General features: G+C 40.5%; 1 pseudogene; it reads left to right on the top strand.

Moving 5' to 3' along the window:
- The first annotated feature begins 42,445 nt into the window (after positions 1–42,445).
- Positions 42,446–50,972, top strand: LOC112585507 (annotated as a pseudogene).
- The last annotated feature ends 21,117 nt before the right edge of the window (positions 50,973–72,089 follow it).

The following is a 72,089-nucleotide window of genomic DNA, read 5'->3' as shown; positions in this document are numbered from 1 at the left end:
CTTTCCATCAGTCATCTATTCTACACATGGCAATGCCGGTATTTCAATGCTACTCTCTCAATTTGTTCCACCCTCTCCTTCCCTCAGTGTGCTCACAAGTTTGTTTTCTACATCTGCATGTCTATTCCTGCCCTTGAAAGAGGTTCATCGGGGCTACTTTTCTAAATTTCAAACATATGTGTTAATATACAATATTTGTTTTTCTCTTTCTGACTTACCTCACTCTGTGTAAAAGGCTCTAAATTTGTCCCCCTCAGTTCAACTGACTCAGATTTGTTCCTTTTTATTGGATGAGTAATATTTCATTGTATACATGTGCCACATCTTTATCCACTCATCTGTCGATGGACATCTAGGTTGCTTCCATGTCCTGGCTATAGTGCTGCAATGAACACTAGGTACACATGACTTTTTTGAATCATGATTTTCTCAGGGCATATGCTGGGACATTTGGTAGTTTTACTCCTAGTTTTTTAATGAATTTCCATATTGTTCTCCATAGTAGCTGTATTAATTTACTTTTTAAAAAAAGTTTTATTGTGTTAGGAACACCTAACATGAGGTGTATTCTCTTAACTGCATTTTAAGTGTATAATACAGTGTTGTTATACAGGCTTGATGTTACAAGCAGATCCCTAGAACTGATATACCTTTCAGGGCTGAAATTTTATGCTTCGACTAAAAACTATAGTCACAACCTGAAAGGAGACTTTTATTTTATCTGGTGGGAAAGTTGAGGACTCCAAGCCCAGGAGACAGCATCTCAGTAGCTCTGAGAAAAGTATTCCCCTTGGAACATGGCAGTGGGAGTCAGGCTGCATACAGATTTACAGCAAAGGGAACAGGCAGTCTGAACAGCAAAGATCAGATATCAAATTAAGGAATTTAGCATTGTCTGTATGGGAAGATTCAAGCCTCTGGGCTCACTGAATTCATTGCTTTCATATGTACCTCAGCTATCTGGGCCAAATCCTGTTTCCTTGTTCACCTTAAGCAGTGGCAGCTGTGGCAGATGGCTGCCCCTTGAGTTCCCCCAGCTCCTCAGCAATCACCATGGCGGGTGGATCACCATGGCGGGTGGCGGCATCTGCTGGATTGAGCTTTGGGAGCCCGCACTCACATTTGGAGGCCAGAAATCGCTGATGGCTGTGGCATTTCTTGTTTATTGATTTGGCAGTAGAGCTTTTCATTTGAAAATGCCTGTTGATTAGCAGTACTCTTGTACTCCACGCCACCCTCCCCCAGTTCCTGGCAACTACTATTCTATTCTTTATTCCATGAGCTTGACTCTTTTTGATACCTCATAGAAGGGGATTCATGTGGTACTTGTCCGTCTGTTTCTGGCTTATTTCTCTTGGCATAATGTCTTCCAGGTGAGTTCGTGTTGTGTCATAGGACAGGATTTCCTTCTTTTTAAGAAGGGATAATAATCTTTTGTGTGTATATACCACAGTTTACTTATCCACTCATCTGTTGACGGACATTTAGGTTGTTACCACACTTTGGCTACTGTGAGTACTGCGGCAGTGAACTTGGGAGTGCTAATATGTCTTTGAGACTTGGATTTAAATTATTTTGGGTCAGTGATTTAGATGTAGAATGGGTGAAACCTATGATAGTTCTCTTTTTTCTGTTTTTAACTTTTTGAGTGACCTTCATATTCTTCATAATGGTCACACCATTGTGCCCTAAACTACCAGGTACAAGGGTTCTTTTTTCCTCCATAATTTTACCAACACTTGCTATTTTGCTATTTTGGTTATAGTCATTTTTCAGGTGTGAAGTGATACATCATTGTGGTTTTGATTTGCATTTCCCTGATGATTCGTAGTGATATTAAACTCCTTTTCATGTCCCTGTGGTTTTGTATATATGTCTTCTTTAAAGAAAGCTCTATCAAAGTCCCTTACCTATTTAAAATTAAGGTTCTTAAATTTTTTTCTATTATGTTGTAGGAGCTTCTTACATACTTTGGAAATTAACCCTTTATCATATATATGGGGCTCATATTTCCTTAAGCATTGTAACCAGGAAGAGTTAATTTTGAATTTATGCTGGATCAGCTTCTGTGATTTTAACCCTCATCTTGCCACTTATGTTATTGTAGCATACATATGGACTTATTTTGGGAGATAACCTGAGCTGTCCACCTGTGAGGGACTGGAAGGAAGCAAATCTAACAGATTCCCCTGCCTGAGGCTTGCCATCAGTTCAGTTCAGTTCAGTCGCTCAGTCGTGTCCGACTCTTTGCAACCCCATGAATCACAGCACACCAGACCTCCCCGTCCGTCACCATATCCTGGAGTTCACTCAGACTCACATCCATCGAGTCAGTGATGCGATCCAGCCATCTCATCCTCCGTCGTCCCCTTTTCCTCCTGCCCTCAATCCCTCCCAGCATCAGTGTCTTTTCCAATGAGTAAACTCTTCGCATGACGTGGCCAAAGTACTGGAGTTTCAGCTTTAGCATCATTCCTTCCAAAGAACACCCAGGGCTGATCTCCTTTAGAATGGATTGGTTGAATCTTGTAGTCCAAGGACTCTCAAGAGTCTTCTCCAACACCACAGTTCAAAAGCATCAATTCTTCGGTGCTCAGCCTTCTTCACAGTCCAACTCTCACATCCATACATGACCACTGGAAAAACCATAGCCTTGACTAGACAGACCTTTGTTGGCAAAGTAATGCCTCTGTTTTTCAATATGCTATCTAGGTTGGTCATAACTTTCCTTCCAAGGAGTAAGCATCTTTTAATTTCATGGCTTTCCATACTAGGGGAAATGTGCAAGGATTGAGTAGTCTTTTACTTTGTTTCCTTACCTCCACCCCATTCCCGACCCATAAAAGAACCTGGCAACCAGGCCCCAGCAAGATGATTATTTGGTGGCACTAGCTTGTCATTATCTCAGCCAGTGGGTTCCTGAACAAAGTCCCTTTCTAGTCTAGACGGGCTTCCCTCATAGCTCAGTCAGTAAAGAATCTGCCTTCAAGAAATGAATCGCCAGTCCAGGTTCACTGCAGGATACAGGAAGCTTGGGGCTGGTGCACTGGGATGACCCAGAGGGATGGTATGGGGAGAGACGTGGGAGGGGGGTTCAGAATTGGGAACACATGTACACCCGTGGCAGATTCATGTTGATGTATGGCAAAACCAATACAATATTGTAAACTGATTAGACTCTAATTAAAGTAAATAACTTTAAATTAAAAAAAAAGAATTTAGCCACAAAAATAAATAAATAAATACGCTCTCTTAAAAAAAAAAAAAACTCAAAATGGATTAAAGATCTCAACGTAAGACCAGAAACTATAAAACTCCTAGAGGAGAACATAGTCAAAACACTCTCTGACATACATCACAGCAGGATCCTCTATGACCCACCTCCCAGAATATTGGAAATAAAAGCAAAAATAAACAAATGGGACCTAATTAACCTTAAAAGCTTCTGCACATTAAAGGAAACTATTAGCAAGGTGAAAAGACAGCCTTCAGAATGGGAGAAGATAATAGCAAATGAATCAACTGACAAACAACTAATCTCGAGAATATACAAGCAACTCCTACAGCTCAACTCCAGAAAAATAAATGACCCAATCAAAAAATGGGCCAAAGAACTAAATAGACATTTCTCCAAAGAAGACATCCAGATGGCTAACAAACACATGAAAAGATGCTCAACATCACTCATTATCAGAGAAATGCAAATCAAAACCACACTGAGGTACCATTTCACACCAGTCAGAATGGCTGTGATCCAAAAGTCTACAAGTAATAAATGCTGGAGAGGGTGTGGAGAAAAGGGAACCCTCTTACACTGTTGGTGGGAATGCAAACTAGTACAGCCACTATGGAGAACAGTGTGGAGATTCCTTAAAAAACTGGAAATAGACCTGCCTTATGATCCAGCAATCCCACTGCTGGGCATACACACTGAGGAAACCAGAAGGGAAAGAGACACAAGTACCCCAATGTTCATCGCAGCACTGTTTATAATAGCCAGGACATGGAAGCAACCTAGATGTCCATCAGCAGATGAATGGATAAGAAAGCTGTGGTACATATACACAATGGAGTATTATTCAGCCATTAAAAAGAATACATTTGAATCAGTTCTAATAAGGTGGATGAAACTGGAGCCTATTATACAGAGTGAAGTAAGCCAGAAAGAAAAACACCAATACAGTATACTAACGCATATATATGGAATTTAGAAAGATGGTAACAATAACCCTGTGTACGAGACAGCAAAAGAGACACTGATGTATAGAACAGTCTTATGGACTCTGTGGGAGAGGGAGAGGGTGGGAAGATTTGGGAGAATGGCATTGAAACATGTAAAATATCATGTATGAAATGAGTTGCCAGTCCACGTTCGATGCACGATACTGGATGCTTGGGGCTGGTGCACTGGGACGACCCAGAGGGATGGAATGGGGAGGGAGGAGGGAGGAGGGTTCAGGATGGGGAACACATGTATACCTGTGGCGGATTCATTTTGATAGTTGGCAAAACTAATACAGTTATGTAAAGTTTAAAAATAAAATGAAATTTAAAAAAAAAAAAAAAGAAATAGATAAAACCACAAAAAAAAAAAAAAAGAATCTGCCTTCAATGCAGGAGACTCGGGTTTGATTCCTGGGTGAAAAATGAAATTTTTCGTTTCATTTTTTCCTTTTCCTAGTCTAGATACCTCATCTCAGATTCACCGCAGCAAGCAGAACAAGCTTGGACTTGGTAACAGGCTATGTCACATGCCTTATATTAGACATTTTACTGTCTCCATAGCAAAATTTTGAGGCAAATATAGCTCTTGTCTCTAATTTATAGCAGTGTTAGGAAGCTGATCTTCAGAGCAGTTGGGAAACATTTAAAGTCACAGAGTACTGGTGCCTATAGATGTCTGCATACCCAGGGCACTCAAGGTCCCCCATGGAATGCTTAGTGCATAGTATTAGCTGAAGCGTTGCTGCATTTCAACAAATTATACTAATAAATTCCTGACGGGTTCTGTGTCACCCTTGGTTTATTTGTTTAGAGAAAAATATCCGTGGATTGAATGGCGGGGTCAAGGACTCCTGGAGCTTCATTCCTTGAATATACTAAGAATGTCTGAAAACACACTAAATGTCATTCCAAAAAAAAAAAAAAAAAAGGCAGGATAGAGTCAAATGAATTAACTGTTGTAGGGTAAAGTGGCAAAGGATATTTGGGGAGTATTAGTGGAAAAGCTTCTTAATGGATACAGCCTAGACATTGAGTCAATTTTGAAAATAATGAGAAGAGAGGAATTTGGGTTTCTAGTAGACTACAAGTTGCTCATGGTCATGTGGCTGCAGAGACCAGATCAGTGTATACATCTGCAAAAGTAGAGCTTCAGCAAAGCATCTCAACTTGTGACCTTATGGCCTGGAAAACTGAAAGATCAAGTTTTCCTGTCGAAGATCATGAATGGAGCGTGTGAAAACACACCTGGCATGAGACCGCCAACACCAGAAACTAGAAAGTTAGAAAAACAAGATTCAACTTTGTAGTCCCAAGTCATTTAATTGTCAAGAAAAGGCTAGAGACCAGTGGGGCATGGTGAAAGGAAGGTGAGTTTAAAAAAAACTGTGGGTCGTGGTTAAGATATGTGAGGTTAGTAAACCCTAGTCTCGACCATCAAGGGAAACAAAGCTGGGTGCTGGCAGGTGAAATGGAATAGGGAGGAAGTTTTACATAGCAGATTCATGGGGGCTGGGGAGTGAAAGAATCACCAACTGTGACAATAGAGGAGCAACACTATTGTCAAAGAATTCCTCATATTTCCTAACCGGTGCATAACAATGGCACAGGGAGTATGTGACCAGGTCTCCAGTGAATCACTCTGCACTTCTGAGTGAAGGATAAAGGAGTCCATGGACAAGGGAGATTTGTGATATCAGCATGAGTGTGGCAATTGATTTTTGAGATTGCAAGCGTGTGGAATTTGGGGTGGGAAACCAGTGCACCGTGCCAGTCCTGGGATGCTCCCCCTGGTGGGGCTGCCGGGTCCTTATAAAAGGAGCCTCCTTCACAGTGCTGTCATTGTCGTGACCGTCGTAGGGATCTTTGGAGCCTCTGGTGAGCACAACTCTTAGAGATCTTTACGGAACTTGGGTGTTGGGTTTAATTTGGGGGTAGAAGTGGCTTTAATTGAAACAATTACTCCTCCGTATGGGAAAAAGAAGATAATGAGGATTAAGGGGGAAATTTTTGGTATTTGGTCATGTACGCGATCTTAAATGTGAGGAGAAAATGGAGTCAGAGGCACAGTCTTAACCTGAGAGAGAGTAGGGGGGATGAGATACTGTGCTACAGCACAGCACACATTAGTTCCAGATGCACCCTTCTCAGCATCCAATCCCATTGAGTGCCTACTTTGGGCCTTTGCATTTCTCCTCAGAAGCCCACAGTCAGGTTAGCTTGGCCAGCAATCAAGACATCATGGGACAAATAACTAGAAATTTGTTTGGGGATTGGCTAAGAGTTTATTATCCAGATTCTTCTTCAGGGTATGTTTGTATTTGTACAACACCTGTGTAGGTAATTTTGTTTTAGAAAATGGTTGAAGGAGACACTAATCAGAAAAGACTGAAGATGAGGGCAAGAGATACTAAAAAAAGAATGGTGACGAAGATATAAAAAACCATCAAGACTGTATTAGGAATCAAGAAGTGTCCTTAGTGACGGGAGGGCTGTTGGCACAGCTAAATGTTCTACCAATCGGACTCTCTGCTATGAAGAAAGTTGTCTGTTTGTATTTCAGATTCCTTGAGACCCAGGAAGGATGTCTCACCAGCATCCGCATCCGCATCCACATCAGCATCAGCATCACCATCAGTGCAAGGAGCCCTGCCATCCACCTCCAATAGTGTGCCCACCCAAGTGCCATGAGCCTTGTCCACCTCATCCATGCCCACATCCACTGAGCCAGAAGAAATGCCCTCCTGGGCCACCATGCCCACCAGGCGAGCAGAAGTGTCCACCCAAGTGGAAGTAACAGCACCAGATTTCATCTGGACCAAGAAACAAGATCCAGGCTCTTCCATTGTCCTCCCTTTGGCCATGGTGATGGATTGCATCTTCCTTAATCTCCATCCTGGACTGACAGCTGGCAGAGAAAAGGCTTGCTTCCTGAAGCTGACACCACATTGTTGGAAGAGCAGCAGGATCATCCCTTGACCTCTCTTTGCCATCTGTGTGTCTGTATCTGAATTGTGATCTCTACCCCATGAGCAATTAGCGTGTCTATTCTTTGCTTCTCCAATAAAGCATATTCATAGCCCATTATGTATTCCTATCTTACGGGGTTTTTTTTTTGTTTTTTGTTTTTGCATATAGTGTTTTTCATCTCTTCTGTCAACTACAAGTTTCTTCTGAGTTTTCCATTTCATTCCCATTGGATTATCAGAATTAGACTTTTCCATCATTGAGTTCAGCTTTGCCTGAAGTACGTATGTTTGGACTGGATCCATCAAAGAATTCCTTCTTTGGGTTCAGACTTCTTTCTATCTTTGTCTACCTTGAAGACCCTGAAAAGAATTGAATTCTCTCAGTCTCAGTTCCCTTATTTGTAAAACCAGTAGGCAGACTCTATTCAACTCAGTGTACTCATAGAAATTAATTTATTCATAAATGTTTCCCAATTATTAACACATGCCAGGCAGTCTCTTATGTGCTAGGGACATGAGGATGGTGACTAAAGACTTTTTTCCATCTAAACTCTTGAAAGGAGTTTGCACAAACACACGCACACACACACACGTGCAGATACAAGGCAAATAATAGTGATGCCTGAGGGAATTTTAGAGACAACTGTGTAGAACAGGTTTTCCAAAGTGACTTTTAGGGCAAAGACTTGAGTGAAGAGAAGAGTGAGCCTTGAGTATCCGGGGTACACTGTACCAGTGAGAGGCGATGGCGAGTGCTGAGGCAGGGCAGAGTAACTGCAGGGAGAACAGTCATCAAAGAGACGATGTCTCCAAATGGGGTTGAAGACATTGGATCTGAAAGATGTGTCAAAGATTTTGAGAATTTATTCAGTTTTCCAGTCATACTAGGCTGAAGTTCAAAGTCGCAACTTTATGTAATTCTCTACTATCACATCTATTTTCTTTTAACTGAAAGTACATATGATCTTTTAAAGACAGTTTTTAAAAATGGTGAAAAGGACTAAGGAATATATGTATACCTATGGCTGATGGCTGAAGAATTGATGCTTTTGAACTCTGGTGTTGAAGAAGAGTCTTGAGAGTCCCTTGGACTGCAAGGAAATCCAACCAGTCCATCCTAAAGGAGATCAGTCCTGGGTATTCATTGAAAGGACTGATACTGAGGCTGAAACTTCAATACGTTGGCCACCTCATGCGAAGTGTTGACTCATTGGAAAAGACCGTGATGCTGGGAGAGATTGAAGGCAGGAGGAGAAGGGGTCGACAGAGGATGATATGGCTGAATGGCATCACCGACTCGATGCACATGAGTTTGGTTGAACTCTGGGAATTGACGATGGACAGGGAGGCCTGGCGTGCTGCAATTCATGGGGTGGCAAAGAGTCGGGCACGACTGAGGGACTGAACTGAACTGAACTGATGGCTGATTCACGTTGAGGTTTGTCAGAAAACAGCAAAATCCTGTAAAGCAAGTCTTCTTCAATAAAAATTAAATTAATTTAAGAAATTAATTCTTTTGCAAAGCAAAAATTTATTTGATGAGAGTGATGATAGGAAAGGAAGCTCTGTTATTAAGAGTGTTTCCATCTTATAGGGAAGTGGACTCCATTAAGTTCCATCACCTTATAGGTAACAAAATGCATAGAGAATTTTACTGTTGTTGTGCTTCCAACACTAAAAAGACCTGATTTTATTTTTAGTGGTGTTGACTTTCTACTCTTGGATAGGGCTCTGGCCTGATATTATTGACATGATTCCCTCCCCAATTTTGTCTTGAAGAAAAACAAGAAAAAGGAAAAGAAAAAATAAAATTTTTTGATTTTAGAACATGATCTACACATCCAAAAAGTTCATAAAGCTTTGCTGTATGAAGTGGGTAATCATAGACATATTTATTAATCATGATCTTTTTATTGTCAAGAAACATGAAGTTATGAAAAAGAACACTACCAACCCTTCAACAGACCCAAGTTTTCTTATTAAATTGCATCCCATACCTTCTCCACTAGAAGTGACCACAATCATGACTCCTAATAATCACTTTCTTGCTTTTACTTTATGGTTTTTCACCACCGGTATAGGAATATCCTAAAAATTATACTTAAGTTACTAGCTTTTTCACTATATAAATGGAATTATACTGTATATCATATTTTTGTCTCTCACTTTTCTGTTGACACTATGTAGCTTTGGTTTATCCACTAGTGAATTTTAGTATATCATTGTATGACTACACAGCACTTCATTTCTCTCCTTGTTGTACTGTTGGTTGACCTCAAAGTTGTTTCCTTTTTGGAGCTGTGAGGAACACTAGGACATTTTCCTCATGTCGGTGAGTGCACATGTTCACACACTTCTGTAGCGGATGTTCCCAGAAGTATCCCACTTCTGCTTTTACAGATAATGCCAAACTGTGCTCCAAAGCACTGGCAACAATTCCAGACTCCTCCCAGAGGTGTTGTGTATTTGCTGCTTGTCTTGTGTCTTAATTAAATTAGTTTGTCATTTCCACACTTTTGAAGGCTGTACCCATCAGGTTTGCATTTTGAATACTTTTTCTTAAATGTTAGTGACTTTCAGAAGCTCTAAAAACACTTTTGTTGACCATATGAAGGCATTTTCTTTGTAAAGTGACTGTTGTCCAGTTTTCTATTCAGTGTCTGTTTATGACTGACTTTATGAGTTATTTATGTATTTTGGATACTGATTTTTAATAACAGTTAGGCTAACACATGGCAACTAAGATTTTCTCCTGTGTTTTCCTCTAGAAAGTGTAGAATCTTAGATCTTATGCTGTAGTCTGTGATACCATTTGAGTTAATATTTATATGGTGTTAGGTAAAGGCCAAGCTACAATTATTCCTGTATCAGTATCCAACAGTTTGAGTACCATTTATTGACAAGGTTAATTTTCATCTGTTGAATTACCCAGACACCCTTGTTGAAAATCAGTTGACCATGTATGGTGTGGATCTATGTCTGGATGTTCTATTATTGCATTGATCTCTGTGTCTTTTCTTATGGCATAGCATCCTGTCTTAATTAGTGCAGCTCTATCATGCAATTCTACAATTCATTCAGCAATTTTGATTTATCTTTAATTTATAGTTGAGAATTGCATAGATATGAAATTTGAGACCGTTAGGCCATCAGCATAGTATGGCTGTCAAACTGTGAATAAATAATGAAAATCATTACTAAATCTTTGGATCCCAACCTCTTTGATCCCATTTGGAGGCAGTGTCTCCTTGATCACTGTCCTTTCTGTGGTTAATTTTCTCTGCCTTAGCACTTGCCCTCACCTCTCATGGTACAATGTATCCCAGATACACTCAAAGCTCACTCATTTCGTCACTCAGGTCATTGCCCAAAAAGCCACTTTGGAAGAGCTCTTCTCCAAATTTTCTATAACATATACACACACAGGACTATTATTTGTCTTCTTCATATGTGCGTGTGTGTGTAAAATGCCCTCAAGAATGTAGATGGACAGGGACGTAGGTCACCATTATCATGTCCCTAACATATAAGAGATGGCCTGGCATGTATCAATAATTAAGAAACATTTGTGCATATATTAATTTCTATGAGTACACTGAGTTGAATACGTTCTCTCCTAATTTTCTCAGGTAAGGAAACAGGCTGAGAGAATTCAGTTCTTTTCAGGGTCCTACAAGGAAGAGAGATAGACACGTTTGAAACCAGTGAAAGAATTCCTTGATGGATCCAATCCAAAAGACATATTTCAGGCAAAGCTGAACTCAGTGAAGGAAAAGTCTAACTCTGCAAATCCAACTAAACAGAAAACTAACAAGGAAACACAAACTTTAAATGATACAATAGACCAGTTAGACCTAATTGATATCTATAGGATATTTCATCCCAAAACAATGAATTTCACCTTTTTCTCAAGCGCACATGGAAACTTCTCAGGATAGATCACATCCTGAGCCATAAAGCTAGCCTTGGTAAATTCAAAAAAATAGAAATCATTCCAAGCATCTTTTCTGACCACAATGCAGTAAGATTAGAACTCAATTACAGGAGAAAAACTATTAAAAATTCCAACATATGGAAGCTGAACAACACGCTGCTGAATAACCAACAAATCACAGAAGAAATCAAAAAAGAAATCAAAATTTGCATAGAAATGAATGAAAATGAAAACACAACAACCCAAAACCTGTGGGACACTGTAAACGCAGTCCTAAGGGGAAAGTTCATAGCAATACAGGCACACCTCAAGAAACAAGAAAAAAGTCAAATAAATAATCTAACTCTACACCTAAAGCAACTAGAAAAGGAAGAAATGAAGAACCCCAGGGTTAGTAGAAAGAAAGACATCTTAAAAATTAGAGCAGAAATAAATGCAAAAGAAACAAAAGAGACCATAGCAAAAATCAATAAAGCCAAAAGCTGGCTCTTTGAAAGGATAAATAAAATTGACAAACCATTAGCCAGACTCATCAAGAAACAAAGGGAGAAAAATCAAATCAATAAAATTATAAATGGAAATGGAGAGATCACAACAGACAACACAGAAATGCAAAGGATCATAAGAGAATACTATCAGCAATTATATGCCAATAAAATGGACAATGCGGAAGAAATGGACAAATTCTTAGAAAAGTACAACTTTCCAAAACTCGACCAGGAAGAAATAGAAAATCTTAACAGACCCATCACAAGCACGGAAATTGAAACTGAAATCAAAAATCTTCCAGCAAACAAAAGCCCAGGTCCAGACGGCTTCACAGCTGAATTCTACCAAAAATTTAGAGAAGAGCTAACACCTATCCTGCTCAAACTCTTCCAGAAAATTGCAGAGGAAGGTAAACTTCCAAACTCATTCTATGAGGCCACCATCACCCTAATACCAAAACCTGACAAAGATCCCACAAAAAAAGAAAACTACAGGCCAATATCACTGATGAACATAGATGCAAAAATCCTTAACAAAATTCTAGCAATCAGAATCCAACAACACATTAAAAAGATCATACACCATGACCAAGTGGGCTTTATCCCAGGGATGCAAGGATTCTTCAATATCCGCAAATCAATCAATGTAATACACCACATTAACAAATTGAAAAATAAAAACCATATGATTATCTCAATAGATGCAGAGAAAGCCTTTGACAAAATTCAACATCCATTTATGATCAAAACTCTCCAGAAAGCAGGAATAGAAGGAACATACCTCAACATAAGAAAAGCTATATATGACAAACCCACAGCAAACATTATCCTCAATGGTGAAAAATTGAAAGCATTTCCTCAAAAGTCAGGAACAAGACAAGGGTGCCCACTTTCACCTTTACTATTCAACATAGTTTTGGAAGTTTTGGCCACAGCAATCAGAGCAGAAAAAGAAATAAAAGGAATCCAAATTGGAAAAGAAGAAGTAAAGCTCTCACTATTTGCAGATGACATGATCCTCTACATAGAAAACCCTAAAGACTCCACCAGAAAATTACTAGAACTAATCAATGACTATAGTAAAGTTGCAGGATATAAAATCAATACACAGAAATCCCTTGCATTCCTATACACTAATAATGAGAAAACAGAAAGAGAAATTAAGGAAACAATTCCATTCACCATTGCAACGGAAAGAATAAAATACTTAGGAATATATCTACCTAAAGAAACTAAAGACCTATATATAGAAAACTATAAAACACTGGTGAAAGAAATCAAAGAGGACACTAACAGATGGAGAAATACACCATGTTCATGGATTGGAAGAATCAAGATAGTGAAAATGAGTATACTACCCAAAGCAATTTATAGATTCAATGCAATCCCTATCAAGCTACCAACGGTATTCTTCACAGCGCTAGAACAAATAATTTCACAATTTGTATGGAAATACAAAAAACCTCGAATAGCCAAAGCAATCTTGAGAAAGAAGAATGGAACTGGAGGAATCAACCTACCTGACTTCAGGCTCTACTACAAAGCCACAGTTATCAAGACAGTATGGTACTGGCACAAAGACAGAAATATAGATCAATGCAACAAAATAGAAAGCCCAGAGATAAATCCACAAACGTATGGACACCTTATCTTTGACAAAGAAGGCAAGAATATACAATGAATTAAAGACAATCTGTTTAACAAGTGGTGCTGGGAAATCTGGTCAACCACTTGTAAAAGAATGAAACTAGAACACTTTCTAACACCATACACAAAAATAAACTCAAAATGGATTCAAGATCTAAACGTAAGACCAGAAACTATAAAACTCCTAGAGGAGAACATAGGCAAAACACTCTCCGACATACATCACAGCAGGATCCTCTATGACCCACCTCCCAGAATATTGGAAATAAAAGCAAAAACAAACAAATGGGACCTAATTAAACTTAAAAGCTTCTGCACATCAAAGGAAACTACAAGCAAGGTGAAAAGGCAGCCTTCAGAATGGGAGAAAATAGTAGCAAATGAAGCAACTGACAAACAACTAATCTCAAAAATATACAAGCAACTCCTACAGCTCAACTCCAGAAAAATAAATGACCCAATCAAAAAATGGGCCAAAGAACTAAATAGACATTTCTCCAAAGAAGACATCCAGATGGCTAACAAACACATGAAAAGATGCTCAACATCACTCATTATCAGAGAAATGCAAATCAAAACCACACTGAGGTACCATTTCACACCAGTCAGAATGGCTGCAATCCAAACGTCTACAAGCAATAAATGCTGGAGAGGGGTGGAGAAAAGGGAACCCTCTTACACTGTTGGTGGGAATGCAAACTAGTACAGCCACTATGGAGAACAGTGTGGAGATTCCTTAAAAAACTGGAAATAGAACTGCCTTACCAGCAGTGGGATCCAGCAATCCCACTGCTGGGCATACACACTGAGGAAACCAGAAGGAAAAGAGATACGTGTACCCCAATGTTCATCGCAGCACTGTTTATAATAGCCAGGACATGGAAGCAACCTAGATGTCCATCAGCAGATGAATGGATAAGAAAGCTGTGGTACATATACACAATGGAGTATTACTCAGCCATTAAAAAGAATACATTTGAATCAGTTCTAATGAGGTGGATGAAACTAGAGCCTATTATACAGAGTGAAGTAAGCCAGAAAGAAAAACACCAATATAGTATACTAACGCATATATATGGAATTTAGAAAGATGGTAACAATAACCCTGTGTACGAGACAGCAAAAGAGACACTGATGTATAGAACAGTCTTATGGACTCTGTTGCAGAGGGAGAGGGTGGGAAGATTTGGGAGAATGGCATGAAACATGTATAATATCATGTATGAAACGAGTTGCCAGTCCAGGTTCGATGCACGATACTGGTGCTTGGGGCTAGTGCACTGGGACGACCCAGAGGGATGATATGGGGATGGAGGAGGGAGGAGGGTTCAGGATGGGGAACACATGTATACCTGTGGCGGATTCATTTTGATATTTGGCAAAACTAATACAATTTGTAAAGTTTAAAAATAAAATAAAATTAAAAAAAAAAGACATATTTCAGGCAAAGCTGAACTCAATGAAGGAAAAATCTAACTCCGAAAATCCAATGGGAGTAAAAGGAACACACAGAAGAATACTTGTAGTTGACAGGAGACATTAAAAACACAAAGTGCAAAAGAAAAACATAAGAAGAAATGTGCACTCAACTATGACACAGGCTTTATTGGAGAAGCAACGAATAGCCACACTAAATGCTCACAGGGTGGAGATCACACGCGGATTAAAGACAGGCGCATGGCGAAGAGCGACCAGGCGATGATCCTGCTGCTCTTTATCCAACAAGGTGGTGTCAGCCTCAGGAAGCAAGCCTTTTCTCTGTCAGCTGTTGGTTGAGGAGGGAGGTTAAGGAAGATGAAATCCGTCACCATGGCCGAAGGGTGGACAACGGGAGAGCCTGGATCTTGTTGTTTCTTGGTCCAGATGAAATCTGGTGCTGTTACTTCCACTTGGGTGGACACTTCTGCTCGCACGGTGGGCATGGTGGCTTAGGAGGGCATTTCTGCTGGCTCACGGGAGGTGGGCATGGATGAGGTGGGCAAGGCTCATGGCACTTGGGTGGGCACACTTTTGGAGGTGGATGGCAGGGCTCCTTGCACTGATGGTGATGCTGATGCTGATGCTGATGCTGATGCGGATGTGGATGTGGATGCGGATGCGGATGGGAAGACATCCTTCCCTGGGTCTCAAGGAATCTGAAATACAAACAGACAGCATTGTTCTTTTCTGAAAGTCCTATTCTTCCATTAATAGGGAGCCCTCTTCTACCACTTTCCAAAGAAAATATTACTTACACAAGTGCTGTGTGAATACAAGCACACTCTGAAGAATAATAATCAGGATGTGAAACTTGTAGCCTATCTCAAAACACATCTCTGCTAATTTCTCCCTTGAGGTTCTGGTTGCTGGTCTAACTGACTTGACTGTTGGCTTCAAGGAGAAACTCAAAGGCCCACACTCAGCACTCAGTGGGACTGCAGGCTGAGAAGGCTTCATTTGCAATGAATGCAGGGTGCACTGAAACACGGCATCTCATCTCCCTTACTCTGCCTAGGTTAAGATTGTGCCGCTGACTCCATTCCTCTCCTCTCATTTAAGAGCATAAAGACGTCAAGAAGAAGTACTGAAAACTACCCCTAAATTCTCATTATCTTCTTCTTCCCATAGAGAGCACTAATTTGTTAAAATACAGCCACTTCCACCCTAAGATTATACCCTACCACACGAGTGCTAAAATCCTCTAAAATTGTACTCACCAGAGGCTCCAAAGAAGACCTATGACTGAGTAGCACGAAGATAGCAGCACGGTGGTAGAGACTCCTTTTATAAGGACCAGGCAGCTCCACCCAGAGGGAACATCCCACATCTGGCATGATGCACTTGTTTCCCACCCCAAATACCATGTGCTTGCAATCTCAAAAATAAATTGTCACACTCATGCTGATATCACAAAGCTCCATTGCCCATGGACTTCCTTACCCTTCACTGAGGCAGTGCAGAGTGAGTCACTCAATACATTGTCTCAAAGCCCCAGTGCCAATATCATGCCCCAGTTAGGAAATATGAGGAACTCTTTGACAATGGCACTGCTCCTCCATGGTTAAGATTGTGCTTCCCACATACCCCACCTCCCTACGCATCTGGTATGGAAAACTTACTACCCCTTTCCATTTCAGCTCCAGCACCCAGCTTTGTCTCCCTCAATGGTAATGACTAGGGTTTACTAAACACACATTTCTTAACCCCCACCCATAGTTTTTCTAAATTCCTCTTATACCACATACTACTGATCTCTGGGCTTGTCTTGACAATTAAATGACTTAACCATGGCCACAAAGTCTATCATGATTTTCCAGTACAAACAGCCTCATTTCAGTTGTATTTTCACATGGCTCCATAATGGACTTGAACAGGACAACATGATCCCTCAAGTTTCTCAGCCATAAGCTCATAGACTGGGGCCACTTCATGAAACTCTACTTTTGCTGCCCCTTGACCATGAGTCATTGGTAGTCTCGTTTGTTTGATGCTGTGCAGTTGCTCATTCATGTCCGTCTCTTTGTGACCCCATGGACTGCAGCACACCAGACTTCCTTGTCCTTCACTATCTCCCAGAGTTTGCTCAAACTCATGTCCATTGACTCAGTGATGGTTGGATGTTTTCATCCAACCACTTCATCCTCTGTCGTCCCCTTCTCCTCCTGCCTTCAATATTTCCCAACATCAATGTCTTTTCCAATGAGTTGGTTTTTCACATCAGGAGGCCAATATATTGGAGCTGAGGCTCCAATATCAGTCCTTCCAATGAATATTCAGAGTTGATTTCCTTTAGGATTGACTGGTTTGCTCTCCTTGGCGTCCAAGGGGCTCTCATGTGTCTTCTCCAGCACCACAGTTCAAAAGCATCAGTTCTTCAGTGCTCAGCCTTCTTTATGGTCCAACTCTCACATCCATACATAACTACTGGAAAAACCATACTTTGAGTATAGGGACCTTTGTCAGCAAAGTGATGTCTCTGCTTTTTGATACACTGTCTAGGTTTGGTATAGTTTTCTTCCCATGAGCAAACATCTTTTAATTTCGTGACTGCAGTCTCAGTCCTCAGTGATTTTGGAGCTCAAGAAAATAAAGTCTGTCACTGTGTTCATTTTTCCCCCATCTATTTCCCATGAAGTGATGGGATCGAATGCTATGATCTTAGGTTTTTGAATGTGGAGTTTGAAGCCAACTTTTTCACTCTCCTCTTCCACTTTCATCAAGAGGATCTTTAGTTCATCTTTGCTTTCTGCCCTAAGGGTGGCGTCATCTTCATACTTGAGGCTATTGATATTTCTCTGGCAGTCTTGACTCCAACTTGTGCTTCATCCAGTCCAGAATTTTGCATGATGTACTCTGCATATAAGTTAAATAAGCGGGGTGATAATATACTGCCTTTACTTACTCCTTTCCCTATTTTGAACCAGTGCATTTTTCCATGTCCGGTTCTTACTGTTGCTTGTTGGTCTGCTGCTTCTCGGTCTGCTTGAAACCCAAACTTCTCTCATCTCATTGTCTTCAAAATTGTCTCAATACCTGGACTGTTCCATTTAGAAGTTTTTCCACTCAGTTCAGTTCAGTTCAGTTCAGTCACTCAGTCGTGTCCGACTCTTTGCGACCCTGTGAATTGCAGCACGCCAGGCCTCCCTGTCCATCACCAACACCCGGAGTTCACCCAAACTCATGTGCATCGAGTCGGTGATGCCATCCAGACATCTCATCCTCTGTTGTCCCCTTTTCCTCCTGCCCCCAATCCCTCCCAGCATCAGAGTCTTCTCCAATGAGTCAACTCTTCGCATGAGGTGGCCAAAGTACTGGAGTTTCAGCTTCAGCATCAGTCCTTCTAATGAACACCCAGGACTGATCTCCTTTCGGATGGACTGGTTGGATCTCCTTGCAGTCCAAGGGACTCTCAAGAGTCTGCTCCAACACCACAGTTCAAAAGCATCAATTCTTCAACGCTCAGTTTTCTTCACAGTCCAACTCTCACATCCATGCATGACTAAAACCATAGCCTTGACTAGATGGACCTTTGTTGGCAAAGCAATGTCTCTGCTTTTGAATATGCTGTCTAGGTTAGTCATAACTTTCCTTCCAAGGACTAAGCTTCTTTTAATTTCATGGCTGCAGTCACCATCTGCAGTGATTTTGGAGCCCAAAAAAGTGAAGTCTGACACTGTTTCCACTGTTTCCCCATCTATTTCCCATGAAGTGATGGGACCAGATGCCATGATCTTCGTTTTCTGAATGTTGAGTTTTAAGCCAACTTTTTCACTCTCCTCTTTCACGTTCATCAAGGGGCTTTTTAGTTCCTCTTTACTTTCTGTCATAAGGGTAATGTCATCTGCATAAATGAGGTTATTGATATTTCTCCCGACAATCTTGATTCCAGCTTGTGCTTCTTCCAGCCCAGCGTTTCTCATGATGTACTCTGCATAAAAGTTAAATAAGCAGGGTGACAATATACAGCCTTGACGTACTCCTTTTCCGATTTGGAACCAGTCTGTTGTTCCATGTGCAGTTCTAACTTGCCTCCTGACCTTCATATAGGTTTCTCACAAGGCAGGACTGATGCTGAGGCTGAAGTGCCAATAATTTGGCCCCTTAATGTGAAGAAGTGACTTATTGAAAAAGATCTGATGCCGGGAAAGATTGAAGCAGGAGGAAAGGGAATGATAGAAGATGAGATATTTGAATGGCATCACCAACCCGATGGACATGCGTCTGAGCAAGTTCTGGGAGGTGGTGATGGACAGGGAAGTCTGGGGTACTGCAGTTTCATGAGGTCGCAAAGAGTCAGACATAACTGAGTGACTGGACTGAACTGAACTGAACTGAACTGATAGTCAAGGTACTCAAGTTTTCCCCTGAAAGGCATAGTAAATATTATTAGCTGAAGTGTTACTGTCGGTCACAAAATTACACTAATAAATTATCAATGGGTTCTATGTCACCCCTATTTTATTCATTTAAGGAAAAATACCCATGGATTGAATGGCTGAATCAATGATTCATGGAGGTTCATCCCCTGAGTGTACTAAGAATGTCTGAAAACACACTAAGTGTCATTTAAAATAAAAGACCTGATCGAGTCAATTGAATTAACTGTTGTAGGGGAAAGAAGTGCAAGATATTTAGGGAGTATTAGTGGGAAAGCTTCTAAATGAATATAGCCCAGACACTGAGTTCATTTTGAAGATAATGAGAGGAGAGGAATTTGGGTTTCTAGTAGACCACAAATGAATCAGATCATGGGTCTGCAGAGTTCAGATCAGTGTATAAACCTGCAAAAGTAGAACTTCAGGAAGGGATCAGAGCTTGTGATTTATGGCCTAAGAAACTGAGGAATCACGTTGTCCTGTTCAACTCCATGTATGGAGCCATGTGAAAGCACATCTGACATGAGACTGCTTGCACTTAAAAATCAAGGTAGATTTTGTGGCCAGGTTTAAGTCACTTAAATGTCAAGAAGCAGTATATGATACAAGGCGAGTTTACAAAAGCTGGAGGTAGGAGTTAAAATATGAGCACAAACTCTGGACTGTCATCAATGGAAAAAAAGATGGGTGCTGACACAAGAAATGGAATGGGGTAGTAAGTTTTATGTGCCAATGCTTGGGAGCTGGCAAGAGGGGGAAGCAACATCTCTAAGTATGGAAGAATAGCACCATTCTCAAGCATCCCTCATATTTCCTATGGTGCATGCACTGGTAGAGGAAGTATGAGACAAAGTCTCAAATGAATCACTCTGTAATTCCTCACTGAAGGGTGAGCAAGTCCATGGACAAGGGAACTGTGTGATATCAGTATGACGGGGGCATTGACTTTTGAGATTGCAAGCACGTGGTATTTGGGGTGGGAAACCAGTGCATCGTGCCAGTCCTGGGATGCTGCCCCTGGTGGGGCTGCCGGGTCCTTATAAAAGGAGCCTCCTTCACAGTGCTGTCATTGTCGTGACTGTCGTAGGGATCTTTGGAGCCTCTGGTGAGCACAACTCTTAGAGATCTTTACGGAACTTGGGTGTTGGGATTAATCTGGGGGTAGAAGTAGCTTTAATTGAAGCAATTAGAGCTCTGTATGGGAAAAAGAAGATAATGAGGATTTAGGGGTAAATTTTTGGTATTTAGTCATGAATGCAATCTTAAATGTGAGGAGATAATGGAGTCAGAGACACGGTCTTAACCTGAGAGAGAGTAAGGGGGATGAGATATTGTGCTACAGCACAGCACACATTAGTTCCAAATGCCCCCTTCTCAGCATCCAATCCCTTTGAGTGTCTAGTTTGGGCCTTTGCATTTCATCTCAGAAGCCCACAGTCAGGTCAGCTTGGCCAGCAACCAAGACCTCATGGGAGAAATAAGTAGAGATTTGTTTGGGGATTGGCTATAAGTTTATTATCCAGCTTATTCTACAGAGTATGTTTGTATTCGTACAACACCTTGTACGTAATTTTGTTTTAGAAAGTGGTAGAAGCAAAGACTAATCAGAAAAGACTGAAGATCTGAGGGCAAGAGATACTAAAAAAGAAGGGTGAAGTAGCTCTGAAAAAACATCAAGTCTGTATTAGGACTCCAGAAGAGTCCTTAGTGATGGGAGGGTTGTTGGCGCAGCTAAATGTTCTACCAATCAGACTCATAGGTGTTAAGAAAGTTGTCTGTTTGTATTTCAGATTCCTTGAGACTCAGGAAGGATGTCTCAGCACTGGCATCTGCATCCACATCCACATCCCCATCCACATCCGCATCAACATCAGCATCAGCATCACCATCAGTGCAAGGAGCCCTGCCATCCACCTCCAATAGTGTGCCCACCCAAGTGCCATGAGCCTTGCCCACCTCATCCATGCCCACCTCCACTGAGCCAGAAGAAATGCCCTCCTGGACCACCATGCCCACCATGTGAGCAGAAGTGTCCACCCAAGTGGAAGTAACAGCACCAGATTTCATCTGGACCAAGAAACAAGATCCTTGCTCTTCCATTTCCACACTTCGGTCATGGTGACAGATTGCATCTTCCTTAATCTCCCTCCTCAACCGACAGCAGACAGAGGAAAGGCTTGCTTCCTGAAGCTGACACCACGTTGTTGGAAGAAGAGCAGCAGGATCATCGATTGTACTCTCTGTGCCATGTGCCCATCTGTAATCCGCGTTGTGATCTCTACCCCGTGAGCAATTAGTGGGTCTATTCCTTTGCTTCTCCAATAAAGCATATTCATAGCCCATTAATATTGCTATCTTTTGGGGGTTTTTTTGCATATAGTGTATTTCATCTCTTCTGTCAGCTACATGTATTCTTCTGAGCATTCCTTTTCATTCCCTTTGGATTATCAGAATTAGACTTTTCCATCTGTGAGTTCAGCTTTGTCTGAAATATGTCTTTTGCACTGGATCCATCAAAGAATTCCTTCATTGGTTTCTGACTTGTTTCTATCTTTGTCTACCTTGAAGACCCTGAAAAGAATTGAATCCTATCAGTCTCAGGTTCCTTATTTGTAAAACCAGTAGGCAAGAATCTATTCAACTCAGTGTACTCATAGAAATTAATTTATTTACAAATGTTTCCCCATTATTAACACATGCCAGGCAGTCTTTTATGTGCTAGGGACATGAGGATGCTGCCAAAAGTCTTTTTTCCATCAAAACTTTTGAAGGGATTTTGCACAAACACACACACACACACACACACACGTGCACATACAAGGCAAATAATAGTGATGCAGGGGGAATGTTAGAGACAACTGTGTAGAAAAGCTCTTCCAAAGTGGCTTTTAGGGCAAAGACTTGAGTGAAGAGATGAGTGAGCCTTGAGTATCTGGGGTGCACGTACCTGTGAGAGGAGATGGCGAGTGCTGAGGCAGGGCAGAGTAACTGCAGGGAGAACAGTCATCAAAGAGACGATGACTCCAAATGGGGTTGAAGACATTGGATCTGAAAGATGTATCACAGATTTTGTTAATTCAGTCACAGTTTTCTAGCCATATTATGCTGAAGTTCAGAGTCTCAACATTCTATGTAATTCTCTACTATCACATCTGTTTTCTTTTAACTGAAAGTACATATGATCTTTTGAAGACATTTTTTTTTAATGGTTAAAAGGGCTGAGGAATATAGTAATTCTTTGGCAAAAAAAAATGTATTTCATGAGAGTGACTATATGAAAAGCAGGTCTATTATTAAACATGTTCTCATATTAGAGGGAAGTTGACTCCATTAATTTCCATCACCTTATAGGTAAAAAATATGTAAAGAATTTTACTGTGGTGCTTCAAACACTAAGAAGAAGTGATTTTACTTTTAGGAGGGTTGACTTTGTACTCTTGGACAGGGCTCTGGCCTAACATTATGGACATGATTCCCTCCCCAATTTTGTCTTGAAGAAAAACAAGAAAAAATAAATAAATAAAATTTTGTTTGATTTTAGGAGAACATGATCAACACAATCAGAAAGTTCATAAACCTTTGCTATATGAAGTGGCTAATTATAGATTGATCCCTTATTGTCAAGAAACACGAAGAAAAAAACATTACCAACCCTTCAAAAGACCCAAGTTTCCTAAATAAATTGCATCTCATAATTCTCCACTAGAAATGACCACAATCATATTTCTGAGATCACAGATCCTATAGCCAGCCTTCCTGAGTTCACGCCATGGTTCTGCTAAGTAACAACTGTACGATCTTGGGTAATTTGCTTAAGGTCTCTGGGTCTCATTTTAAGGTCTCATTTTCTTCACTTTAAAAGTGGGAATAATAATAGTACTCATTTTAAAGGTTAGCTGTGAGCCTTACATTTATACGTATATATAAAGCACTTAGAACTGTGTCAGCTCACAGAAAGCACAACGAGGATCAGATGTTACTGCCAGTGCATCAGAACTGCTCAGCCCATAAGCATACCTTGTCAGTGTGGTTACTTTTTAATCTATTAATTTAATGCCTTGGCCCCTATGCCACTTAAAGAAGCAGTACTTTTTGCATGAAGGTTGTGATAATCTTATAGTTTGCAGAATATTTAGCCTATATCTTTCCTGTATTAGATTTTTGCTTTGGCATCTTAAGTTGTCTCCTCTTCGCACTCCTCATCCTCCCTTTCTTCTGTTCCTCACCTTCTTTTTCTCTTCTTCCTGTTCCTCTTTTCCTCATTCTTTTGGGAATTTACAGTCTACTGGCACTACACGTTGTGTGTTCTTTCAAGCTTATGAGGGACAATCGTTGGACAATGCTACAAATCAGGACTTGATTAATTGTTGGTGGATTGTCTGGACTTGAGAAAGTGATTTAAAATGTTAATAACGAAGATTAATTTTAAAATGTGTAGTATCGCAAAGCTACAGTCATCAAGCCAGTATGGTACTGGTACAAAACTGGAAATATAGACCAATGGAACAAGATAGAAGCCCAGATAAACCCATACACCTATGGACACCTTATGTTTGACAAAGGAGGCAAGAATATACATAGGAGAAAAGATAGACACTTCAATAGATGGTGCTGGGGAAACTGGCCAGCTATATGTAAAAGAATGAAATTAGAAAACTCCCTAATACCATACAAAGTGAAGTCGCGTAGTGTCTGATTTGTGCAACCCCATAGACGGCAGCCCACCAGGCTCCCCCATCCCTCGGATTCTCCAGGCAAGAAAACTGGAGTGGGTTGCCATTTGTTTTCCAGTGCATGAAAGTGAAAAGTGAAAGTGAAGTCCCTCAGTCATGTCTGACTCTTTGCTACCCCATGGACTGTAGCCTACCAGGCTCCTCCATCCAGGGAATTTTCCAGGCAAGAGTACTGGAGTGGGTTGCCATTTCCTTCTCCAGGGGATCTTCCCAACCCAAGGATTGAACCTGGGTCTCCCACACTGCAGGCAGACACTTTACCATCTGAGCTACCAGGGAAGCCTATACACAAAGATAACACCATACACAAAGATAACACCATACACAAAGATTAACTCAAAATGGATTAAAGATCTAAATGTAAGACCATAAACCCTAAAACTCTTAGAGGAAAACATAGAAAGAACACTCTTTGACATTGTTGTTGTGGTTCAGTCATTAAGCGATGTCCCACACTTTGCAACTCAGTGGACTGCAGCAGGCCAGGCTTCTCACTCCTTCAATATCGTCTGAAGTTTGCAGAAACTCATGTCCATTGAATAGGGGATGCTATCCAACCATCTCATCTTCTGTTGCTCCCTTCTCCTCCTGCCTTCAATCTTTCCTAGCATCAAGGTCTTTCTCATTGAGTTGGCTCTTTGCCTCAGGTGGCCAAAGTATTGGAGTTTCAGCTTCAGCATCAGTCCTTCCAGTGAATATTCAGGGTTGATTTCCTTAGGGATTGAGTGGTTGGATCTCCTTGCAGTCCACGGGACTCTCAAGAGTCTTCTCCAACACCACAGTTCAAAAGCATCAATTCTTCAGAGCTCAGCCTTCAAAGAGAAAAGGGAAAAGGGACACTTCTTGCACTATTGGTGGGAATGTAACCTGATACAGTCATTATGGAGAAGAGTATCGAGATTCCTTAAGAAACTAGGGAATAAAACTACCAAATGACCCAGCAATCCCACTACTGGGCACATACTCTGAGGAAACCATAACTGAAAAGGACACATGTATCCCAATATGCATCACAGCAATATTGACAATAGTCAGGACATGGAAGCAACATAGATGAATGGATAAAGAAGTTGAGGTACATGTATACAATGAAATATTACTCAACATTAAAAGGAACAAATTTAAGTCAATGCTGTGAGGTGGATGAACCTAGAACGTGTTATACAGAGTGAAGTAGCTCTGAAACAGAAAAACAAATATCATATATTGAGGCATATATATGGAATCTAGAAAAGTGACATTGATGAACCTAGTTGCAAGGTAGCAAGAGAGATACAGACATAGAGAACAGACTTGTCACAGTGGGGAAAGGAGAGGATGGGATGAATTGAGAGAGGAACATGGAAACATATACATTGCCATACCAAAAATAGAAAGTGGGAATTTGCTGTATGACACAAGGAACGCAACCTGGTGCTCTGTGACAACCTAGAGAGATGGGATGGCGTGGGAGGTGGCAGGGAGGTTAAAGAGGGAGGGGACATATGTATACCTGGGGCTGATTGATGTTACTGTATGAAGTCAGCACAACACTGTAAAGCAATGACCCTCCAACTAAAAATAAATTTTTAAATGTTCAATGTAATGAATATGTAGTTTGTGTAGTTTTATGCTGTGAATTCAATGTCTACACTTACAATTTTTTCCTTTCCAGAAAGTAGAGTGATAATCAATTACCACCACAGTATTGACTACTGTATATCTTTAAATTAACTGGCCTGTCATTCTTTCTGTCCTTATATTAAATAGAGTTTCCAACTGAAAATATAATTTCTGGTACCCTGGAAAAAGTGTCTCAGTAGAATCATGATGATCTGTAGGTTTCCCCAACACTTGTCACCCTAGGACTTTCATTCTCTTATTACTCTCAATTATGTCCATAGCTTTTTTTTTTTTTTTTTTTGCATTTTGAGTCTTTCTCAATTTGAGTTTTTACCCTTTGTTTTGTTGGAGCAAAACCTCAAGAAGCTATCAGAAAATATATTTGTGGAAATATTATTATTTTATTCATAACTGACTAGTAGTTTGGCTACATGTAACATTGTAGGTTCAAAAAATATTTTCCTTTGGAATTTTAGAGGCAGTACTCCATAACTCTTCGAGCATGCATATTTGCTGATGATTTCTTTTCTGCCTCATGGCTTACTTAGCCTCTCTTCTACTCATTCCCCAGACAGTCAGCTTCTCTCCTAGATAACCACTGTTACTAGTTTCTAAGTAAAATCTAGCAAACTCTCATGTAGATATTACACGATTTTCAGAGAGATTCAGAGATTCGGTTTGGTACAAATGCCCATTTGTAAAATGGAAAATATCCATTATATGAAAAAAATATCCATTATTTGGAAAGAATGAGGACCATTTGTCCTTGAGTCACTTTCTCTGTTATCAAGAACTAATTATCCCTCTTGTTAAGTCCGCAACCTCATTAAGCACCTTTTTCTTAAGAAAGTCTAATCCTCCTTCAACTTACCAAGCATAAGTGACAACCCACAGAATTTATTGGTAAAAGTATATTGGAATCCATTAGTAATTCATGGAGAAAGATAAACAAGCATAAAATTATGTTGGTAAAACTAAGTCACATATTCCTTAGATAATTCTCTTACTCCAGCAGGTACCACCTAGTTCCTAAGAGTTCATCATGAAAAGAATGTTGTGAAAGCACCTAATCCATCCCAAGATATTGCTGTTCCTCCCAGGATTCCTGAAGGGCGTCTGTTTCCTACTGGTGATCCTGGTTACTCCATTGTGGAATCCCAGAGGACTAGGCAGGAACGGCGGTCCTCATCTTGGTTCTCTGAGAGACTGAAAAAGAGATCAGGAGCAGGACTCAGTCTAAAGAAGTTCCTACCTCTTCAAACACCCAGGTTAGGCCACTGATCTTTTTCTGAACTATATCAGCCCAGTCAAGATAGAAACACAGCAGATGCCACACAGTCTTTTTTCAGGAAAGAGCACACGCTTGAAATCTTCCCTCAGGCGGTGGAGAAGGAAGACCTCTGTTACTAGTAAAAAGATGTGGATTCTTCAAGTGCCTTCCAACTGACTCCTTCTAATTAGCAGTGATAACAGCTAGAGAAAGAGAGGAGCAGGACAGGGGTCTTAGCGAGGGAGACCTTAGTCTACACAATGGGATTCTTTATAAGATCTGGAGCATCTTTGACATTATTGATCAGTTATTTTGAGTAGTTATTCATAATTATCAGTTTTTCTAGCCTTTAGAGCTGACATATGTAATTTTTAAATTTATTTTTAATTGGAAGATAATTGCTTTACTATGTTCTGTGGGTTTCTACCATGCAACAATGTGGATCAGCTCTAAGTACACATATATCTCCTCCACTGTGAGCCTCACTTCCACCCCACTGCCCCCTATCCCTCCCCTCTAGGTTGTCACAGAGCACCAGGCTGAACTCCCTGAGCTATAAAACAACTTTCCATCGTCATCTATTCTACGCACGGCAATGCCTGTATTTCAGTGCTACTCTTTCAATTTGTTCCACCCTCTCCTTCCCTCAGTGTGCACACAAGTTTGTTTTCTACATCGGCATTTCTATTCCTGCCCTTGAAAGAGGTCCATCAGGGCTATTTTTCTAGATTCCATACATATGTGTTAATATACAATATTTGTTTTTCTCTTCCTGAATTACCTCACTGTGTATAAAAGGCTCTAGATTTGTCCACCTCAGTTCAATTCACTCAGATTTGTTCCTTTTTATTGGTTGAGTTATTTTTCATTATATGCATGTGCCACAACACCTTCATCCACTCCTCTGTCGATTGACATCTAGGTTGCTTCCATGTCCTGGCTATTGTAAACAGTGCTGCAATGAACACTAGGTACACACGACCTTTTGAATCATGGTTTTCTCAGGGCAAATACTGGGCCATTTGGTAGTTTTACTCCTAGTTTTTAAATGAATCTCCGTACTGTTCTCCATAGTGGCTGTATCAATTTACTTTTTTTTTTTTTTAAGTTTTATTGTGTTAGGAACACCTAATATGAGGTGTATTCTCTTAACAGTATTTTAAGTGTATAATGCAGTGTTGTTATACACAGGCTTGATGTTGTGAGTGGATCTCTAGACTGATACCTTTCAGGACTGAAATTTTATACTGTCAACTAAAAACTATAGTCACAACCTGAAAGGAGACTTTTATTTTATCTGGTGGGAAAGTTTAGGACTCCAAGCCCAGGAGACAGCATCTCAGTAGCTCTGAGAAAAGTGTTCCCCTTGGAACATGGCAGTGGGAATCAGGCTGCATACAAATTTACTGCAAAGGGAACAGGCAGTCTGAACATCAAAGATCAGATATCAAATTAAGGAATTTAGCATTGGATATATGGGAAGATTCAAGCCTCTGGGCTCACTGAATTCATTGCTTTCATATGTACCTCAGCTATCTGGGCCAAATCCTGTCTCCTTGTTCACCTTAAGCAGTGGCAGCTGTGGCAGATGGCTGCCCCTTGAGTTCCCCCAGCTCCTCAGCAATCACCATGGCGGGTGGATCACCATGGCGGGTGGATCACCATGGCCAGTGGATCACCATGGCGGGTGGCGGCATCTGCTGGATTGAGCTTTGGGAGCCCGCATTCACATTTGGAGGCCAGAAATCGCTGATGGCTGTGACATTTCTTGGTTATTGATTTGGCAGTAGAGATTTTCATTTGAAAATGCCTGTTGATTAGCAGTACTCTTGTACTCCACGCCACCCTCCCCCAGTTCCTGGCAACTACTATTCTATTCTTTATTCCATGAGCTTGACTCTTTTCGATACCTCATAGAAGGGGATTCATGTGGTACTTGTCCGTCTGTTTCTGGCTTATTTCTCTTGGCATAATGTCTTCCAGGTGAGTTCATGTTGTCTCATAGGACAGGATTTCCTTCTTTTCAAGAAGGAATAATAATCTTTTGTGTGTATATACTACAGTTTACTTATCCACTCATCTGTTGACGGACATTTAGGTTGTTACCACACTTTGGCTACTGTGAGTACTGCGGCAGTGAACTTGGGAGTGCTAATATGTCTTTGAGACTTGGATTTAAATTATTTTGGGTCAATGATTTAGATGTAGAATGGGTGAAACCTATGATAGTTCTGTTTTTTCTGTTTTTAACTTTTTGAGTGACCTTCATATTCTTCATAATGGTCACACCATTGTGCCCTAAACTACCAGGTACAAGAGTTCTTTTTTCCTCCATAATTTTACCAACACTTGCTATTTTGCTTTTTTGATGATAGTCATTTTTCAGGTGTGAAGTGATACATCATTGTGGTTTTGATTTGCATTTCCCTGATGATTCGTAGTGATATTAAACTCCTTTTCATGTCTCCTTTTCATATATATATGTCTTCTTTAAAGAAAGCTCTATCGAAGTCCCTTACCTATTTAAAATTAAGGTTCTTAAATTTTTTTTCTATTATGTTGTAGGAGCTTCTTACATACTTTGGAAATTAACCCTTTATCATATATATGGGGCTCATATTTCCTTAAGCATTGTAACCAGAAAGAGTTAATTTTGAATTTATGTTGGATCAGCTTCTTTGATTTTAACCCTCATCTTGCCATTTTTGTTATTGTAGCATACATAAAGGACTGATTTTGGGAGATGACCTGAGCTGTCCACCTGTGAGGGACTGGAAGGAAGCAAATCTAACAGATTCCCCTGCCTGAGGCTTGCCATCAGTTCAGTTCAGTTCAGTCGCTCAGTCGTGTCCGACTCTTTGCAACCCCATGAATCACAGCATGCCAGACCTCCCTGTCCATCACCATATCCTGGAGTTCACTCAGACTCACGTCCATCGAGTCAGTGATGCCATCCAGCCTTCTCATCCTCCGTCGTCCCCTTTTCCTCCTGCCTTCAATCCCTCCCAGCATCAGTGTCTTTTCCAATGAGTCAACTCTTCGCATGACGTGGCCAAAGTACTGGAGTTTCAGCTTTAGCATCATTCCTTCCAAAGAACACCCAGGGCTGATCTCCTTTAGAATGGATTGGTTGGATCTTGTAGTCCAAGGACTCTCAAGAGTCTTCTCCAACACCACAGTTCAAAAGCATCAATTCTTCGGTGCTCAGCTTTCTTCACAGTCCAACTCTCACATCCATACATGACCACTGGAAAAACCATAGCCTTGACTAGACAGACCTTTGTTGGTGAAGTAATGTCTCTGTTTTTCAATATGCTATCTAGGTTGGTCATAACTTTCCTTCCAAGGAGTAAGCATCTTTTAATTTCATGGCTTTCCATACTAGGGGTAATCTGCAAGGATTGAGTAGTCTTTTACTTTGTTTCCTTACCTCCACCCCATTCCCGACCCATAAAAGAACCTGGCAACCAGGCCCCAGCAAGATGATTATTTGGTGGCACTAGCTTGTCATTATCTCAGCCAGTGGGTTCCTGAACAAAGTCCCTTTCTAGTCTAGACGGGCTTCCCTCATAGCTCAGTCAGTAAAGAATCTGCCTTCAAGAAATGAATCGCCAGTCCAGGTTCACTGCAGCATACAGGAAGCTTGGGGCTGGTGCACAGGGATGAGCCAGAGGGATGGAATGGGGAGGGAGGTGGGAGGGGGGTTCAGGATTGGGAACACATGTACACCCGTGGCAGATTCATGTTGATGTATGGCAAAACCAATACTATATTGTAAAGTAATTAGCCTCTAATTAAAGTAAATAACTTTAAATTAAAAAAAAAGAATTTAGCCACAAAAATAAATAAATAAATATGCTATCTTAAAAAAAAAAAAAAAAGAATCTGCCTTCAATGCAGGAGACTCGGGTTTGATTCCTGGGTGAAAAATGAAATTTTTCGTTTCATTTTTTCCTTTTCCTAGTCTAAACACCTCATCTCAGATTCACTGCATCAAGCGGAACAAGCTTGGACTTGGTAACAGACTATGTCACATGCCTTATATTAGACATTTTATTGTTTCCATAGCAAAATTTTGAGGCAAATATAGCTCTTGTCTCTAATTTATAGCAGTGTTAGGAAGCTGATCTTCAGAGCAGTTGGGAAACATTTAAAGTCACAAAGTACTGGTGCCTATAGATGTCTGCATACCCAGGGCACTCAAGGTCCCCCATGGAAGGCTTAGTGCATAGTATTAGCTGAAGCGTTGCTGCGTTTCAACAAATTATACTAATAAATTCCTGATGGGTTCTGTGTCACCCTTAGTTTATTTGTTTAGAGAAAAATATCCATGGATTGAATGGCGGGGTCAATGACTCCTGGAGCTTCATTCCTTGAATATACTAAGAATGTCTGAAAACACACTAAATGTCATTCCAAAAAAAAAAAAATGGCAGGATAGAGTCAATTGAAATAACTGTTGTAGGGTGAAGTGGCAAAGGATATTTGGGGAGTATTAGTGGAAAAGCTTCTTAATGGATACAGCCTAAACATTGAGTCAATTTTGAAAATAATGAGAAGAGAGGAATTTGGGTTTCTAGTAGACTACAAGTTGCTCATGGTCATGTGGCTGCAGAGACCAGATCAGTGTATACATCTGCAAAAGTAGAGTTTCAGGAAAGCATCACAACTTGTGACCTTATGGCCTGGAAAACTGAAGGATCAAGTTTACCTGTCGGGTCCATGAATGGAGCTGTGTGAAAACACACCTGGCATGAGACCGCCAACACCAGAACCTAGAAAGTTAGAAAAACAAGATTCAACTTTGTGGCCCCAAGTCATTTAATTGTCAAGAAAAGGCTAGAGACCAGTGGGGCATGGTGTAAGGAAGGTGAGTTTAAAAAAACTGTGGGTAGTGGTTAAGATATGTGAGGTTAGTAAATCCTAGTCTGGACCATCAAGGGAAACAAAGCTGGGTGCTGGCAGGTGAAATGGAATAGGGAGGAAGTTTTACATAGCAGATTCATGGGGGCTGGGGAGAGGAAGAATCACCAACTGTGACAATAGAGGAGCAACACTATTGTCAAAGAATTCCTCATATTTCCTAACCGGTGCATAACAATGGCACAGGGAGTACATGACCAGGTCTCCAGTGAATCACTCTGCACTTCCTTAGTGAAGGATAAAGAAGTCCATGGACAAGGGAGACTTGTGATATCAGCATGAGTGTGGCAATTTATTTTTGAGATTGCAAGCGTGTGGTATTTGGGGTGGGAAACAAGTGCACCGTGCCAGTCCTGGGATGCTGCCCCTGGGTGGGGCTGCCGGGTCCTTATAAAAGGAGCCTCCTTCACAGTGCTGTCATTGTCGTGACCGTCGTAGGGATCTTTGGAGCCTCTGGTGAGCACAACTCTTAGAGATCTTTACGGAACTTGGGTGTTGGGTTTAATCCGGGGGTAGAAGTGGCTTTAACTGAAGCAATTAGTGCTCTTAATGGGAAAAAGAAGATAATGAGGATTAAGGGGGAAATTTTTGGTATTTAGTCATGAATGCAATCTTAAATGTGAGGAGAAAATGGAGTCAGAGGCACAGTCTTAACCTGAGAGAGAATAGGGGGGATGAGCTACTGTGCTACAGCACAGCACACATTAGTTCCAGATGCTCCCTTCTCAGCATTCAGTCCCATTGAGTGCCTACTTTGGGCCTTTGCATTTCTCCTCAGAAGCCCACAGTCAGGTCAGCTTGGCCAGCAATCAAGACATCATGGGACAAATAACTAGAAATTTGTTTGGGGATTGGCTAAGAGTTTATTATCCAGATTCTTCTTCAGGGTATGTTTGTATTCGTACAACACCTGTGTAGGTAATTTTGTTTTAGAAAATGGTAGAAGGAGACACTAATCAGAAAAGACTGAAGATGAGGGCAAGAGATACTAAAAAAAGAATGGTGACGAAGATATAAAAAACCATCAAGACTGTATTAGGAATCAAGAAGTGTCCTTAGTGACGGGAGGGCTGTTGGCACAGCTAAATGTTCTACCAATCGGACTCTCTGCTATGAAGAAAGTTGTCTGTTTGTATTTCAAATTCCTTGAGACCCAGGAAGGATGTCTCACCAGCATCCGCATCCGCATCCACATCAGCACCAGCATCACCATCAGTGCAAGGAGCCCTGCCATCCACCTCCAATAGTGTGCCCACCCAAGTGCCATGAGCCTTGCCCACCTCATCCATGCCCACATCCACTGAGCCAGAAGAAATGCCCTCCTGGGCCACCATGCCCACCATGCGAGCAGAAGTGTCCACCCAAGTGGAAGTAACAGCACCAGATTTCATCTGGACCAAGAAACAAGATCCAGGCTCTTCCATTGTCCTCCCTTTGGCCATGGTGATGGATTGCATCTTCCTTAATCTCCCTCCTGGACTGACAGCTGGCAGAGAAAAGGCTTGCTTCCTGAAGCTGACACCACATTGTTGGAAGAGCAGCAGGATCATCCCTTGACCTCTCTTTGCCATCTGTGTGTCTGTATCTGAATTGTGATCTCTACCCCATGAGCAATTAGTGTGTCTATTCTTTGCTTCTCCAATAAAGCATATTCATAGCCCATTATGTATTCCTATCTTTCGTTTTTTTTTTTGTTTTTTGTTTTTGCATATAGTGTTTTTCATCTCTTCTGTCAACTACAAGTTTCTTATGAGTTTTCCATTTCATTTCCTTGGATTATCAGAATTAGACTTTTCCATCATTGAGTTCAGCTTTGCCTGAAGTATGTATGTTTGGACTGGATCCATCAAAGAATTCCTTCTTTGGGTTCAGACTTCTTTTATCTTTGTCTACCTTGAAGACCCTGAAAAGAATTGAATTCTCTCAGTCTCAGGTTCCTTATTGGTAAAACCAGTAGGCAGACTCTATTCAACTCAGTGTACTCATAGAAATTAATTTATTCATAAATGTTTCCCAATTATTAACACATGCCAGGCAGTCTCTTATGTGCTAGGGACATGAGGATGGTGACTAAAGACCTTTTTCCATCTAAGCTCTTGAAAGGAGTTTGCACAAACACACGTGCACACACACACGTGCAGATACAAGGCAAATAATAGTGATGCCTGGGGGTATTTTAGAGACAACTGTGTAGAACAGGTTTTCCAAAGTGACTTTTAGGGCAAAGACTTGAGTGAAGAGAAGAGTGAGCCTTGAGTATCCGGGGTACACTGTACCAGTGAGAGGCAATGGTGAGTGCTGAGGCAGGGCAGAGTAACTGCAGGGAGAACAGTCATCAAAGAGACGATGTCTCCAAATGGGGTTGAAGACATTGCATCTGAAAGATGTGTCAAAGATTTTGATAATTTATTCAGTTTTCCAGTCATACTAGGCTGAAGTTCAAAGTCGCAACTTTATGTAATTCTCTACTATCACATCTATTTTCTTTTAACTGAAAGTACATATGATCTTTTAAAGACAGTTTTTAAAAATGGTGAAAAGGACTAAGGAATATATGTATACCTATGGCTGATGGCTGAAGAATTGATGCTTTTGAACTCTGGTGTTGAAGAAGACTCTTGAGAGTCCCTTGGACTGCAAGGAAATCCAACCAGTCCATCCTAAAGGAGATCAGTCCTGGGTGTTCATTGAAAGGACTGATACTGAGGCTGAAACTTCAATACGTTGGCCACCTCATGCGAAGAGTTGACTCATTGGAAAAATCCCTGATGCTGGGAGGGATTGGGGGCAGGAGGAGCAGGGGACGACAGAGGATGAGACGGCTGGATGGCATCACCGACTCGATGCACATGAGTATGTGTGAACTCTGGGAGTTGGCGATGGACAGGGAGGCCTGACGTGCGCAATTCATGGGGTGGCAAAGAGTCGGACACCACTGAGTGACTGAACTGAACTGAACTGATGGCTGATTCATGTTGAGGTTTGTCAGAAAACAGCAAAATCCTGTAAAGCAAGTCTTCTTCAATAAAAATTAAATTAATTTAAGAAATTAATTCTTTTGCAAAGCAAAAATTTATTTGATGAAAGTGATGATATGAAAGGAAGCTCTGTTATTAAGAGTGTTTCCATCTTATGGGGAAGTGGACTCCATTAAATTCCATCACCTTATAGGTAACAAAATGCATAGAGAATTTTACTGTTGTTGTGCTTCCAACACTAAAAACACCTGATTTTATTTTTAGTGGTGTTGACTTTCTATTCTTGGATAGGGCTCTGGCCTAATATTATTGACATGATTCCCTCCCCAATTTTGTCTTGAAGAAAAACAAGAAAAAGGAAAAGAAAAAATAAAATTTTTTGATTTTAGAACATGATCTACACATCCAAAAAGTTCATAAAGCTTTTCTGTATGAAGTGGGTAATCATAGACATATTAATCATGATCTTTTTATTGTCAAGAACATGAAGTTATGAAAAAGAACACTACCAACCCTTCAATAGACCCAAGTTTTCTTATTAAATTGCATCCCATACCTTCTCCACTAGAAGTGACCACAATCATGACTCCTAATTGCCAGGAGCCGGCATATTGCATATTGCATATTGCATATTGAGTGCAGCACTTTCCACAGCATCATCTTTCAGGATCTGGAATAGCTCAACTGGAATTCTATCACTGCCGGGAGCCAGCATGAGGAGCTCCACCCATGACAAAGGTCATGAGGAAGGAGGCTCGGCATACGCAAAGGCAGGATCGAGCCTCAGGAGTCCCCCTGGAAATTCTCGAGCATCTACCCCCCAAAACCAGAGTCTGCCTACTTTCTGCTTTGTGCTTTCACCTACACCTCTGACTTTACGGGGGGCTGTCCCCCACTACCTCTCTCTGAAAAAAGAGTTAACTTACAGCTCCAGTTAATAAATTCCTGGGTGTGGTAGTGTTTCAACCTACAAATTCCTTTGGAAGTCCTCTAGCCTGCCTGAATAGGTTTTTCCGGCCACATGTGATTGCTCAGAGCCTCCCAACTGTGAGAGGCATGAGATGTTCTAAACTGTCTAAATACAGATTCCTTTGAGCAGTTAAAAGATCGATTAGAAATTGTATTGGTGAAGGGATTTTCACTTTTTGGGCCAATGTTTGCTGCTAAGTCTCCATATCCCTTACCTGCTGTGTCCCTGGCAGTGCATTGATTAATATAATTGGTGTAAGTAGTAGCTTTAATGTTTGTAACCTGGGACCCTTGAGTTAATTCTTTTTCTTGTTATAGCCCACCACACCTTTGCTCTGTAGGAATGCAACTTTATCTAATGCTTTTGGAGGGTGGCTCCTGACCAATCACCTTTAGAGAAAAATAAGTTTCTGAAGAAAGGGTCTTAAAATGTTAACAGGCCTCCGGGCCAGAAGATGATTCAAATCACCTAAGCTTTTGCATATGATAAGTTTGCAGGAAGAAAGCCTGGCTTGCTGCATGACTCTACCCCTTCCCCCATTATCCTCTATGCATAACTTAAGGTATAAAAACTACTTTGGAAAATAAAGTGCAGGCCTTGTTCACCAAAACTTGGTCTCCCCATGTCGTTCTTCTCTCACCTTCTGGCTGAATTATTCAGCCTCTTTTCTCCACTGAATTTCCTCACTGAGCTATCCTTATTTCAGCCTCTTTTCTCCACTGAATTTCCTCACTGAGCTATCCTTATTCTATTACTCTTTATATCCTTAATTAAAGTTTAATTAAGCAGTTGTTTCCTGATCCTCGCCGACGCCATCCCCGCTTCGAATTCCCTGGATCCACCGGGGCTGGACCCCGGCCCCTAATAATCACTTTCTTGCTTTTTCTTTATGGTTTTTCACCACAGGTATAGGAATATCCTAAAAATTATACTTAAGTTACTAGCTTTTTCACTATATAAATGGAATTATACTGTATATCGTATTTTTGTCTCTCAGCTTTCTGTTGACACTATGTAGCTTTGGTTTATCCACTAGTGAATTTTAGCTTATCATTGTATGACTACACAGCACTTCATTTCTCTCCTTGTTGTACTGTTGGTTGACCTCAAAGTTGTTTCCTTTTTGGAGCTGTGAGGAACACTAGGACATTTTCCTCATGTCTGTGAGTGCACATGTTCACACATTTCTGTAGCGGATGTTCCCAGAAGTATCCCACTTCTGCTTTTACAGATAATGCCAAACTGTGTTCCAAAGTACTTGCAACAATTCCAGACTCCTCCCAGAGGTGTTGTGTATTTGCTGCTTGTCTTGTGTCTTAATTAAATTAGTTTGTCATTTCCACACTTTTGAAGGCTGTACCCATCAGGTTTGCATTTTGAATACTTTTTCTTAAATGTTAGTGACTTTCAGAAGCTCTAAAAACACTTTTGTTGACCATATGAAGGCATTTTCTTTGTAAAGTGACTGTTGTCCAGTTTTCTATTCAGTGTCTGTTTATGACTGACTTTATGAGTTATTTATGTATTTTGGATACTGATTTTTAATAACAGTTAGGCTAACACATGGCAACTAAGATTTTCTCCTGTGTTTTCCTCTAGAAAGTGTAGAATCTTAGATCTTATGTTATAGTCTGTGATACAATTTGAGTTAATATTTATATGGTGTTATGTAAAGGCCAAGCTTCAATTATTCCTGTATCAGTATCCAACAGTTTGAGTACCATTTATTGACAAGGTTAATTTTCATCTGTTGAATTACCCAGACACCCTTGTAGAAAATCAGTTGACCATGTATGGTGTGGATCTATGTCTGGATGTTCTATTATTGCATTGATCTCTGTGTCTTTTCTTATGGCATAGCATCCTGTCTTAATTAGTGCAGCTCTATCATGCAATCCTACAATTCATTCAGCAATTTTGATTTATCTTTCATTTATAGTTGAGAATTGCATAGATATAAAATTTGAGACCGTTAGGCCATCAGCATAGTATGGCTGTCAAACTGTGAATAAATAATGAAAATTATTACTAAATCTTTGGATCCCAACCTCTTTGATCCCATTTGGAGGCAGTGTCTCCTTGATCACTGTCCTTTCTGTGGTTAATTTTCTCTGCCTTAGCACTTGCCCTCACCTCTCATGGTACAATGTATCCCAGATACACTCAAAGCTCACTCATTTCGTCACTCAGGTCATTGCCCAAAAAGCCACTTTGGAAGAGCTCTTCTCCAAATTTTCTATAACGTATACACACAAAGGACTATTATTTGTCTTCTTCATATGTGTGTGTGCGTGTAAAATGCCCTCAAGAATGTAGATGGACAAGGACGTAGGTCACCATTATCATGTCCCTAACATATAAGAGATGGCCTGGCATGTATCAATAATTAAGAAACATTTGTGCATATATTAATTTCTATGAGTACACTGAGTTGAATACGTTCTCTCCTAATTTTCTCAGGTAAGGAAACAGGCTGAGAGAATTCAGTTCTTTTCAGGGTCCTACAAGGAAGAGAGATAGACACGTTTGAAACCAGTGAAAGAATTCCTTGATGGATCCAATCCAAAAGACATATTTCAGGCAAAGCTGAACTCAGTGAAGGAAAAGTCTAACTCCGCAAATCCAACTAAACAGAAAATTAACAAGGAAACACAAACTTTAAACGATACAATAGACCAGTTAGACCTAATTGATATCTATAGGACATTTCATCCCAAAACAATGAATTTCACCTTTTTCTCAAGCGCACATGGAACCTTCTCCAGGATAGATCACATCCTGGGCCATAAAGCTAGCCTTGGTAAATTCAAAAAAAATAGAAATCATTCCAAGCATCTTTTCTGACCACAATGCAGTAAGATTAGAACTCAATTACAGGAGAAAAAATTTAAAAATTCCAACATATGGAGGCTGAACAACATGCTGCTGAATAACCAACAAATCACAGAAGAAATAAAAAAAGAAATCAAAATTTGCATAGAAATGAATGAAAATGAAAACACAACAACCCAAAACCTGTGGGACACTGTAAATGCAGTCCTAAGGGGAAAGTTCATAGCAATACAGGCATACCTCAAGAAACAAGAAAAAAGTCAAATAAATAATCTAACTCTACACCTAAAGCAACTAGAAAAGGAAGAAATGAAGAACCCCAGGGTTAATAGAAGAAAAGACATCTTAAAAATTAGAGCAGAAATAAATGCAAAAGAAACAAAAGAGACCATAGCAAAAATCAATAAAGCCAAAAGCTGGTTCTTTGAAAGGATAAATAAAATTGACAAACCATTAGCCAGACTCACCAAGAAACAAAGGGAGAAAAATCAAATCAATAAAATTAGAAATGAAAATGGAGAGATCACAACAGACAACACAGAAATACAAAGGATCATAAGAGACTACTATCAACAATTATATACCAATAAAATGGACAACGCGGAAGAAATGGACAAATTCTTAGAAAAGTACAACTTTCCAAAACTCGACCAGGAAGAAATAGAAAATCTTAACAGACCCATCACAAGCACGGAAATTGAAACTGTAATCAAAAATCTTCCCGCAAACAAAAGCCCAGGTCCAGATAGCTTCACAGATGAAGTCTACCAAAAATTTAGAGAAGAGCTAACACCTATCCTGCTCAAACTCTTCCAGAAAATTGCAGAGGAAGGTAAACTTCCAAACTCATTCTATGAGGCCACCATCACCCTAATACCAAAACCTGACAAAGATCCCACAAAAAAAGAAAACTACAGGCCAATATCACTGATGAACATAGATGCAAAAATCCTTAACAAAATTCTAGCAATCAGAATCCAACAACACATTAAAAAGATCATACACCATGACCAAGTGGGCTTTATCCCAGGGATGCAAGGATTCTTCAATATCCACAAATCAATCAATGTAATACACCACATTAACAAATTGAAAAATAAAAACCATATGATTATCTCAATAGATGCAGAGAAAGCCTTTGACAAAATTCAACATCCATTTATGATCAAAACTCTCCAGAAAGCAGGAATAGAAGGAACATACCTCAACATAAGAAAAGCTATATATGACAAACCCACAGCAAACATTATCCTCAATGGTGAAAAATTGAAAGCATTTCCTCTAAAGTCAGGAACAAGACAAGGGTGCCCACTTTCACCTTTACTATTCAACATAGTTTTGGAAGTTTTGGCCACAGCAATCAGAGCAGAAAAAGAAATAAAAGGAATCCAAATTGGAAAAGAAGAAGTACAACTCTCACTATTTGCAGATGACATGATCCTCTACATAGAAAACCCTAAAGACCCCACCAGAAAATTACTAGAACTAATCAATGACTATAGTAAAGTTGCAGGATATAAAATCAATACACAGAAATCCCTTGCATTGCTATACACTAATAATGAGAAAACAGAAAGAGAAATTAAGGAAACAATTCCATTCACCATTACAACGGAAAGAATAAAATACTTAGGAATACATCTACCTAAAGAAACTAAAGACCTATATATAGAAAACTATAAAACACTGGTGAAAGAAATCAAAGAGGACACTAATAGATGGAGAAATATACCATGTTCATGGATTGGAAGAATCAATATAGTGAAAATGAGTGTACTACCCAAAGCAATCTATAGATTCAATGCAATCCCTATCAAGCTACCAACGGTATTCTTCACAGAGCTAGAACAAATAATTTCACAATTTGTATGGAAATACAAAAAACCTCAAATAGCCAAAGCGATCTTGAGAAAGAAGAATGGAGCTGGAGGAATCAACCTACCTGACTTCAGGCTCTACTACAAAGCCACAGTTATCAAGACAGTATGGTACTGGCACAAAGACAGAAATATAGATCAATGCAACAAAATAGAAAGCCCAGAGATAAATCCACACACGTATGGACACCTTATCTTTGACAAAGAAGGCAAGAATATACAATGAATTAAAGAAAATCTGTTTAACAAGTGGTGCTGGGAAATCTGGTCAACCACTTGTAAAAGAATGAAACTAGAACACTTTCTAACACCATACACAAAAATAAACTCAAAATGGATTCAAGATCTAAACGTAAGACCAGAAACTATAAAACTCCTAGAGGAGAACATAGGCAAAACACACTCTGACATACATCACAGCAGGATCCTCTATGACCCACCTCCCAGAATATTGGAAATAAAAGAAAAAACAAACAAATGGGACCTAATTAAACTTAAAAGCTTCTGCACATCAAAAGAAACTACAAGCAAGGTGAAAAGGCAGCCTTCAGAAAGGGAGAAAATAATAGCAAATGAAGCAACTGACAAACAACTAATCTCAAAAATATACAAGCAACTCCTACAGCTCAACTCCAGAAAAATAAATGACCCAATCAAAAAATGGGCCAAAGAACTAAATAGACATTTCTCCAAAGAAGACATACAGATGGCTAACAAACACATGAAAAGATGCTCAACATCACTCATTATCAGAGAAATGCAAATCAAAACCACTATGAGGTACCATTTCATACCAGTCAGAATGGCTGCAATCCAAAAGTCTACAAGTAATAAATGCTGGAGAGGGTGTGGAGAAAAGGGAACCCTCTTACACTGTTGGTGGGAATGCAAACTAGTACAGCCACTATGGAGAACAGTGTGGAGATTCCTTAAAAAACTGGAAATAGAATTGCCTTATGATCCAGCAATCCCACTGCTGGGCATACACACTGAGGAAACCAGAAGGGAAAGAGATACGTGTACCCCAATGTTCATCGCAGCACTGTTTATAATAGCCAGGATATGGAAGCAACCTAGATGTCCATCAGCAGATGAATGGATAAGAAAGCTATGGTACACATACACAATGGAGTATTACTCAGCCATTAAAAAGAATACATTTGAATCAGTTCTAATGAGGTGGATGAAACTAGAGCCTATTATACAGAGTGAAGTAAGCCAGAAAGAAAAACACCAATATAGTATACTAACGCATATATATGGAATTTAGAAAGATAGTAACAATAACCCTGTGTACAAGACAGCAAAAGAGACACTGATTATAGAACAGTCTTATGGACTCTGTTGCAGAAGGAGAGGGTGGGAAGATTTGGGAGAATGGCATGAAACATGTATAATATCATGTATGAAACGAGTTGCCAGTCCAGGTTCGATGCACGATACTGGTGCTTGGGGCTACTGCACTGGGACGACCCAGAGGGATGGTATGGGGATGGAGGAGGGAGGAGGGTTCAGGATGGGGAACACATGTATACCTGTGGTGGATTCATTTTGATATTTGGCAAAACTAATACAATTTGTAAAGTTTAAAAATAAAATAAAATTTAAAAAAAAAAGACATATTTCAGGCAAAGCTGAACTCAATGAAGGAAAAATCTAACTCCGAAAATCCAATGGGAGTAAAAGGAACACACAGAAGAATACTTGTAGTTGACAGGAGACATTAAAAACACAAAGTGCAAAAGAAAAACATAAGAAGAAATGTGCACTCAACTATGACACAGGCTTTATTGGAGAAGCAACGAATAGCCACACTAAATGCTCACAGGGTGGAGATCACACGCGGATTACAGACAGGCGCATGGCGAAGAGCGACCAGGCGATGATCCTGCTGCTCTTTATCCAACAAGGTGGTGTCAGCCTCAGGAAGCAAGCCTTTTCTCTGTCAGCTGTTGGTTGAGGAGGGAGGTTAAGGAAGATGAAATCCGTCACCATGGCTGAAGGGTGGACAACGGGAGAGCCTGGATCTTGTTTCTTGGTCCAGATGAAATCTGGTGCTGTTACTTCCACTTGGGTGGACACTTCTGCTCGCACGGTGGGCATGGTGGCTTAGGAGGGCATTTCTGCTGGCTCACGGGAGGTGGGCATGGATGAGGTGGGCAAGGCTCATGGCACTTGGGTGGGCACACTTTTGGAGGTGGATGGCAGGGCTCCTTGCACTGATGGTGATGCTGATGCTGATGCTGATGTGGATGCGGATGCGTGTGCTCGTGGTTAGACATCCTTCCTGGGTCTCAAGGAATCTGAAATACAAAACCAGACAGCCTTGTTCATGACAGAAAGTCCTATTCTTCCATTAATAGGGAGCCCTCTTCTACCACTTTCCAAAGAAACAATTACTTACACAAGTGCTGTGTGAATACAAGCACACTCTGAAGAATAATAATCAGGATGTGAAACTTGTAGCCTATCTCAAAACACATCTCTGCTAATTTCTCCCTTGAGGTTCTGGTTGCTGGTCTAACTGACTTGACTGTTGGCTTCCGAAGAGAAATGCAAAGGCCCACACTCAGCACTCAGTGGGATTGCAGGCTGAGAAGGCTTCATTTGCAATGAATGCAGGGTGCACTGAAACACAGCATCTCATCTCCCTTAATCTCCCTTGGTTAAGATTGTGCCGCTGACTCCATTCCTCTCATCTCATTTACGTGCACATTTAAGATGTCAAGAACAAGACTAAAAACTACCCCTAAATTCTCATTATCTTCTTATTCCCATAGAGAGCACTAATTTGTTAAAATACAGCCACTTCCACCCTAAGATTATACCCTACCACACGAGTGCTAAAAACATCTAAAATTGTACTCACCAGAGCCTCCAAAGAAGACCTATGACTGAGTTACACGAAGATAGCAGCACGGTGGTAGAGACTCCTTTTATAAGGACCAGGCAGCTCCACCCAGAGGGAACATCCCACATCTGGCATGATGCACTTGTTTCCCACCCCAAATACCATGTGCTTGCAATCTCAAAAATAAATTGTCACACTCATGCTGATATCACAAAGCTCCATTGCCCATGGACTTCCTCACCCTTCACTGAGGCAGTGCAGAGTGAGTCACTCAATACATTGTCTCAAAGCCCCAGTGCCAATATCATGCCCCAGTTAGGAAATATGAGGAATTCTTTGACAATGGTACTGCTCCTCCATGGTTAAGATTGTGCTTGCCACATTCCCCAGCTCCCTACGCATCTGGTATGGAAAACTTACTACCCCATTCCATTTCAGCTTCAGCACCCAGCTTTGTCTCCCTCAATGGTAATGACTAGGGTTTACTAAACACACATTTCTTAACCCCTACCCACAGTTTTTCTAAATTCCCCTTATACCATGTTCTACTGATCTCTGGGCTTGTCTTGACAATTAAATGACTTAACCATGGCCACAAAGTCTATCATGATTTTCCAGTACAAACAGTCTCATTTCAGCTGTGTTTTCACATGGCTGCATAATGGACTTGAACAGGACAACATGATCCCTCAGGTTTCTCAGCCATAAGCTCATGGAATGGGGTCCCTTCATGAAATTCTACATTTTCTGCCCCACAACCATGAGTCATTTGTGGTCTAGTGTTGTATGATGCTGTTCAGTTGCTCATTTGTGTCCAACTCTGTGCCCCCCATGGACTGCAGCATGCCAGACTTCCTTGTCCTTCACTATCTCCCAGAGTTTGCTCAAACTCATGTCCACTGACACCATCCGACCATCTCATCTTCTGTCGTCCCCCTTCTACTCCTGCCTTCAATCTTTCCCAATATCCCAACAAGGTCGTTTCCAATAAGTTGGCTCTTCACATTAGGAGCCAAAAATATTAGAGCTTCAGCTTCAATATCAGTCCTTCCAATGAATATTCAGAGTCCATTTCCTTTAGGATGGACTGGTTTGATCTCCTTGGTGTCCAAGGGGCTCTCATGTGTCTTCTCCAGCACCACAGTTCAAAAGCATCAGTTCTTCAGTGCTCAGCCTTCTTTATGGTCCAACTCTGACATCCATTCATGACCACTGGAAAAACCATAACTTTGAGTATAGGGACCTTTGTCAGCAAAGTGATGTCTCTGCTTTTTGATACACTGTCTAGATTTGGTATAGTTTTCTTCCCATGAGCAAGCATCTTTTAATTTCATGACCTCAGTCTCAGTCCTCAGTGATTTTGGAGCTCAAGAAAATAAAGTCTGTCACTGTGTTCATTTTTCCCCCATCTATTTCCCTGAAGTGATGGGATTGAATGCTATGATCTTAGGTTTTTGAATGTGGAGTTTGAAGCCAACTTTTTCACTCTGCTCTTTCACTTTCATCAAGAGGATCTTTAGTTCATCTTTGCTTTCTGCCCTAAGGGTGGTGTCATCTTCATACTTGAGGTCATTGATGTTTCTCCCGGCAATCTTGATTCCAGCTTGTGCTTCATCCAGCCCAGCATTTTGCATGATGTACTCTGCATATAATTTAATATGCGGGGTAACAATATACTGCCTTTACTTACTACTTTCCCTATTTTAAACCAGTTCATTTTTCCATGTCCAGTTCTTAGTGTTGCTTCTTGTTCTGCTGCTTTCGGTCTACTAGAAACCAAATTCCTCTCATCTCATTATCTTCAAAATTCCCTCAATATCTGGACTGTATCCATTTAGAAGCTTTTCCACTAGTACCCCCCAAATATCTTGTGCTAATTTACACTACAGGCGTTAATTCAGTTAACTCTATCAGGCCCTTTTTTGAAATGACATTTGGTGTGTTTTCAGACTTTCTTAGTACACCCAGGGAATGAAGCTCCATCAATCATTCATTCCACCATTCAATCATTGGGTATTTTTCCCTAAATAAATACATGATGGGTGACATAGAATCCATTGGTAATTTATTAGTATAATTTGTTGAACCACAGTATAATAATAATAAATAAACCATACCTTTACTTGATATATTAATAATAATAAGTATGTAAGCATAATAATAATAAGTAAATAACACTTCAGCTAATAATATGCACTCTGCTTTCCAGGGAAAACTTGAGTGCCTTGGCTATGCAGACGTCCATGCACACCAGTACTGTGTGATATTAAATATTTCCCAACCTCCCTGAAGACCAGTTTATTTACATAGTTGTAATTAGAGATAAAAACTATAACTGCCTCAAAATTTTGCTATAAAAACAACAAAATGCCTAATATAAGGCACATTATATGATTGGTCCTATGGAAATATGAGCCCCCATATACCTGATAAGGGGTTAATTTCCAAAATATATAAGAAACTTCTACAACACAATAGCCAAAATTTAGGAGCCTTTATTTCAAATATGCAAGGGACTTGAATAGAGTCCTGTTTACAGAAGACATATTGAAAAAGGAGTCTAATATCACTACTGATCATCAGGGATATGAAAATCAAACACACAATGACATATCACTTCACACCTGTTAGAATGATTGTAATCAGAAAAACAAGAAATCCCAGTGAAAGTTGGTGAGGTTGTGTAGAAAATAAGATACTTTTACCTATTAGTGTGATGGTAAATGGTTCAACCGTTTTGAAAAATATGAAGGTTACTCAAAAGCTAAAAAATAGAAACCAGAACTACCATATGTATTACCCATTCACATTAGTGTATTTAACCAAGTTAATTTAAATCAGGGTCGCCAAGACATATTAGCACTTTCAAGTTCACTGCAGCAGTACCCACAATAGCCAAGATGTGTTAACAACCTAAATGTCCATTAACAAATGAATGGATAAATAAACTGTAATATATACATACAATGAATTATTCAGTTCAGTTCAGTCACTCAGTTGAGTCCAACTCTTTGCAACCCCATGAATCACAGCTCACCAGGCCTCCCTGTCCATCACCAACTCCCAGAGTTCACTGAGACTCACGTCCATCGAGTCAGTGATGCCATCCAGCCATCTCATCCTCTACTGTCCCCTTCTCCTCCTGCCCCCAATCCCTCCCAGCATCAGAGTCTTTTCCAATGAGTCAACTCTTCGCATGAGGTGGCCAAAGTGCTGGAGTTTCAGCTTCAGTATCATTCCCTCCAAAGAAATCCCAGGGCTGATCTCTTTCCGAATGGACTGGTCAGATCTTCTTGCAGTCCAAGGGACTCTCTAGAGTCTTCTCCAACACCACAGTTCAAAAGCATCAATTCTTCAGTGCTCAGCTTTCTTCACAGTCCAACTCGCACATCCATACATGACCACTGGAAAAACCATAGCCTTGACTAGATGGACCTTTGTTGGCAAAGTAACCTCTCTGCTTTTGAATATGCTATCTAGGTTGGACATAACTTTCCTTCCAAGGAGTAAGCATCTTTTAATTTCATGGCTGCAGTCACCATCTGCAGTGATTTTGCAGCCCAAAAAAATAAAGTCTGTCACTGTTTCCCCATCTATTTCCCATGAAGTGATGGGACCAGATGCCATGATCTTCATTTTCTAAATGTTGAGCTTTAAGCCAACTTTTTCACTCTCCTCTTTCACGTTCAAGAGGCTTTTGAGTTCCTCTTCACTTTCTGCCGTAAGGGTGGTGTCACCTGCATATCTGAGGTTATTGATATTTCTCCCAGCAATCTTGATTCCAGCTTGTGCTTCTTCCAGCCCAGCATTTCTCATGATGTACTCTGCATAGAAGTTAAATAAGCAGGGTGACAATATACAGCCTTGACGTACTCCTTTTCCCATTTGGAACCAGTCTGTTGTTCCATGTGCAGTTCTAACTTGCTTCCTGACCTGCATATAGGTTTCTCAAGACACAGGTCAGGTGGTCTGGTATTCCCATCTCTTTCAGAATTTTCCACAGTTGATTGTGATCCACACAGTCAAAGGCTTTTGCACGTCAAGAAAGCAGAAATAGATGTTTTCCTGGAACTCTCTTGCTTTTTCCATGATCCAGCAGATGTTGGCAATTTGATGTCTGGTTTCTCTGCCTTTTCTAAAACCAGCTTAAACATCTGGAAGTTCGCGGTTCACATATTGCTGAAGCCTGGCTTGGAGAATTTTGAGCATTACTTTACTAGCATGTGGGATGAGTACAATTGTGCGGTAGTTTGAGCACTCTTTGGCATTGCCTTTCTTTGGGATTGGAATTAAAATTGACTTTTTCCAGTCCTGTGGCCACTGCTGAGTTTTCCAAATTTACTGGCATATTGAATAATATGCCAGCACTTTCCCAGCATCATCTTTCTGATTTGAAAGATGATTTGAAATAGCTCAACTGAAATTCCATATATGCATTGCCATGTGTAAAAGAGAAGGCTAAAGGAAGGTTGCTGAATAGCACAGGGAGCACAGCCTTGTGCTCTGTGATGATCTAGAGGGATGGGATGGGGGGCCATGGGGTGAAAGTGAGACTCAAGGTGGAGGGGCTATATGTGTACTTAAAGCTGATCCACATCACTGTAGGCAGAAAGCAACACAACATTGTGGAGCAGTTATCCTCCAATCAAAAATAAATTTCAAAAGAAGGAATGTGAGCTCTAAAAGGCAGCAAAACTAATACAAATTAGGAATAACTGCTCACAATAATTAGATAATGTGAACCATGCCCCAAAATGTGATTAAAATAGGATTGTTTAGCGTGAGGGCCCCCTCCCTAAGACCCTTGCCCAGCTCTCCTCTGTTTTCAAGCTGACATCTCTACTAATTCAAAGGCTTCAGTCTGAAGGCAATTTCAGAATCCACACCTTCTTCCTAGTAAGAAAGGTCCTCCCACTGCCTGAGGGAATATTTCATGCCTTGTGCTCTCTCCTGAAAGAAGGCTGTGTGGTGTCTGCAACGTTTCTTGATTGGGTTGGTGTGCTACAGGAAAAAAAAAATCAGTGACATAACCTAGGCATTTGAAAAGGTAGGAACTTCTTTAGATTGAGCCCTGGTCCTGATCACTTTCTCAGTATCTCAGAGAACCAAAATGAGGACATCTGTTCCTCTGAGATTCCACAGTGGAGTAACCAAGATCACTGTTAGGAAACAGACATCCTTCAGGGATCTCAGAAGGAACAGGGATGTCTTGGGATGGGTCAGGTTTTTTCACGACATTTTTTTTTTTCATGTGAAGTGTTAGGAACTAGGTGGGGCCTGCTGGAACAAGAGAATTATCTAAGGAACATGTGACTTAGAACAGTCCTACCAACATAATTTTAAACTTGCTCTTCTTGCCTCATGAATTACTAATGGATTCCAAAGCTACTTTTTACCAATACATTTTATGGGTTGTCACTTAGGTTTGATAAATGAAGGAGGATCAGGCTTTCTTTAAAAAAAAAAGAGTGCTTAATGAGGTTACTGATGTGGAAAGAGGGATAATTAATTCCTGATACACAGAGAAAATGGCTAAAAGACAGGTGATACTCACTTTTTTCAAATAATGGATCATTGAAGCATCTGTAGCAAATTAAATCTCTGAAAACCATGTAATAGCTACATGAGGGCTTGCTAGATTTTACTTAGAAACTAGTAATAATGGTTATCTAGGAGAGAAGTTGACGTCTGGGGGATGAGTAGAAGAAGGACCAAATAAGACATGAGGCAAAGAAGAAATCATCCACAAATACACAGGCTCAAAGGGGAAGGAGCGATGCCAAGGGAAAATATTTTTTGAACCTACAGTTTTACATGGAGCCAAACTATTCATCAAATATGAATAAAGTAAAATCCATTTGTTCCTTTTCCAGGAAATCTTCCCAACCCAGAGATCAACCCAGGTCGAACCTCTTTCTACATATTAGCCTCCTGAAAACAATTGAATTCTCTCAGCCTCAGTTTCCCTATTTGTAAAAAAGTGGAAAAGAATATATTCAACTCAGTGTACTCATAAAAATTAACTTATTCACAAATGTCTCCTAATTATTAACACACGCCCTGCAGTATCTTACATGCTGTTAACTGTTAACATGAGTATGGTGACCAAAATTCTTGTCTGTGTAAATTCTTGAGTGAATGTCACACACACACACACACACACACACACACACACACACACAATCCAGCTTGTTATTCTTCCAACCTTCGGGTTCCCATGATGTACTCTGCATATACATTAAATATGTAGGATAACAATAATACTCCCTCGTCATACTCTTTCCCAATTTTGAGCCGGTCAGCTGTTTCATGTCCAGTTCTGACTGTTGCTCTTGACCTGCATGCAGTTTCTCAGGAGACAGGTAAGGTGGTCTGGTACTCCACCTCATTAAGAAGTTTCTGCCGTTTGTTGTGATCCACACAATCAAAGGTTTTGGCATAGTGAATGAAGCAGAAGTACATATTTTTCTGGAATTCCCTTGATTTCTCCACGATCCGGTGATGGTTGGCAGTTTGATCTCTGGTTCCTCTGCCTTTTTAAAACACAGATTGTACGTCTGGAAGTTCTGGGTTCACATACTGCTGAAGCCTAGGTTGAAGGATTTTAAACCTAACCTGCTAGCATGTGAAATGAAAGTAATTGTAACATAGTATAAACATGATTTGGCATCACCCTTCTTTGTGATTGGAATGAATAATGACCTTTCCCAGTGCTGTGGCCACTGTTGATGTTTCCAAATGTACTGACATATTAGGGCAGTGTTCTAACAGCATTATCTTTTAGGATTGGGTCACCAGCCCTATCTTCATTTGTAATAATGCTTCCTAGGGCCCACTTGACTTCACACCGCAGAAGGTCCAACTCTAAGTGAGTCATCACACCATCGTGGTTATTTGCATCATTAAGACTTTTTTTTTTTTGTATAGTTTTTATGTATATTCTTGTCACTTTTTCTTAATCTCTTCCACTTCTGTTAGGGCCTTATTGTTTCTGCCCTTTATCCTGCCCATCCTTGCATGAATAGACCCCTGGATATCTCCAATTATCTTGAAGACATCTCTATTCTTTCCCATTCTATTGTTTTCCTCTATTACTTTGCACTCTTCATTTTAAAAGGCTTTCTTATCTCCCCTTGCTGTTCTCTGGAACTCTGCCTTCAGTTGAGTATAGCTTTCCCTTTCTCCCTTGCCTTACTCTTCTCGAATATTTCCTCACCTATCTGTAAAGCCTCCTCAGACAACTACTTTGCTTCTTGCATTTCTTTTTCTTTGGAATGGTTTTGGTCACTACTTCCTATATAGTGTTACAGACTTCTGTCCATAGTTATTCAGGCACTCTGTCTATCGTATCTCATCCCTTGAATCTATTCATCCTCTCCAGTGTATAATCATAAGGGATCCGCTTATGCCAAGTTCGTCTCCACCCCCTCCTCGATCAGGAGAACCTCTACACTACTGAGCTGATCACTGTCTGCAGTGGTGCTAAGACGACCAGAGACACTGAGAGATGAGAGCCACAGCAGCTTGGCAGCCCCATCCCCTGACCACCTCACTTGCTTCTAGCCACAGCTTCCACACCAGTGCCATTTCAAGGGACATAGACCCAGCAGCCAAGTTCTTTGGAGCTGGAGCTGCCACAGTAGAGGTGACTGGCTTCCGAGCTGGAATGGGGACTGTGTTTGGGAGACTCATCATTGGCTATGACAGGAGCCCTTCTCTGAAGCAGCTGCTCTTCTCCTATGCCATCTTGGGCTTTGCCCTCCCGGAGGCCATGGGGCTCTTTTGCCTGCTGGCAGCCTTTCTCTTCCTCTTCACTATGTGAGGGAGCCCTTTCCACCTCCCATAGTTCTTTTTCCCGTGTCTCCTTTGCCCTGGGTGTTCCTTTTCCTGTACCTCCCCAGGCAGTCTGGGGAAAGTGGTTGGCTCAGGGCTTGACAGAAAGAAGACAAATAAATACTGTATTAATAAGAAAAAAAAAAGATAAAAACTGTGCACCAAATTCCTCTATAAGAAGTATGGAGAGGGTTCCACTAACCACTGAACAATTCTTGACCACTAGGTGGATATTCTACAATTCAACTTAATTCTGATACTCTTTATTTGAAGATAGTATCAGATTCCATGGGTTAACAGTTCAGTCCTAGTAACCACGATGGTGTGATGACTCACTTAGAGTTGGACCTTCTGCGGTGTGAAGTCAAGTGGGCCCTAGGAAGCATTATTACAAATGAAGATAGGGCTGGTGACCCAATCCTAAAAGATAATGCTGTTAGAACACTGCCCTAATATGTCAGTACATTTGGAAACATCAGCAGTGGCCACAGCACTGGGAAAGGTCATTATTCATTCCAATCACAAAGAAGGGTGATGCCAAATCATGTTTATACTATGTTACAATTACTTTCATTTCACATGCTAGCAGGTTAGGTTTAAAATCCTTCAACCTAGGCTTCAGCAGTATGTGAACCCAGAACTTCCAGACGTACAATCTGTGTTTTAAAAAGGCAGAGGAACCAGAGATCAAACTGCCAACCATCACCGGATCGTGGAGAAATCAAGGGAATTCCAGAAAAATATGTACTTCTGCTTCATTCACTATGCCAAAACCTTTGATTGTGTGGATCACAACAAACGGCAGAAACTTCTTAATGAGGTGGAGTACCAGACCACCTTACCTGTCTCCTGAGAAACTGCATGCAGGTCAAGAGCAACAGTCAGAACTGGACATGAAACAGCTGACCGGCTCAAAATTGGGAAAGGAGTATGACGAGGGAGTATTATTGTTATCCTACATATTTAATGTATATGCAGAGTACATCATGGGAACCCGCAGGTTGGAAGAATAACAAGCTGGATTGTGTGTGTGCGTGTGTGTGTGTGTGACATTCACTCAAGAATTTACACAGACAAGAATTTTGGTCACCATACTCATGTTAACAGTTAACAGCATGTAAGATACTGCAGGGCGTGTGTTAATAATTAGGAGACATTTGTGAATAAGTTAATTTTTATGAGTACACTGAGTTGAATATATTCTTTTCCACTTTTTTACAAATAGGGAAACTGAGGCTGAGAGAATTCAATTGTTTTCAGGAGGCTAATATGTAGAAAGAGGTTTGACCTGGGCTTGATCTCTGGGTTGGGAAGATTTCCTGGAAAAGGAACAAATGGATTTTACTTTATTCATATTTGATGAATAGTTTGGCTCCATGTAAAACTGTAGGTTCAAAAAATATTTTCCCTTGGCATCGCTCCTTCCCCTTTGAGCCTGTGTATTTGTGGATGATTTCTTCTTTGCCTCATGTCTTATTTGGTCCTTCTTCTACTCATCCCCCAGACGTCAACTTCTCTCCTAGATAACCATTATTACTAGTTTCTAAGTAAAATCTAGCAAGCCCTCATGTAGCTATTACATGGTTTTCAGAGATTTAATTTGCTACAGATGCTTCAATGATCCATTATTTGAAAAAAGTATCACCTGTCTTTTAGCCATTTTCTCTGTGTATCAGGAATTAATTATCCCTCTTTCCACATCAGTAACCTCATTAAGCACTCTTTTTTTTTTTTTTTTTTTAAAGAAAGCCTGATCCTCCTTCATTTATCAAACCTAAGTGACAACCCATAAAATGTATTGGTAAAAAGTAGCTTTGGAATCCATTAGTAATTCATGAGGCAAGAAGAGCAAGTTTAAAATTATGTTGGTAGGACTGTTCTAAGTCACATGTTCCTTAGATAATTCTCTTGTTCCAGCAGGCCCCACCTAGTTCCTAACACTTCAACATGAAAAAAAATGTCGTGAAAAAACCTGACCCATCCCAAGACATCCCTGTTCCTTCTGGGATCCCTGAAAGATGTCTGTTTCCTAACAGTGATCTTGGTTACTCCACTGTGGAATCTCAGAGGAACAGATGTCCTCATTTTGGTTCTCTGAGATACTGAGAAAGTGATCAGGACCAGGGCTCAATCTAAAGAAGTTCCTACCTTTTCAAATGCCCAGGTTATGTCACTGATTTTTTTTTATTTTTCCTGTAGCACACCAACCCAATCAAGAAACAAACATGGCAGACACCACATAGCCTTCTTTCAGAAGAGAGCACAAGGCATGAAATATTCCCTCAGGCAGTGGGAGGACCTTTCTTACTAGGAAGAAGGTGTGGATTCTGAAATTGCCTTCAGACTGAAGCCTTTGAATGTCAGCTTGAAAACAGAGGAGAGCTGGGCAAGGGTTTTAGGGAGGGGGCCCTCATGCTAAACAATCGTATTGTAATCACATTTTGGGGCACAGTTCACATTATTTAGTTATTGTGAGCAGTTATTCATAATTCGTATTAGTTTTGCTGCCTTTTAGAGCTCACATTCCTTCTTTTGAAATTTATTTTTGATTGGAGGATAACTGCTCCACAATGTTGTGTTGCTTTCTGCCTACAATAATGTGGATCAGCTTTAAGTACACATATATCCCCTCCACGTTGAGCCTCACTTTCACCCCATGGCCCCCCATCCCATCCCTCTAGATCATCACAGAGCACAAGGCTGAGCTCCCTGTGCTATTCAGCAACCTTCCTTTAGCCTTCTCTTTTACACATGGCAATGCATATATTTCAATGCTACTCTTGCAATTCATCCCACCCTCTCTTTCTCTTTCTGTTTGGAAGTTCTGTACTCTACATCTGCATTTCTATTCCTGCTCTGCAAATAGTTTCATTAGCACCATTTTTCTAGATTTCATATGTATGTGTTAAAATGTGATATTTGTTTTTCTCTTTCTGACTGATTCACTCTGTATAACAGGCTTTAGATTTGTCCACCTCAGTTAAACTGAACTCCTATCTGCTCCTTTCTATGGCTGAATGACATTCCATTGTATATATGTACAACAACTTCTTTACCTATTCATTTGTTGATGGACATCTAGGTTGCTTCCATGTCCAGGCTATTGGAAACAGTGATGCAATGAACACTGGAGTACATACGCCTTTTTGAATTACAATTTTCTCAAGGCATATGCCCAGACAAGTATCCACAAGGATTGCTGGGCCATATGGTAGTTTTATTCCTAATTTTTTAAGGATCTCCATGCCGTTCTCCATAGTGGCTGTATGCAATGAACACTGGGGTACATTTGTCTTTTGAATCACAGTTTACTCAGGGCATATGCCCATGTGCCCTTTTAATTCCACGAGTTTGACTGTTTTCAATACCTCATATAAGGGGATTCATGCAGGATTTGTCCTCCTGTGTCTGGCTTACTTCTCTTGGCATAATGTCTTCCAGGTTGATCCATGTTGTCTCATGACAGGATTTCCTTCTTTTTAAGGAGGAATAATAATCCATTGTATGTATATACTACAGTTTATTTATCCATTCATCTGTTGATGGACATTTAGGTTGTTAACACATCTTGGCTATTGTGGGTACTGCTGCAGTGAACTTGAAAGTGCTAATATGTCTTGGCGACCCTGATTTAAATTAACTTGGTTAAATACACTAATGTGAATGGGTAATACATATGGTAGTTCTGGTTTCTATTTTTTAGCTTTTGAGTAACCTTCATATTTTTCATAATGGTTGAACCATTTACCATTGCACTAACAGGTAAAAGTATCCTTATTGTCTACACAAACTCACCAACTTTCACTAGGATTTCTTGTTTTTCTGATTACAATCATTCTAACAGGTGTGAAGTGATATGTCATTGTGTGTTTGATTTTCATATCCCTGATGATCAGTAGTGATATTAAACTCCTTTTCAATATGTCTTCTGTAAACAGGACTCTATTCAAGTCCCTTGCATATTTGAAATAAAGGCTCCTAAATTTTGGCTATTGTGTTGTAGAAGTTTCTTATATATTTTGGAAATTAACCCCTTATCAGGTATATGGGGGCTCATATTTCCATAGGACCGATCATGTAATGTGCCTTATATTAGGCATTTTGTTGTTTTTATAGCAAAATTTTGAGGCAGGTATAGTTTTTATCTCTAATTACAACTATGTAAATAAACTGGTCTTCAGGGAGGTTGGGAAATATTTAATATCACACAGTACTGGTGTGCATGGATGTCTGCATAGCCAAGGCACTCAAGTTTTCCCTGGAAAGCAGAGTACATATTATTAGCTGACGTGTTATTTACTTATTATTATTATGTTTACTTACTTATTATTATTAATATATCAAGTAAAGGTATAGTTTATTTACTTTATTATTATTATACTGTGGTTCAACAAATTACACTAATAAATCGCCAATAGATTCTATGTCATCCATCATTTATTTATTTAGGGAAAAATACCCAATGATTTAATGGTGGAATGAATGATTGATGGAGCTTCATTCCCTGGGTGTACTAAGAAAGTCTGAAAACACACCAAATGTCATTTCAAAAAAGGGCCTGATAGAGTTAACTGAATTAACGCCTGTAGTGTAAATTAGCACAAGATATTTGGGGGGTACTAGTGGAAAAGCTTCTAAATGGATACAGTCCAGATATTGAGAGAATTTTGAAGATAATGAGATGAGAGGAATTTGGGTTTCTAGTAGACCGAAAGCAGCAGAACAAGAAGCAACACTAAGAACTGGACATGGAAAAATGAACTGGTTCAAAATAGGGAAAGGAGTAAGTAAAGGCAGTATATTGTTATCCCGCATATTTAAATTATATGCAGAGTACATCATGCAAAATGCTGGGCTGGATGAAGCACAAGCTGGAATCAAGATTGCCGGGAGAAACATCAATGACCTCAAGTATGAAGATGACACCACCCTTAGGGCAGAAAGCAAAGATGAACTAAAGATCCTCTTGATGAAACTGAAAGAGCAGAGTGAAAAAGTTGGCTTCAAACTCCACATTCAAAAAACCAAGATTATAGCATTCTATCCCATCGCTTCAGGGAAATAGATGAGGGAAAAAATGAACACAGTGACAGACTTTATTTTCTTGGGCTCTAAAATCACTGAGGACTGAAACTGCAGTCATGAAATTAAAAGATGCTTGCTCATGGGAAGAAAACTATACCAAATCTAGACAGTGTATCAAAAAGCAGAGACGTCACTTTGCTGACAAAGGTCCCTATACTCAAAGTTATGGTTTTTCCAGTGGTCATGAATGGATGTCAGAGTTGGACCATAAAGAAGGCTGAGCACTGAAGAACTGATGCTTTTGAACTGTGGTGCTGGAGAAGACACATGAGAGCCCCTTGGACACCAAGGAGATCAAACCAGTCCATCCTAAAGGAAACGGACTCTGAATATTCATTGGAAGGACTGATATTGAAGCTGAAGCTCCAATATTTTGGGCTCCTAATGTGAAGAGCCAACTCATTGGAAAAGACCTTGTTGGGATGTTGGGAAAGATTGAAGGCAGGAGGAGAAGGGGACGACAGAGGATGAGATGGTCGGATGGTGTCAGTGGACATCAGTTTGAGCAAACTCTGGGAAATAGTGAAGGACAAGGAAGTCTGGCATGCTGCAGTCCATGGGGGGCACAGAGTTGGACACAAATGAGCAACTTAACAGCATCATACAACACTAGACCACAATGAGTTATGGTCATGGGACAGAAAATGTAGAATTTCATGAAGGGACCCCATTCCATGAGCTTATGGCTGAGAAACCTGAGGGATCATGTTGTCCTGTTCAAGTCCATTATGCAGCCATGTGAAAACACAGCTGAAATGAGACTGTTTGTACTGGAAAATCATGATAGACTTTGTGGCCATGGTTAAGTCATTTAATTGTCAAGACAAGCCCAGAGATCAGTAGAACGTGGTATAAGGGGAATTTAGAAAAACTGTGGGAAGGGGTTAAGATATGTGCATTTAGTAAACCCTAGTCATTACCATTGAGGGAGACAAAGCTGGGTGCTGAAGCTGAAATGGAATGGGGTAGTAAGTTTTCCATACCAGATGCGTAGGGAGCTGGGGAATGTGGCAAGCACAATCTTAACCATGGAGGAACAGTACCATTGTCAAAGAATTCCTCATATTTCCTAACTGGGGCATGATATTGGCACTGGGGCTTTGAGACAATGTATTGAGTGACTCACTCTGCACTGCCTCAGTGAAGGGTAAGGAAGTCCATGGGCAATGGAGCTTTGTGATATCAGCGTGAGTGCGACAATTTATTTTTGAGATTGCAAGCACATGGTATTTGGGGTGGGAAACAAGTGCATCATGCCAGATGTGGGATGTTCCCTCTGGGTGGAGCTGCCTGGTCCTTATAAAAGGAGTCTCTACCACCGTGCTGCTATCTTCGTGCTACTCAGTCATAGGTCTTCTTTGGAGCCTCTGGTGAGTACAGTTTTACAGGTTTTTAGCACTCGTGTGGTAGGGTATAATCTTAGGGTAGAAGTGGCTGTATTTTAACAAATTAGTGCTCTCTATGGGAATAAGAAGATAATGAGAATTTAAGGGTAGTTTTCAGTCCTTCTTCTTGATGAATTTATGCTTTAAATGAGACGAGAGGAATGGAGTCAGCGGCACAATCTTAACCTAGGGAGAGTAAGGGAGATGAGATGCCGTGTTTCAGTGCACCCTGCATTCATTGCAAATGAAGCCTTCTCAGCCTGCAGTCCCACTGAGTGCTCAGTGTGGGCCTTTGCATTTCTCCTCAGAAGCCAACAGTCAAGTCAGTTAGACAGCAACCAGAACCTCAAGGGAGAAATTAGTAGAGATGTTTTTGAGATTGGCTACAAGTTTCACATCTTGATTATTCTTTTTCAGAGTGTGTTTCTATTCACACAGCATTTGTGTAAGTAATTGCTTCTTTGAAGAGTGGTAGAAGAGGGCTCCCTATTAATGGAAGAATAGGACTTTCTGTCATGAACAAGGCTGTCTGGTTTTGTATTTCAGATTCCTTGAGACCCAGGAAGGATGTCTAACCACGAGCATACTCATCCGCATCCACATCAGCATCAGCATCAGCATCACCATCAGTGCAAGGAGCCCTGCCATCCACCTCCAAAAGTGTGCCCACCCAAGTGCCATGAGCCTTGCCCACCTCATCCATGCCCACCTCCCGTGAGCCAGCAGAAATGCCCTCCTAGGCCACCATGCCCACCGTGCGAGCAGAAGTGTCCACCCAAGTGGAAGTAACATTACCAGATTTCATCTGAACCAAGAAACAGCAAGATCCAGGCTCTCCTGTTGGCCTCCCTTCGGCCATGGTGATGGATTTCATCTTCCTTAGCCTCCCTCCTCAACTGACAGCTGACAGAGAAAAGGCTTGCTTCCTGAAGCTGACACCATCTTGTTGGATAAAGAGCAGCAGGATCATCGCCTGATCGCTCTTTGCCATGTGCCTGTCTGTAATCTGTGTGTGATCTCCACCCCATGTGTAATGTGTGCCTATTCCTTGCTTCTCCAATAAAGCCTGTGTCATAATTGAGTCCACATTTCTTCTATGTTTTTCTTTTTGCACTTTGTGTTTTTAATGTCTCTTGTCAACTACAAGTATTCTTCTGAGTGTTCCTTTTCATTCTCATTGGATTTTTGGAGTTAGACTTTTCCTTCATTGAGTTCAGCTATGCCTGAAATATGTCTTTGGATGGGATCCGTCAAGGAATTCTTTCACTGGTTTCAAACGTGTCTATCTACCTTGTAGGACCCTTAAAAGAACTGAATTCTCTCAGCCTCAGTTTCCTTACCTGAGAAAATTAGGAAAGAATGTATTCAATTCAGTGTACTCATAGAAATTAATATATACACAAATGTTTCCTAATTATTGATACACGCCAGGCCATCGCTTATATGCTAGGAACATGATAATGGTGACCAATGTCCTTGTCCATATAAATTCTTGAGGGCATTTTACACACACACATAAACATACGCAGAAGACAAATAATGGTTCTGCGTGAGTATATGTTAGAGAAAATTTGGAGAAAAGCCCTTCCAAAGTGGCTTTTTGGGCAATGACCTGAGTGAAGAAATGAGTGAGTGAGCTTTGTGTGTATCTGGGATACATTGTACATGACAGGAGATGGAAAGTGCTAAGGCAGAGGAAATTAACCACAGAAAGGACAGTGATCAAGGAGACACTGCCTCCAAATGGGGTCAGAGAGGTTGGGATCCAAAGATTTAGTAATGATTTTCGTTATTTATTCATAGTCTGACAGCCATACTATGCTGATGGCCTAGCAGCCTCAGATTTTATATCTATGCAATTCTCAACTATAAATTAAAGATAAATCAAAATTGCTGAATGAATTGCAGGATTGCATTATAGAGCTGCACTAATTAAGACAGGATGCTATGCCATAAGAAAAGACAGAGATCAATGCAATAATAGAACATCCAGACATAGATCCACACCATACATGGTCAACTGATTTTCAACAAGGGTGTCTGGGTAATTCAACAGATGAAAATTAACCTTGTCAATAAATGGTACTCAAACTGTTGGATACTGATACAGGAATAATTGAAGCTTGGCCTTTACCTAATACCATATAAATATTAACTCAAATTGTATCACAGACTACAACATAAGATCTAAGATTCTACAATTTCTAGAGGAAAACACAGGAGAAAATCTTAGCTGCCATGGGTTAGGCTAACTGTTATTAAAAATCAGTATCCAAAATATGTAAATAACTCATAAAGTCAGTCATAAACAGCACAGTGAATAGAAAACTGGACAACAGTCACTTTACAAAGAAAATACCTTCATATGGCCAACAAAGTTATTTTTAGAGCTTCTGAAAGTCACTAACATTAAATAAAGGGTATTAAAAATGCAAACCTGATGGGTAAAGCCTTCAAAAGTGTGGAAATGACAACCTATTTAATTAAGACACAGGACAAGCAGCAAATACACAACACCTCTGGGAGGAGTCTGGAATTGTTGCCAGTACTTTGGAAAATAGTTTGGCATCATCTTTAAAAGTAGAAGTGAGATACTTCTGGGAACATCCCCTAGAGAAATGTGTGAACATGTGCACTAACAGACATGAGGAAAATGTCTAGTGTTCCTCACAGCTCCAAAAAGGAAACAACTTTGAAGTCAACCAATAGTACAACAAGGAGAGAAATGAAGTGCTGTATAGCCATACAATGATATACTAAAATGCACTAGTGGATAAACCAAAGCTACATAGTGTCAACAAAAAGATGAGAGACAAAAATACCATATACAGTATAATTCCATTTATATAGTGAAAAAGCTAGTAACTTAACTATAATTTTTAGAGATATTCCTATGCTGATGCTTAAAAACCATAAAGAAAAAGCAAGAAAGTGATTATTAGGAGTCATGATTGTGGTCACTTCTAGTGGAGAAGTTATGGGACGCAATTTAATAAGGAAACTTGGGTCTTTTGAAGAGTTGGTAGTGTTCTTTTTCTTAACTTCATGTTTCTTGACAATAAAGAGATCAGTCTATGATTATCCACTTCATACAGCAAAGCTTTATGGACTTTCTGAATGTGTTGGCCGAGTTCTCCTGAAATCAAACAAAATTTTATTTTTTCTTTTCCTTTTTCTTGTTTTTCTTCAAGACAAAATTGGGGAGGATATTGTGTCAATAATATTAGGCCAGAGCCCTATCCAAGAGTACAAAGTCACCCCCTTAAAAATAAAATCAGTGATTTATAGTGTTGGAAACACAACAATAAAATTCTTTATGTATTTTGTTACTATACCATGATAGAATTTAATGGAGTCAACTTCCCTAGAAGATGGGAACACTGTTAATAATAGACCTACCTTTCATATCGTCATTCTCATAAAATGTATTTTTGCCTTGCAAAAGGATTAATTTTTTTAATTAATTTAATTTTTATTGAAGAAGACTTGCTTTACAGGATTTTGCTGTTTTCTGTCAAACCTCAACGTGAATCAGCCATCAGTTCAGTTCAGTTCAGTCGCTCAGTCGTGTCCGACTCTTTGAGACCCCATGAATCGCAGCACGCCAGGCCTCCCTGTTCATCACCAACTCCTGGAGTTCACCCAAATTCATGTCCATCGAGTCGGTGATGCCATGCAGCCATATCATCCTCTGTCGACCCCTTTTCCTCCTGCCCCAATCCCTCCCAGCATCAGAGTCTTTTCCAGTGAGTCAACTCTTCGCATGAGGTGGCCAAAGTATTGGAGTTTCAGCCTCAGCATCAGTCCTTCCAATGAACATCCAGGACTGGTATCATTTAGGATGGACTGCTTGGATCTCCTTGCAGTCCAAGGGGTTGCAAGAGTCTTCTCCAGCACCACAGTGCAAAAGCATCAATTCTTTGGTGCTCAGCTATGTGTATACATATATTCCTTAGTCCTTTTAACCATTTTTAAAAACTATCTTTACAGGATCATATGTACTTTCAGTTAAAAGAAAATAGATGTGATAGTAGAGAATTACATACAAAGTTGGGACTTTGAACTTCAGCATAGTATGGCTGGAAAACTATGAATGAATTATCAAAATCTTTGATACATCTTTCAGATCCAATGTCTTCAACCCCATTTGGAGACATTGTCTCTCTGATGACTGTTCTCCCTGCGGTTACTCTGCCCTGCCTCAGCACTCGCCATCTCCTCTCACTGGTACAGTGTACCCCAGATACTCGAGGCTCACTCTTTTCTTCACTCAAGTCTTTGCCCTAAAAGCCACTTCAGAAGAGCTTTTCTACACAGTTGTCTCTAACATTCCCCCTGCATCACTATTATTTGCCGTGTATGTGCACGAGTGTGTGTGTGTGCATGTGCAAAATCTCTTGAAGAGTTTAGATGGAAAAAGGACTTTAGTCACCATCCTCATGTCCCTAGCACATAAGAGATTTCCTGGCATGTGTTAATAATTAGGAAACATTTGTGAATATATTAATCTCTATGAGTACACGGAGTTGAATAGATTCTTGCCTACTGGTTTTACAAATAAAGAATCTGAGACTGAGAGAATTCAACTCTTTTCAGGGTCTTCAAGATAGAAAGATAGAAACAAGTCTGAAGTCAATGAAGGAATTCATTGATGAATCCAGTCCAAAAGACATATTTCAGGCAAAGCTGAACTCAATGATGGAAAAATCTAATTCTGTAATCCAATGGGAATTAAAAGGAACACTCAGAAGAATACTTGTAGCTGACAAAAGAGATGAAAAACACTATATGCAAAAAAAAAAGAAAAAAAAACAAAGAAAGAAATACATAATGGGCTATGAATATGCTTTATTGGAGAAGCAAAAGAATAGACACACTAATTGCTCACGGGGTAGAGATCACAACGCGGATTACATATGGGCAAATGGCAAAGAGAGATGAAGCGATGATCCTGCTGCTCTTCTTCCAACAACGTGGTGTTGGCTTCAGGGAGTTAGCCTTTTCTCTGTCAGCTGTTGGTTGAGGAGGAAGATAAGGAAGATGCAGTCCATCACCATGGTCAAAGGGAGGACAATGGAAGAGCCTGGATCATGGTGCTGTTACTTCCACTTGGGTGAACACTTCTGCTTGCATGGTGGGCATGGTGGCCCAGGAGGGCATTTCTTTTGGCTCAGTGGAGGTGGGCATGGATGAGGTGGGCAAGGCTCATGGCACTTGGGTGGGCACACTTTTGGAGGTGGATGGCAGGGCTCCTTGCACTGATGGTGATGCTGATGCGGATGCTGATGCTGATGGGGATGCTGGTGGTGAGACATCCTTCCTGGGTCTCAAGGAATCTGAAATAGAAACAGACAACAGTATTCTTAGCAAAGAGTCTGATTGGTAGAACATTTAGCTGTGCCAACAACCCGCCCGTCACTAAGGCTCTTCTTGATTCCTAAAATGTCTTAATGGTTTTTTACAGCTTCTTCACCCTTCTTTTTTAGTATCTCTTGCCCTCACATCTTCAGTCTTTTCTGGTTAGTCTCTCCTTTACCTCTTTCTAAAACAAAATTACCTACACAGGTGTTGTATGAATACAAACATACTCTGAAGAAGAATCTGGATAATAAACTTGTAGCCAATCCCCAAACAAATCCCTACTTATTTCTCCCATGAGGTCTTGGTTGCTGGCCAAGCTGACCTGACTGTGGGCTTCTGAGAGAAATGCAAAGGCCCAAAGTAGGCACTCAATGGGACTGAATGCTGAGAAGGGGGCATCTGGAACTAATGTGTGCTGTGCTGTAGCACAGTAGCTCATCCCCCCTACTCTCTCTCAGGTTAAGACTATGCCTCTGACTCCATTTTCTCCTCACACTTAAGATCGCATACATGACCAAATACCAAAAATTTACCCCTGAACCCTCATTATCTTCTTTTTCCCATTAAGAGCACTAATTGCTTCAACTAAAGCCACTTCTACCCCCAAATTAAACCCTACCACCCAAGTTCCATAAAGATCTCTAAGAGTTGTGCTCACCAGAGGCTCCAAAGATCCCTACGACGGTCACGACAATGACAGCACTGTGAAGGAGGCTCCTTTTATAAGGACCCGGCAGCCCCACCAGGGGCAGCATCCCAGGACTGGCACGGTGCACTTGTTTCCCACCCCAAATACCACACGCTTGCAATCTCAAAAGTCAATGCCCCAGTCATACTGATATCACAAATCTCCCTTGTCCATGGACTTCTTTATCCTTCACTCAGGAAGTGCAGAGTGATTCACTGGAGACCTTGTTACATACTCCCTGTGCCTTTGTTATGCACTGGTTAGGAAATATGAGGAATTCTTTGACAATACTGTTGCTCCTCCATTGTCAGACTTGGTGATTCTTGCACTCCCCAGCCCCCAAGAATCTGCTATGTAAAACTTCCTCCCTATTCCATTTCACCTGCCAGCACCCAGCTTTGTTTCCCTTGATGGTCGAGACTGGGATTTACTAACTTCACATATCTTAACCACTACCCACAGTTTTTTTAAACTCACCTTCCTTTCACCATGCCCCACTGGTCTCTAGCCTTTTCTTGACAATTAAATGACTTGGGGCCACAAAGTTCAATATTGTTTTCCTAATTTTCTAGTTTCTTGTGTTGGCAGTCTCATGCCAGGTGTGTTTTCACACGGCTCCATTCATGGACTTCGACAGGAAAATTTGATCCTTCAGTTTTCCAGGCCATAAGGTCACAAGTTGAGATGCTTTACTGAAGCTCTACTTTTGCAGATGTATACACTGATCTGGTCTCTGCAGCCGTATGACCATGAGCAACTTGTAGTCTTCTAGAAACCCAAATTCCTTTCTTCTCATTATCTTCAAAATTGACTCAATGTCTGGGCTGTATCCATTAAGAAGCTTTTCCACTAATACTCCCCAAATATCCTTTGCCACTTTACCCTACAGCAGTTAATTCAATTGACTCTATCCAGCCATTTTTTTTTTATGACATTTAGTATGTTTTCAGAATTCTTAGTATACTCAGGGAATGAAGCTCCACGAGTCATTGACCCCACCATTCAATCCATGGATATTTTTCTCTAAACAAATAAACTAAGGGTGACATAGAACCCGTCAGGAATTTATTGGTATAATTTGTTGAAACGCAGCAACCCTTCAGCTAATACTAAGCACTAAGCCTTCCATGGGGGACCTTGAGTGCCCTGGGTATGCAGACATCTATAGGCACTGGTACTTTGTGACATTAAATGTTTCCAAACCACTCTGAAGATCAGCTTACTAACACTGTTATAAATTAGAGACAAAAGCTATACTTGCCTAAAATTTTGCTATGGAAAACACAAAATGTCTAATATAAGGCACATGACATAGTCTGTTACCAAGTCCAAGCTTGTTCCACTCGCTGCAGTGAATCTGAGATGAAGCGTCTAGACTAGGAAAAGGAGAAAAATGAAATGAAAAATTTCATTTTTCACCCAGGAATCAAACCTGAGTCTCCTGCATTGCAGGCAGATTCTTTACCGACTGAGCTATGAGGGAATTCCTGGGTATGCAGACATCTATAGGCACTGTCTAGACTAGAAAGGGACTTTGTTAGGGAACCCACTGGCTGAAACAATGACAAGCTAGTGCCTCAAAGTAATCATCTTGCTGGGGCCTGGTTGCCAGATTCTTTTATGGGTCAGAAATGGGGTGGAGGTAAGGAAACAAAGTAAAAGACTACTCAAACCTTGCAAATTTCCCCTAGTATGGCAAGCCTCAGGTGGGTGAATATGTTACATTTGCTTCCTTACAGTCCCTCACAGGTGGGCAGCTCAGGTTATCTCTCAAAAGCAGTCCATTATGTATGCTTACAATAACAAGGGTGGCAAGATGAGGGTTAAAATCACAGAAGCTGATCCAGCATAAATTCAAAATTACCTCTTCCTGGTTACAAAGCTTAAGGAAATATGAGCCCCATATATATGATAAGGGGTTAATTTCCAAAGTATGTAAGAAGCTCCTACAACATAATAGAAAAAAAATTAACAATCTTAATTTTAAATAGGTAAGGGACTTCAATAGAGCTTTCTTTAAAGAAGACATATATATATATATATAAAACCACAGGGACATGAAAAGGAGTTTAATATCACTACTAATCACCAGGGAAATGCAAATCAAAATCACAATGATATATCACTTCTGAAACTCCAGTACTTTGGCCACCTCATGTGAAGAGTTGACTCATTGGAAAAGACTCTGATGCTGGGAGGGATTGAGGGCAGGAGGAGAAGGGGACGACAGAGGATGAGATGGCTGGATGGCATCACCGACTCGATGGACGTGAGTCTGGGTGAACTCCGGGAGTTGGTGATGGACAGGGAGGCCTGGCGTGCTGCGATTCATGGGGTCACAAAGAGTTGGACACGACTGAGCACACGACTGAGCGACTGAACTCAACTGAACTGAACACAGTAACACTTTTTTTTTTTTAAGTAAATTGATACAGCCACTATGGAGAACAGTGTGGAGATTCACTAAAAAACTAGTAGTAAAACTACCAAATGGCCCAGCATATGCCCTGAGAAAATTGTGATTCAAAAAAGTCATGTGTACCCTAGTGTTCATTGCAGCACTATAGCCAGAACACGGAAGCAACCTAGATGTCAATCAACAGATGAGTGGATAAAGATGTTGTGGCACATGTATGCAATGAAATATTACTCAGCCAATAAAAAGAACAAATCTGAGTCAGTTGAACTGAGATAGACAAATCTAGAGCCTTTTACACAGAGTGAGGTAAGTCAGAAAGAGAAAAACAAATATTGTATATTAACACATATGTATGGAATCTAGAAAAATAGCCCTGATGAACCTCTTTCAAGGGCAGGAATAGAAATGCCGATGTAGAAAACAAACTTGTGAGCACACCGAGGGAAGGAGAGGGTGGTACGAATTGAGAGAGTAGCACTGAAATACAGGCATTGCCCTGTGCAGAATAGATGATGATGGAAAGTTGTTTTATAGCTCAGGGAGTTCAGCCTCGTGTTCTGTGACAGTCTAGTGGGGTGAATGGGGGGCACTGGGGTGGAAGTGAGGCTCACGGTGGAGGAGATATATGTGTACTTAGAGCTGATCCACATTGTTGCATGGTAGAAACCAACAGAACATAGTAAAGCAATTATCTTTCAATTAAAAATAAATTTAAAAATTATTTATGTCAGCTATAAAGGGTAGAAAAACTAATAATTATGAATAACTACTCAAAATAACTGATCAATAATGTCAAAAATGCTCTAGATCTTATAAAGAATCCCATTGTGTAGACTAAGGTCTCCCTTGCTAACACCCATGCCTTGGGTCTTAGCTGTTATCTTTCTTTCTAGCTGTTATCACTGCTAATTAGAAGGAGTCAGTTTGAAGGCACTTGAAGAATCCACATCTTTTTACTAGTAACAGAGGTCTTCCTTCTCCACTGCCTGAGGGAAGATTTCAAGCGTTGTGCCCTTTCCTGAAAGAAGACTGTGTAGCATCTGCTCTGTTTCTATCTTGACTGGGCTGATGTAGTTGAGAAAAAGATCAGTGGCATAACCTGGGTGTTTGAAGAGGTAGGAACTTCTTTAGACTGAGTCCTGCTCCTGATCTCTTTCTCAGTCTCTCAGAGAAGCAAGATGAGGACCACTGTTCCTGCCTAGTCCTCTGAGATTGCACAATGGAGTAACCAGGATCGCCATTAGGAAACAGATGCCCTTCAGGAATCCTGGGAGGAACAGCAATGTCTGGGGATGGATTAGGTGCTTTCACAACATTCTTTTCATGATGAAGTCTTAGGAACTAGGTGGTACCTGCTGGAGTAAGAGAATTATCTAAGGAATATGTGACTTAGAACAGTTCTGCCAACATAATTTTATGCTTGCTTTTCGTTCTCCATGAATTACTAATGGATTCCAAGATATTTTTACCAATAAATTCTGTGGGTTGTCACTTATGTTTTGTAATTTGAAGGAGGATTAGTCTTTCTTAAAAAAAAAGGTGCTTAACGAGGTTGCTGACTTAGAAAGAGGGATAATTAGTTCTTGATAACAGAGAAAGTGACTTAAGGACAAATGGTCCTCATTTTTTTTTAAATAATGCATTATTTTTCATATAATGAATATTTTCCATTTTGCAAATGGAAGCATTTGTAGCAAACCAAATCTCTGAATCTCTCTGAAAATCATGTAATATCTACATGAGAGTTTGCTAGATTTTACTTAGAAACTAGTAATAGTGGTTATCTAGGAGAGAAGCTGACTGTCTGGAGAATGAGTAGAAGAGAGGCTAAGTAAGTCATGAGGCAGAAAATATATCATCAGCAAATATGCATGCTCAAAGAGTTAAAGAGCACTGCCTCTAAAATTCCAAGAGAAAATATTTTTTGAACCTACAATGTTATGTTATTAGTTTCAGTTCAGTTGCTCAGTTGTGTCTGACTCTCTGCGACCCCATGAATCACAGCACGCCAGGCCCCCCTGTCCATCACCAACTCCTGGAGTTCACTCAGACTCATGTCCATCGAGTCAGTGATGCCATCCAGCCATCTCATCCTCTGTGGTCCCCTTCTCCTCCTGCCCCCAACCCTTCCGAGTATCAGAGTCTTTTCCAATGAGTCAACTCTTCACATGAGGTGGCCAAAGTACTGGAGTTTCAGCTTTAGCATCATTCCTTCCAAAGAAATCCCAGGGCTGATCTCCTTCAGAATGGACTGGTTGGATCTCCTTGCAGTCCAAGGACTTTCAAGAGTCTTCTCCAACACCACAGTTCAAAAGCATCAATTCTTTGGCGCTCAGCCTTCTTCACAGTCCAACTCTCACATCCATACATGACCACAGGAAAAATCATAGCCTTCACTAGACGGACCTTTGTTGGCAAAGTAATGTCTCTGCTTTTGAATATGCTATCGAGGTTGGTCTTAACTTTCCTTCCAAGGAGTGTCTTTTAATTTCATGGCTGCAGTCACCATCTGCTGTGATTTTGGAGCCCAAAAAAGTAAAGTCAGCCACTGTTTCCCCATCAATTTCCCATGAAGTGATAGGATCAGATGCCATGATCTTCATTTTCTGAATGTTGAGCTCTAAGCCAACTTTTTCACTGCCACTTTCACTTTCATCAAGAGGCTTTTTAGTTCCTCTTTAATTTCTGCCATAAGGGTGGTGTCATCTGCATATCTGAGGTTATTGATATTTCTCCCAGCAATCTTGATTCCAGCTTGTGTTTCTTCCAGCCCAGTGTTTCTCATGATGTACTCTGCAAATAAGTTAAATAAGCAGGGTGACAATATACAGCCTTGACTTACTCCTTTTCCTGTGGTGATCCACACAGCCAAAGGCTTTGGCATAGTCAATAAAGCAGAAGTAGAAATAGACCTACAAGACCTTTTAGAACTAACACCCAAAAAAGATGTCCTTTTCGTTTAAGCAAGAGAGTTATTAGTATACTATTAGTCAAATATGAGTCAAATACTCATATACTATTAGTCAAATATGAATAAAATAATATAATTTCCACAAATATATTTTCTGATAGCTTCTTGAGGTGTTGCTCCAATAAAACAAAGGTAAAACCCCAAATTAAGAAAGACTCAAAATGCAAAATAAACAAAAAAAGCTATGGACATAATTGAGAGTAATAAGAGAATGAAAGCCCTAGGGTGACAAGTGTTGGGGAAACCTACAGATCAACCAGATTCTACTGAGACACTTTTTCAAGGATACCAGAAATTATATTTCCAATTGGAAACTGTATCTAATATAAAGATGGAAAGAATGATGGGCCAATTAATTTAAAGATATACAGTAGTTAATACTGTGGTGGTAATTGATTATTACTTACTCCTTGGAAGGAAAGTTATGACCAACCTCGATAGCATATTCAAAAGCAGAGACATTCCTTTGCCAACAAAGGTCTGTCTAGTCAAGGCTATGGTTTTTCCTGTGGTCATGTACGGATGTGAGAGTTGGACTGTGAAGAAGGCTGAACGCCAAAGAATTGATGCTTTTGAACTGTGGTGTCGGAGAAGACTCTTGAGAGTCCCTGGGACTGCAAGGAGATCCAACCAGTCCATTCTGAAGGAGATCAGCCCTGGGATTTCTTTGGAAAGAATGATGCTAAAGCTGAAACTCCAGTACTTTGGCCACCTCATGGGAAGAGTTGACTCATTGGAAAAGACTCTGATGCTGGGAAGGATTGGGGGCAGGAGGAGAAGGGGACGACAGAGGATGAGATGGCTGGATGGCATCATTGACTCAATGGACATGAGTCTGAGTGAACTACGGGAGTTGGTGATGGACGGGGAGGCCTGGCGTGCTTCGATTCATGGGGTCACAAAGAGTCAGACACGACTGAGCGACTGAACTGAACTGAACTGAACTACTCTCTGGAAAGAAAAAAAATGTATGTGTAGACATTGCTATTCACAGCATAGCAACTACACATACTACACATTCATTACATTGAACTTTTTAAAAATTTATTTATTTTTAGTTGGAGGGTTATTGCTTTACAATGTTGTGCTGGCGTCATACAGTAACATCAATCAGCCCCAGGTATCCATATGTCTCCTCCCTCTTTAACCTCCCTGCCACCTCCCACGCCATCCCATCTCTCTAAGTTGTCACAGAGCACCAGGTTGAGTTCCTTGTGTCATACAGCAAATTCCCACTTTCTTTCTATTTTAGGTATGGCAATGTATATGTTTCCATGTTCCTCTCTCAATTCATCCCATCCTCTCATTTCCCCACTGTGACAAGTCTGTTCTCTATGTCTGCATCTCTCTTGCTACCTTGCAACTAGGTTCATCAATGTCATTTTTCTAGATTCCATATATATATGCATCAATATATGATATTTCTTTTTCTCTTTCAGACTTACTTCACTCTGTATAACAGACTCTAACTTCATCCACCTCACAGCATTGACTTAAATTTATTCCTTTTAATGTTGAGTAATATTTCATTGTATACGTGTACCTCAACTTCTTTACCCATCCATCTAGGTTGCTTCCATGTCCTGACTATTGTCAATATTGCTGCAATGAATATTGGGATACATGTGTCCTTTTCAGTTATGGTTTCCTCAGCATATGTGCCCAGTAGTGGGATTGCTGGGTTATCTCGTAGTTTTATTCCCTAGTTTCTTAGGGAATCTTGATACTGTTCTCCATAATGACTGTATCAGTTTACATTCCCACCAATAGTGCAAGAAGGCTCCCTTTTCCCTTTTCTCTTTGAAGGCTGAGCTCTGAAGAATTGATGCTTTTGAACTGTGGTGTTGGAGAAGACTCTTGAGAGTCCCGTGGACTGCAAGGAGATCCAACCATTCAATGCCAAAGGAAATCAACCCTGAATATTCACTGGAAGGACTGATGCTGAAGCTGAAACTCCAATACTTTGGCCACCTGAGGCAAAGAGCCAACTCAGTGGAAAACACCATGATGCTAGAAAAGATTGAAGGCAGGAGGAGAAGGGGGCAACAGAAGATGAGATGGTTGGATAGCGTCACCAATTCAATGGACATGAGTTTTTGCAAACTGCAGACAATAGTGAAGGACTGAGAAGCCTGGCCTGCTGCAGTCCACTGAGTTGCAAAGTTTTGGACATCACTTAATGACTGAACCACAACAATGTCAAAGAGTGTTTTTCCTGTGTTTTCCTCTAAGAGTTTTAGGGTTTATGGTCTTATATTTAGATTTTTTTATCCATTTTGAGTTTATCTTTGTGTATGGTGTTAACTTTGTGTATAGCCTTCCCTGGTAGCTCAGAAGGTAAAGTGTCTGCCTGCAATGTGGGAGACCCAGGTTCAATCCCTGGGTTGGGTAGATCCCCTGGAGAAGGAAATGGCAATCCACTCTAGTACTCTTGCCTGGAAAATTCCATGGATGGAGAAGCCTCATAGGCTACAGTCCTTGGGATCACAAGGAGTCAGAAAGGACTGAGCAACATCACTTTCACTTTTCATTTTCATGCATTGGAAAACAAATGGCAACCCACTCCAGTTTTCTTGCCTGGAGAATCCCAGGGATGGGGGAGCCTGGTGGGCTGCCATCTGTGTGGTCGCACAGAGTCGGACACAAGTGAGCGAGTTCACTTTGTATGGTGTTAGGGAGTTTTCTAATTTCATCCTTTTACATATAGCTGACCAGTTTTCCCAGCACCACTTGTTGAAGAGACTATCCTGTCTCCTTTGTATAATCTTGCCTCCTTGGTCAAACATGAGGTGTCCATAGGTGCATGGGTTTATCTGGGCTTTCTATCTTGTTCCATTGGTCTATATTTCTGGTTTTGTACCAGTACCATACTGGCTTGATGACAGTAGCTTTGTGATACTACACATTTTTTTAATATAAATTTATTTATTTTAATTGGAGGCTAATTACTTTACCATATTGTATGGTTTTTGCCATACATCAACATGAATCCACCACGAGTGTTTTCGTGTTCTCCATCCAGAACCCCTCTTCCACCTCCCTCCCCATACCATCCCTCTGGGTCATCCCAATGTACCAGCCCCGAGCATCCTGTATCATGCATTGAACCTGGACTGGCTATTCGTTTCACATATGATATTATACAAGTTTCAATGTCATATTCCGAAATCATCCCACCCTCACTCTCTCCCACAGAG

The sequence above is a fragment of the Bubalus bubalis genome, chromosome 6 (assembly GCF_019923935.1).
Source record: "Bubalus bubalis isolate 160015118507 breed Murrah chromosome 6, NDDB_SH_1, whole genome shotgun sequence".
NCBI lineage: Eukaryota > Metazoa > Chordata > Mammalia > Artiodactyla > Bovidae > Bubalus > Bubalus bubalis.
This window is presented reverse-complemented; position numbering and strand designations above follow the sequence as displayed.